Below are 72089 nucleotides of genomic sequence, written 5' to 3' on the forward strand. Positions count from 1 at the left end.
TCTCTGTTCAAACCAGGTCCCTCCATGGTTTTGAGCTTGGTGATAAGTTGCAATTCAGCAACTTCTCTTTCCAGTCTATTTCTGAAATTCTTTTGTAGTAAGACAGCTACTTTGAGATCTTGTATAGAATGTCCTGGGAGATTGAAGTGTTCTCCTACTGGTTTTTCTGTCTTCTGGTTCCTGATGTCAGATTTATGTCCATTTATCCTTTGGCGTAGGGTTTGGCCTGTTTGTCCAATATAGAGAGCTGAAGGGCACTGTTGGCATTTGATGGCATACACAATGTTAGAGGATGAGCAATTAAATAGTCCTGAGATGGTATGTTGGATGTTGTTGGGGCCAGTAATGGTGTTGTCTGGGTGTATGTGGCAGCAAAGTTGGCATCTGGGTTTATTGCAGGCTCTGGTACCAGTGTCCATGTTAAGTCTGGTGGTTGTATTATTGTGGGTGAGGAGTTGTTTAAGATTGGGTGGCTGTCTGTAGGCAATGAATAGGAAGACCTTTCATTGCCTACAGACAGCCACCCAATCTTAAACAACTCCTCACCCACAATAATACAACCACCAGACTTAACATGGACACTGGTACCAGAGCCTGCAATAAACCCAGATGCCAACTTTGCTGCCACATACACCCAGACAACACCATTACTGGCCCCAACAACATCCAACATACCATCTCAGGACTATTTAATTGCTCATCCTCTAACATTGTGTATGCCATCAAATGCCAACAGTGCCCTTCAGCTCTCTATATTGGACAAACAGGCCAAACCCTACGCCAAAGGATAAATGGACATAAATCTGACATCAGGAACCAGAAGACAGAAAAACCAGTAGGAGAACACTTCAATCTCCCAGGACATTCTATACAAGATCTCAAAGTAGCTGTCTTACTACAAAAGAATTTCAGAAATAGACTGGAAAGAGAAGTTGCTGAATTGCAACTTATCACCAAGCTCAAAACCATGGAGGGACCTGGTTTGAACAGAGATATCGGGTTCTTATCTCATTATACATGATAAGCGATCTTCAGCCATCTCAACCCTTGCTTTTTCATGCAAAACCATTTGCAGTCGTTTGCGGTCATCAACAGCTATCAGCCAGTCAATCACCCATTTCCACCACCCTTCTGAGTGATCCCCCCTCCCCATCCCCACCCCTCCCCACCCCTTCCCTACATAAGTGCCTGGAAACTTCCATTTCACTGTATCTGAAGAAGTGTGCATGCACACGAAAGCTCATACCAAAATAAAAACTTAGTTGGTCTTTAAGGTGCTACTGAAGGAATTTTTTTATTTAACTTCTAGGGGGACAGTGGACATGATTTTCAACACTCAACAGCTTCAATAAAATGCAGAGAGCAAAACCAACCCCTGTATATGGCATTTATTGACCTGATTAACGCCTTCAACACTGGAAATCGTAATGCCCTGTGGACTGTCCTTCTGAACCCAGATAAATTCATAAACATCATTCAGCTCCTCCATGATAATATGACAGCAACAATTGCAGATAAAAAGCGAACCATTCAGAGTGGGATCAGATATTAAACAGGGTTGTGTTATTGCCCCAACTCTATTCATTATTTTCATTGCCATGATCCTACACTTTATCAATGGGAAACTCCCACCGGAGAAGAAATCATATATCGAACAGATGGAAAGCTCTTCAATCTGAACAGGCTGAAAGCAAAAAGTAAGGTTACCGTAACTTCCGTCATAGAGCTTCAGTATTCTGATGACAATGTAGTGTGGGCACGCTCAGAGGATGATCTCCAAACCATCCTAAATATCTTTGCAGAAGCTTACGAAAAGCTTGGCCTATCACTCAACATCCAAAAAACCAAAGTGCTGCACCAACAAGTACAAGATAACCCCTCTGTAGCGCCACAAATCCAACTCAGTCGTGTAACGTTGGAAAATGTTGATCACTTCTCCTACCTAGGCAGTTACCTTTCCACAAGGGCCAACACTGATGCCAAAATCCAGCATTGCCTGACCTCTGTGAGTGCGGCTTTCTCTCGATTGAAGCGCAGAGTGTTTGAGGACCGGGACATTCACAGGGAAACCAAAATGCTTGTTTACAAAGCTATTGTACTACCAACCTTACTATATGCTTGTGAAACATGGAACGCTGATTCCTCGAAAGATTCCATCAACAGCGTCTCCGAAATTTTTTACACATGACTTGGGAAGACAGGCAAACTAATATCAGTGTACTGGAAGAAGCAAAGATCACCAGTGATGAAGCAATATTCTTCATCAACTTCGTTGGACTGGTCATATTGTGCGGATGCCTGATGATCGTCTTCCAAAGCAACTTCTCTATTCCGAACTTAAAATTGGAAAGCGTAATGCTGGTGGTCAACAAAAGAGGTTTAAAGACTGTCTCAAGGCAAATTTTTAAAAATGTAGTATAAACACTGGCAACTGGGAAACACTGGCCTTCGAGCGCTCCAGTTGGAGAACAGCCTTTACCAAAGGTGTCATGGGCTTTGAAGAAACTCGATCTCAGGACGCAAGGGAGAAACATGCTAAGAGCAAGGCACGCTTGGCAAATCCACACCGTGATCAACTCCCGCCTGGAAACCAATGTCCCTACTGTGGAAGGACGTGTGGATCCAGAATTGGCCTCCACAATCTTGTTTGTGGAAGTCAATCTTACTCGGCTACGAGGGATTGCCAACAAAGAAGAAGAAGAAGAAGACTGGGCTAGGTGGAGCCAGTGATCCAGTCTGGTAAAAAGAAGTTACTTATATCCTGCCTAGTGAATGAATTCAAATGTCTTTTCTCTTGAAAGGACGGTAATACATGGTCCCAGTGAAGCTCTTCATCCATTGTTAATACTGCCTGGTTGATTTCATGCACCCATGTTGCAAGGAAGTGCAGGACTGGCCAGTGTCAGAATCCCATGGCTTCATTAAAAATGTAATTCATAAATCTATATAAAAATTGTCCACTGGTTTGCCCCAGCCACTCTGAGTGGCTTCCAGCATTTATAAAAACATAATGAAATATTAAACTTTAAAAGACTTCTCTATAAAGGTTTGCCTTCAGTGGCTTCTAAAGATTGTATAGTTACTTATCACCTTGACTTGGGGGTTGCATAACTCCATACCTTCCAACACTTTCCCAAAAATAGAGACATCCTAAGGAAAAGTGGGACATTCCAGGATCAAATTAGAACCGAGGATGGCTTCTGTCAATCCAAGACTGTCCCTGGAAAATAGGGACACCTGGTGGTTCTGTGCCTGGGACTTCAAAAGTGGGAGATGTTAATCACTCAACAACAACACCCCCCAAATAGGATGGTGGGTGAATAACAAATTGTCAAGAGGTGTGATCTTTAATGCTTTGCTTATTCTAGAACTTAGTCCTGAGACCTGGCAACCCATTCAAAGCAATCTCAGGATGGAGCTCTTCAATTGGATTAAGTGTCAGTCAGGAAGTATTTACTTGGCAGTGGCAAGGGTGCTTGATAGGTACACTTACGAGCTTTTTTTCAGGGGGAACTCACCAGAACTGAGTTCCAGCACCTCTCAAGTAGGTGCCATTGTCATTCTTAGAGAAAGAGGGAGGCATTCATGGTGAGTTCCAGCACCCCTTTTCCTAGAAAAATAACATTGGTTACACTTGTACCTGATACCGGTAGCCAGCACTGAGACTGAGTCTGTTTGGAAAGAATGAGACCCTTTCTTGGCCAGTGAGTGCCAAGCTTTGGCCAAATGAATACAAATTTTGGAGGGAGGCTTACCACATGATTAGTCCCAGAAAATTTCAGAAAATATTATTATTATTATTAATATTATTATTATTTATTTATTTTATTTATTGAATTTATATACTGCCCTATACCCAGAGGTCTCAGGGTGGTTCACATAAAACATCACAGTATATAAAATAAAAATAAAAGCAATAACCCAATAATACCCCCCCCCCCAAAAAAGAGCCACATTTTAAAAGGGTATGGGATGTTGATCTGGTCAACCAAAGGCCTGGTTAAAAAGGAATGTTTTTGCCTGGTGCCTAAAGGTGTATAATGAAGGCGCCAGGCGAACTTCCCTAGGGAGAGCATTCCACAGGTGGTTAGACACTGCAGAGAAGGCCCGCTTTCGTATTGCCACCCTCTGGACCTCTCAAGGAGGCAGCACGTGAAGAAGGGCCTCCACAGATCATCTCAGGGTCTGAGATCAGATCAGATCAGATCATATGGAAAGAGGCGGTCCTTGAAGTATTGTGGTCCTGAGCCGCTTAAGGCTTTATAGTTCAAAATCAGCACTTTGAATTGGGCCTGGAAACTAATTGGTAGCCAGGAAACTAATCAGTTCAAGATCTGTGGTGTCTAGTAGATATTCTTATGAAGCCAGCCCTGTTGCTTGCTACAAATCTAACCCAAAGAGGATGTTTTGCCAGAGAGAAGGGCTGCTTTCAAGACAATTTTGATAAGAAGCCCATTGACTAGGCAATCTGTGCAAAGGAAGATTATCATGGATCAGGATTTTCCCCACATCCAAGCTTGACCTTGGGTATACAAAAAAACAAAGCAGGCCCAGCAAATGGGACAATAGTCATAACACAGAACCACAACATTGAATCATCACACAGCTTGTCTGCTTTGTATGAAGGAATGGCCAGGTGGGGAAAAGAATTGAAGGGTTGGACAGCAAGAAAGTTGGGCTTTGATTTGGGTACCTCCCCTTTGGGATGTTCAAGTGATGATAGTTCCGAGTAGAGCCTTCTCTACTGTCAAGTGAGGCTTGGCAGGCTGATGCCTTTGAGTACATAGGTGCCAAGATGAAGCAGTTCTGTTCCAGCAAATTTTCACTTTCCGATCTTGAAACTTCAAGGTTTTAGCTGCTATTGTTGGGTTGCTGTGTTTTTTTTAATGCTTTGTAGGTTAATTGGTTTTATGATTGTCGTATGTTGTGATGGATGTGCAATGCCTTGGTTCTAACGGAAAGGTTGTAGCATACAAAACTTAGAATTAGGCAAGTCTATATTAAAGATTGTAAATGTCCCGCTTTATTAGAACACCTTCTTAGAGGTGGTCCATTTTTTTCCTTTATTAAAGTTTACATTTGAGCCACTCAGGCATGCCATGGCAGCACAGGAAGATTGCTCTGCTTGAGCCAGTGTAGCATGCTGCAGTATAAACAAGCCTACAGTATCCTGAGATACTGTTCCAGCACCTTTCACCAGGGCTAAGTTTTATGTTGGAATAACAAGATATTTTAAACTTTCAAATACCATAACTACAATATTCCTCCTGCTTACTGGCTTGGAGCACCCCAGCCAAGCTCCCCCTCCCTTTGTGGTTGGCTAAGAGATCAGGAGCATGAACTGAGACTGCTATGCATAGTTGCTATGCTTGAAGGGCTTTACAGTCGCTAGATCAGTGTTTCTCAACCAGTGTGCCTCCAGATGTTTTGGGACTACAACTCCCATCATCCCTAGCTAGCAAGACCAGTGGTCAGGAATGATGGGAGTTGTAGTCCCAAAACATCTGGAGGCACACTGGTTGAGAAACACTGTGCTAGATAACACAGTTGTGTTACGGTGTTAAGAAAGGAAATGGTGCTTGTTTCTGAAATGCCAGTAAAGCACCAGTTAATACAGGTATTTGTCCCTTAATGACTGTAATTGAACATGAAACCAACTTATGCATCCATCTGAGAGACATCAAGTAATCTGATGGAAACAGGAGTATGGATTGGGCTGGGCAGACTTCAGGTTTATGGGATCTGGGTTGTTAAAAAACAGTGGCTCTGGAGGTGACCTCTGCACTCTCTGAGCTCGGGTAACCTGCATATACCAAGTGCATATACCTACACATGAGTTACTACAGATCAAGTGTTTTTAACACAAACTCTAAAATTGGCCACCAGACGACCACAAAGCTTGGGTGACCAATTAAGGCTGCAATCCTGTAAATTATGTTGAAAACAATGGGACTTACTTCTGAATATTCATGTACAAGATTGCACTGTAATTCTCCTGTTTTAAAGGTGGGGAACAGTGAAGCCTTCCCAGATATTTTAAAAATAAATAAATTTACTTACTATTGTCCAATTATTGGGTGTCAGAAACCCTGGCAGATCTATTGCAAATCAACCAGAGATCTGTCAGTAGATTCCAGTCTCCTTTCTACCCAGTCCTGATATAGATGACAGTGGGGAGGTCTTTGGTTCTGATCGTGTGACGGGCAGGCAAGCCACTTTGTGTTAGCGCCAGTCCTTCCTTTGCAATCCTGTTGTAAAGAAGCACTTTGAACGCTGTAAAGCAGCCATATGAATGCTAAGTATCATTATTGTTCAGACAGCCACATGTAGGGGGAGAGGAGCAAAGAAATGGTTCGATTGCAGTTGAGATGAAAAACTGAATGTGGAGGCAACCTTATGGGGAAGGAGGACCCACAGAACCACCATGTAGGATACGGAGAATTGTGTATCCTAGGCAGGGTAAGGGTTAGGATGGTGCAAGAAACAGAGTGGGAGAGAAAACATAAAGGGGAGAGAAAACAGTTTACCACAGAATTGGAAGATCAAGTGCAGAGGTGAAGCTCCTAGCATATATAAAGGCACAGTAAAACAGTAAACCTTAACAAGCTTCCCTATATGGCGCTGCCAACAGTAGCCAGACAGATTCTTCTCTTCTCATGAGGTGGCCAAAGTATTGGAGCCTCAGCTTCAGGATTTGTCCTTCCAGTGAGCACTCAGGGCTGATTTCCTTAAGAATGGATAGGTTTGATCTTCGATGGTCCAACCTCTTGAACTTTTCTGTCCTTTCTCCATCAGCCAGATCTGCACATACGTTTTCAGGAATGGCGGCCACCATAGTTCTATAAAAGTGGCAGACTTGCTGTTTTCTTTTCATTCAGTGCCTGAAACTGAAATTGCCTTTTGCTTTACATTAAGGTTGCCTGCAGCTTCTACAGTCTCTTGAAGCTGGCTCCGAAGTGAAAGAACTCAGGAAGTTGATTTCCTGTGGGTGACTTGTTAACAAAGGGACATTGCACAATTGAATGGAAGACTCTGATCAAAGTGGCTGTGTCACCTTCCTGGACATTCTCTTTCCTGAAATCCATTGAGGTCAACCATAACTGATCGTTTTATAAGGGGAATCCACAGCTTTATTTAAATTTCAAAATCACTACTGGTGCCAAAATAATTGGAGCTTTTCTTGCCATTTATGCTGTTTCAAGGCCATTAGCAATCCATTCTGACCACGATCCTTCTGCATACAAAACATTAATCCTTCCATAAATGACTGTCCTCAGTTCACTTTAGTGCTGAATTTCTGCACACCTCTTAATCCTTTCCTGCAGCACAGAATATCAAAGCATCAAGGGAGTTCTTGAGCACTATTCAGATCTGCCCTTCTGCAAGAGTTCTGTAGCTCTGTGAACAGATGGTGGGTGTGAATGGGAAGAAGTTTCACTGAAAAGCAATGTTTGAAGTAAACTTGGACACCAAGGAGTATGTTCAGTGGGCTTTCAATAATTTAATCTTGTTCAGCCATTGTTTTTTTAAGGCAACACCCATCATATTTAAACATCTGCCACTTTCCTTTTGTCTGAAAAGAAAAACTCAATTCTAAGTGAAAGGAAATGTTTGAAGCTTCCCAAATATCTCAAGTGACTCAAGTATCCTGTTTGGACAGTGATCAAAGCTAATGAATTAAAAGTCCAAAAATATGAGCAAAATGGACCATGTAGACAGAAGAACTTTGGCCTTAACATTTGACACTGTGATAATACAGCAGGAGCTAACATGGCTCTCTACCTACATGCAAGCAATTCCCTTCTAAGAATTCCTTAGGGGCATTGTTATGAACTATTTGAAGTCTATTCAGAGCCATTACATCAGTGTGCCGTGAGAGAGTGGCTGGCCTACCACAGAAAACCAGTCTATAAATTTAATGAAAAGCCTCTGGTGTGGGCCTCAAGAGAAGCTGCCCCCTGCATCTCTCCACAACTCTCTGCTCTGGCCTCCCTCCCACTCAGCCTCTGCAAGAGGCAGGTAATTCTCTCTCTATGTTGGAGAGGATTACTCCTAATGCAGATTTACCACCCCCTAGAGGAGGTTGCCCTTTTTCATGTTTCTTCGAACTAGCTTCCTTCCAACCAGGAGGGATGCCCAGATCAGTGACTTGTGCCCAAAGAGAAAAATGTGTCTTTACGGTACCTGGTTCACCCCTAGGAAAAAAGTAAGCCTTTCCTGTCACAGGTTTGGAAACAGTGCATTACATCATTTGTCAAATTATGTTAACGAAGAATTCTGCCATTCTCCTGTGGCCTGTGACTTTCCATCATCTCACAGGGGATGTTCAGAGGACCAACGGGACTTTGACCAAGAGACCCCAGATTAAATTGTGGTCCACCTCCTTTAGTATTTTGACTACTTCAGTTGCATCTCTTGGTATAAAATACTAAACTGTCATTTATTTCCAGGGAAGCTTCTTGGGGTCATTTCAACAAGACAATACCTTTATTAGGACCAGTCAAAAGGTCACAAATAGTGAGAAAACATTTTTTTCATCAGGTTGAGGAGTGGGAGAGAAAATGTTGACTTGATATGGTCTTAAAATGGATTATAAATGAAGCACGCAGACTTAAATGGATTAGGCTCTACTAGGTGTTGTTCAGATGTCAGGTTGACAAAGAAAAGAATGACTGATCCTACATTTTTTTTAAAAAAAATTAAAATTAAGCAGTTGCTAAGTGAAGCATACAGGATCCTTGTGTATTAGAGAACAGAAGAATAAAAGTCAGTTTGTTTATTACCTGTTTGTATATTAATTTTAGGTGATTAGGTGATGGGTTTCTGAGAAGTTAGTCCGAAAGGTGCATGACTTTAAAAGAAGAAGTTAATATCATTTGCAGGAGACTTGACTCAAACCAGGGTTAGTACCTTACAGGTACCTTTTCCTTTTAAAATAATCGTCCTTATTTGATCAACCACTCACCATTAATGATATTCCAGAAGCCTCGGCCTGGTGGGTCGGGTGGGGGCATGAGGAGAACGAGAGGCCGGGTGCTGCGTGGCACCCCCCCCCCCAGCAGAAGCCTCCGCGCCAGAGGAGGAGGCGGCGCCCCGGAGGATGACCAGGCAGACCAGCCCACCCTCGGCGCCCGCCCCGCCCGTGCCATGTCCCTCCTCCGCATCTGCGGTGAATCCGGGGGCAGCGGCGGAGGGACCTTTGTGCCACGGCGCTCGATGTGGTTAAGACAGGTTGAGCAATTTTATCCTCTAAATATGTAGCTAGTTGATTACCTGGGGCCCCTCCCCCCCTTGGCCTCCCTGAAGGATCTCTGCTGGAAATGAAATGGAGGGGGAGCAGCCTCATTCAGCCTAAGATTCAAATAGGCACACAGAGAGGCAGCACTAGTCCTAAACCATTTCTTTAAAAACTCATTTCTAACAATACGATGGGAATAAATGTGTGTACTATGTGTGTATATACAAAACAAGCATGCATATGTGTGATAAGAATTGTGGGAATATTACCATGTTGTGCCAAATGAAAAGGATCCCTCTATACAGCTTTATTGCTGACTTTTAATGACTTTTGGCTGGTGACTACGCTAAGCTAATGGAATTTGCAGCTGACGCCTACATGCTTCCACTTGTGCATATGGCAGCAGCAAAATCCGCTTGGCAGTTTCTACTTGGGCAGTAAGCTGTGCAGCTGGCTGGCAAGAAGCAATCTACTGCAGTGTATATCTGACCTGCAAGGGTAGGCTGCTGGCTTGGAGGAACTGGCGCGATTTGAAAGACTGGCACATTTATCTGGGTGTCTGTTAGCTCCCCTAAACTAGTCTAAGACTGTGATCTAATGCATGTGTACTTCTGATTAGGCTTCATTGAAATCAGTGGAATTTGCTTCTGGGGAAATACAGATAGGATTGAGCTGCATGTCAAGACACTTGAAATATGAGCTGTCATCTTGTTTCTCAATGATGATTTACCCACAATAGGCAACAAAGACTGTATCCACCAGTCCTCAAGGCCTAATCAATTATCTTGGAACTAGGATACATTGTGTGTGAATCCAAACTGGGCTTGGAATAGCTGGTCTACCCAAAGTCACACATTCTCCATGCATTCAGCCACTCCTATGTCCTAAGACAAGGAGGCATCAGAATCGGCATCCTAGATATTGGGGGAGACCAAACTGTACCTCCAATAAACTCTGTAGGGAAGGAAGAATCTACTGAGTATTTTAGTATATTCCTGTGTAATAGAAGTAGCAGCATCTGGAAATAAACTTGGAATGAGGTGGGAAATTCTAATGGGAGATTTATAAAAACACAGACTTTACATGTTCCTGGCTTGCATTAAGCCCCTTTGGTCTCATCTGCATTTTTCTGCCAGGTTTTTGTTGCTGGATGAAGGCTGAGGAGCTACAACTTCCTCCCCGCCCTCCGGCCTGACCTCCGTCTGTCTCCATCCCTTGTGCTCTGCCTTGGGAAACTCTGGACTAACACTTTTGGAGATCGACTTGTGTTTCCATCTAAGCCCTGTAAGACTGAAGCACATCCTCCTGTGCGGAATTCTTTCCCACCAGCTCAGCTTCTCCACTGCCTTAAGGGCAGATACACCGTTAGTGATTTCTAACTAAAAACTAATGTGAAAATGGAACTAAAACCAATATAAACATATTAGGTTTGAAGACTATTTTCAGATGCTGCAAAGGGGGAAATGATTGTTCCTTGTCCTTGAGATCTTAAGAGGACACACTACTTCTCCCTCTGAGTCATAATGTGATTTTAACTACATTATATTTTATTGGTCTTTTAAAAAATAATTGTAAAAATACCGCCTTTTATGCATGCATGGAAGATTTGTTTGTTTTTTAAACAATTGTACTTAGGCAACTCATTAAAACCAATAAAAAAGGAACCATTTATTTATGTTGTATCAACAAAAGACATAATGTATATCTAAAGTGCATTATGTTACAAAAATTATAGAAAGTCAGCAGCACCAAGATAAACGTTCATGGAAATAAATACATCATTCAACAAAATAAATTATGGTAAATGGACAACAAGAATTGTCTTTGCACAAAAAGAATCTCCCAATATTCACAATGTTCAAATGTGCAGTTTTGGAGAGCATCTGTGGCCAACGTTTTATTCTGATACATTTACAATATTTACAGATAATAAATAATTCTAACACTTTCCATATGTTGACTATTACAGAATACTGCAGTGTGTTTTCCAAAAATCTCAGCTGATGATGTCAACGCCTCCTGCAAAGAAAGGCAAGAGAAACGGGGGGGATTAATATTTTCCCATACAAAATAATTGGACACAACATTTATAGTCTCACAACAGGGTGTGCCTGTTGGAAGAGATGATGAACAACTCTGGAATTTTTGTTGTTCAGTCTCTACTGTGCATGGCTTTCAGTACTAGGAAACTAGCAATGTGAAGTATTAGAGATCAATTCCAAGTAGCTGATACTTTGCAGCTGGGTCTCTCCTCAGACCCCCTCCCTCAATGCACAGTCATTAGCAATGCATCACATTTTAATCACAATTTAATATGGTGCTACTAAAACAAATCTAAAACTAGGTATTGTGAAAAATCCACCTTCCAAATCCAGGCTAGGCAGCCAAGTTCCATTCAGGCCTGTTGAGCTTTGCTTCCTATGTTTGAGTATGACATCCTGTTCAAGATCTGTTCCTTCTTTGTTACTTATTTTACATTTCCTGCTGAGGGTGGCCATTGGGCAAAGATTTATTCTGCTCAGACCTGTAATTCTCCAGTCTGCCTTTGAGATATATTTCAGAAAAGTCTGTTCCCATTTCTGGGGATATCTGTGCACAACATCTGGAGCTGTGTTCCCAAGCTGAGTGACTGGCTTACAACTTGAGAAATGGGGAATGGACCGGGAGAAAGAACCAAAACAGCCAAATGAAGGAATAGGGGTGGGTTATAGGTGACCATTTAACAAAGATGAGCAAACAGCCTTTAGGCAAAGCTGTGGTGGCCTGGTTTTCTGTGTCATTCTGCCAAGCTGGAGGATTTTCACACATCAGCCCTCAAGCAGCTTTCTTTATTCACCTAAGATCCTGACATAAGACACACAAATCCATGGGAAATGGAAGTGATGAGCAGATTGCAAGTTATTATATGCAAGCTTTCAACATGTTTGACTCTTTTTTTGGAGAATGAAGAGAATTTCAGCTTGGAGCACCATGGCCCGTACATTAGACGTTGCCTTAGACCGTTAAGTGCACCTCCTTTCTTCAGAGTGTATAAATAACAATCATGTCCAGGTTTGTGATTTTTTACTACCTTGATCAAATTAAACAATCACTTTGAATGCTGGCTGCACTATATTGGGACAAGTTCACACTTTGATTTCTCTTATACTGCGTATGAGGAAAGTACAGTGGTACCTTGGGTTACAGACGCTTCAGGTTACAGACTCCGCTAACCCAGAAATAGTATCTTGGGTTAAGAACTTTACCTCAGGATGAGAACAGAAATCGCGCTGCGGCAGCGAGAGACCCCATTAGCTAAAGTGGTACCTCAGGTTAAGAAGTTTCAGGTTAAGAATGGACCTCCAGAATGAATTAAGTTCTTAACCTGAGGTACCACTGTAATTGAAAGCATTTTAAAATCTGCAATTTGAGGGGGAAAGCAGAGGTATATCATGAAAAGATAACTGAAGTCACAGTTCCTGGAAATGTTCTACCAGTCTTTAAGGTTGATTGTCACTTGATTAACAGGGTGGGAACATGTACCTTTGCTCCCTTATTAGCACTGCATCAGGTAAAGCTGCTTTGGGAGCTCAGAAGCTGAAATTCTACATTCTATTTGGCAGAGAAGGGATTTTGCTGTTGTGCTTAATCACTTCCTTTCCTAAAAGATATGTTTTAAATATCTCAAGTATTCAAAGTCCTTACAGGCCTATAATACTCGTAAACTATTATACTGAAAACAAAAATGTTTTGTGACAAGCCCCAATCTAGAAACACTTTGAGCATTTTGGGTGTCCTTTGGACACAGCAATGTTGGTTCAAATGTTGCAAAATAGAACACAATGGATTACATCCAACATCGCATGAGTGGATTGAATGTGATGGAACCGCCCCTTCTTCTCCATCCCTTGCACCCTCCCCTGAAAGGTGGTCCAAAGGAGCTGCAGGGGAGAGAAGAAGGGGAAGTCACATTGCACCAATGGAAGGCTGTTTTACCACTGAAACAGACAGACAGTTTTTCTCTTGGAAAAAAATGTGGTGCCAGTACTCATAGTGGTTGAAGCTCTGTAGGTGCTAGGACAAAATGGACAGCAAAATGGACCATGGACAGCAAAAATAAAAAGGACTGCCACAAAAAAGACAACACAGACACAAACGTGGATAGAAATGCTGTAGAAATGCAAGTCCTAAGAATAAACTTAGAAAATTTTGGGGAATGGGTTATTGTGAATAGTAAGTCGCCTACATGAAGATTAGGCCAATCCTACAGTTCAAATCATACAAAAGTGACACCTTGTGTATCTGTAGGCGTTGCCCACACAGGAACCCAAATATTACCTCCTCTGTTTATTACGTTTCCACATATTTATAGGAGACTGGTAATGCTTGTGTCAGGAGTATATAAATAGTTGTTAAATTTGCCTGTTGCTGCAAACTGAATGTCTAATATTACAAATAAGTCAGTAGTCTATATACTAGCTAAAAAGGGATCTCTCCATGCTATTTGCTTTGAGACCGTTGGAAGAAAGGTAGGGTACAAATGTAAGAAAATAAGATTCAACCCTAAGAAGCACATCTGTTAGAGAGCAACTCCTGTTGAACTCTTGAATTTCAGAGTAAGCATGCTTAGAATTTCCATTTTGCAATGTCTAATCCTGAAATCTTTGGGTGAAATAAAAATCACTATATTTTCTTTGAGTTAAAGGTGAGTGAAAGAATGAGAACTTTCACAATTCTTTCAGAAAATGATGATATGGAATCTGTGCAAAGTTGTAGCTCTTAAACTTACTCTTTTTAAGAAGCTTGTCATACATGAGAGAAACATGTTTCTCTACCCCTGGGGCAATGCTCCACATTTTTCAGCAGCAGTGTAATTGTTTGACAAGCTGGCAGCAAAATTGGAACTGAACTAACAAGTCCTAATGGCAGGGAAAATATTATGGCAGAAAGGCTGGTCGGTGTTAGCAGATATTACTAAGAGAAACTTTCCATGTTCTCCCCTAAGGATACAAACAGTGAGGTTTTCTTTCTTTTTTAAAAAAATGGTGCAAATTGTTAAAGGCAAGGGGGGAACTTAGCTTACTTTTTATATCTGTGGAAGATATAAGGTAGACTATCATCTCATAATCCTAAAATTCGAAAAGCCTCTCATTTTAGAAAAACCGTGTTGCATTTTTAAAAGGTGCAGAAGTTGTAAAGGGCTTGATTTTCTCCTAGCACAAATACAAATCTCTCTGCAATTAATTTGACTAGTAAATATAGTAGTTACATAGTTACTAGTTCCGTAAAGAGGGACCTAAGAGCTTGGAGTTTTGTCCAGGTAACTTTGCTGCTGAGGAACTGACTCAAAGGCAAACACCAAATTACCTTAAAGAAGTGGGGAGCTACTGCTCTTGTAGGAGAGGAAGTCGCTTAATATTTTTCACCCTCTAAGTGATGTAGGAAAAATGGGGATTGGAGATGGTCATACCATGAGGCAAGGTGTAACTGCTGGAGGCAAGACTCACTTGCACATCTCCGGTTTGCATCAGTGGAGTTTGCATAGGAGAACTTTGCAGTGCATTTTGCCCATGTTAATTACTTGGACAATAGGATGCCTAAAGTTTTCCACTTTGGGCATCCTATTGTCTTGGGTAGACCCTGGACATTTAAATTCTTGCCTTCTGCATTAAGGCTGAAGAGTATTACCTTGTATTGATATTTGTAGTTCCAAAGATGTCCAAGAGGGGGATCTGTGTCATTTCACTTCCAGACCCTCTTGAGCTGAACCAGGCTGAACGAATCCTCCTTTTTTTCTTCTCTTGCTCTTTACGTTTCCCGGGCTTTCCTTTCTTTTTCTTTCCTGGAGCCTTAAGAGGCTGCTCTTTGTACGTCTGGGCTTTGTTGGTCTCTTGAGTCAGGCACTTGCCTTCATCTTCACTGCCCAACCGGACAGCATAATTCTTTGCGATGGTGGCAGGTTTAGGGTTTGGTGATACCTCTGACATAGACCGGATCTCGGCTGTGTTAACCCCTTCAATTAAATTTTGCAGGAAGTTTCGTCTTCGAATATCTTGCAAAGACTTTCCTTTATCATGCAACAGCTGGTATTCTGATACTGTCCTTTTGCTGCTTGGAAAAAAAGCAAATCCACACTTCAATTAGAGAAAAATGAAATGTTGCTAAGTCAGTTTACCTATTCCTTCTCTTTGGGTACAGTGAAATCTTCCACCTCTAAAGCATTTCCTCTAAAGCACCTCTAAAGCATTTCCTTGGACATGAGCTACTTTTGGTTCACTTTTCCTTACAGAAATAGGAGATCTAAAATTGAAATAATTTGCTAATTATCTTACACTCAACCTATTGAGCAGTCTTGGCTATCAAAGACAACCACATAAAGTTGCAAAAGACATGGACGTAATGTATTGTAGGGGAATAAAAATTCAGCTTATGCGCTCTTTGACTTAATATGGGCAAATATTTCCAAACAGATTATCCCCCAAGCAGTCTTATGTCAGGGTGCCTTCTGACATAAACTTTATGATATGGACCAGTGGAAAATGTCTCCTTCTTGCACCACTCTGGTAGCAGTGAAGTCTGAGATCATGTGCATGACTTAGCATGACTCATTTCCATGCCAGCATTCTAATTTTCAGGAAGAACAATGCTGGGATGTTGTCAATCTCTGTTGTGGCCTTTTCCCAAGTGACCTCATCCTTCTGATGTCACCAGAGTAGCCCAGGGAAGAGACACATTGCAGCAGCAACTCCACTGCTGTAATATCAAAATGGTCCTTAGAAATGCTCTTACGCAAACGCATCATGCATGCATTTCTGAGATAGGCACTTCCTTTAGTTTAAAAGAAATCTAGGTTGTAAAGCATTAATGTTCCACACACCTTTTATGAATAGATTAATTATAGGGCCTTGCCTTCGACGCTAACGTATTTGTTCTCTCAGTGGAGATGCTTTGTTGACTAATCTACTGCTGAGTGCAGACCATGGCAAGCCCCTCCCCCTTCTAAAGTATGGGGAGGGTTTTTTTGTATGTAGATGGAACAAGTACTTGGTGAAGAGCTGTGTCATAGAATCATAGAGTTGGAAGAGACCACAAGGGCCATCCAGTCCAACCCCCTGCCAAGCAGGAAACACCATCAAAGCATTCTTGACATATGGCTGTCAAGCCTCTGCTTAAAGACCTCCAAAGAAGGAGACTCCACCACACTCCTTGGCAGCAAGTTCCACTGTTGAACAGCTCTTACTGTCAGGAAGTTCTTCCTAATGTTTAGGTGGAATCTTCTTTCTTGTAGTTTGTCACCAGAACATGATCCAAAGGAGACCATGTGCTGAGGACGTATCAACCTGTTTTTATGATTTTCAGTTACTGGAACAGGATGACCAGCTTCTATGTTCTCTGGGGCATTCTACTCTTCAGGTGGTAGTCTGTGACTCAGACGTGTATGCTGCCAAATGAATCAACCTCATCATTGGTCAGGCCCCATAATAAATTTATGGAGCAGCAAGGACGATTTCATGCATGGTGCACATGCACCCAACTATAGACAGGGCTTGATGTGAAAATCTGGAGGCAGTTGCCACATGGGTTAGCTCTTTCTTTCCACTTGAAAAAATGCCTTTTTATTTTTCTTTGAAGTTAAGCCATTGGCAAACCACTTACCATCTCTTGATTATAATCTAGTAGCACTACTAGGGACTGAATAAAAGCACTTTGGATGGTGAGTGATTTGAAGGGAATATTTGGTCTGCTATTTATCAGCTGGCCATCTCTCAGGTAGAATACTGGCATACATGTTCCAAGCTAGCCTAGATGTCAGATTTTCTCAATGCCTCAGTATTATATTCTTTATTAACCACTTTTCCTCAGCAGCACCCATCCTTTAGGCACTCTTAATTTGTTTCTATGTACATAATACTTTCCTAAACTACTTTTTTATACAGCAGGAGCAGTCTATATCACATTTTCTGAGCTTCCTCAATTCTAGGCTAGTTAAGCAATGGTTTAACCAGGCATTTTGCAAGCAGTGCAGACTGGAATAACAAGGGAGTTAAGAAAATGTGGTCCACAGAAACCATACTGTGATCCAACAAGTGATCTAAGCGTTGCCTGGGAAGTAATTAATGATGGGAAAATGTGTGTTTCTGCCTCAGGGCAAGGTGGATGCATTGTGAACTCACAGGAGAAAAAGGGAAGTGGGATTGTGGATCCCAAAGGTGCCACAAGTAGCTGTCCTTCCAGTCTGCTAGTAGTGGAATGCGCTGAGACATTCACATGGTTATTGCACAAAACGTATTATATCATATTATGAATGAGGAGACTCCTATTGGTCAAGTCAACAGATGTCACTACTCTGTTTCTTAATGAGGTAGGCATGTTGATCTATTTTATCAAGAAATATGGCAGCAAGAAGAACCATATATCAACTTGCTGCCTGGTGCATTGATCTCCATAGCGACTATTTTGAATGTAGAGACCGGCAATTTTCTGTGTAACATGCAGAGGCCAAGAGGTCTTAAATACCAACATGAAATCTATGTTATTACCACCCCATCACCACTTGGATGGATGTTCATTTATTAATTTCTCATAGCTTGATTCCTCATCACTTGATGACTTGCATGTGTGGAGTAACTTCATTTAAAAGTGTTGCGTCAAGGGTTATAAGAAGGTCTTGCCTGTGGTCTTTGGTCTGCCCTGATCTGTCCTAAGTGGCTAAGAGGCTGAGCTGCAAACTAGGAAGCCCCTGGCAGCAACAGAGCTGGGAAAATAGTGCCTTCATACCCTCCAAGTGAGAATCCCATTGATATGATCAGTTTTAACATTTTAATGAAAGTCATGTGTACTAATTGATACCTTGTTGATGTTACCAAAGTGTAACACCTCTCACACTGACTAAAATAGTTTATACAGGCCTGATGAAACTCTCTGTGATTTCAGCTCAAAAACTGCAATAGCTTAGTTACAGTGTGGAAGTCCCTTCACTTAAAGGTCACTTCAAACACTGCAAGCATTAACATTAGAGGTGTACTCATGAACCTAAAACCAAACAAATCATGTAGATTCATGGGAAGGCAAAAGGGTTGAAGAGAAGGCATGTACCTCAAGCAGTTTGACGCACTGCATTAAAACATGTACCCTTAAAATTGTAGTGTTAAAGGGTCCAGTTAGTTCTTAGCTACTATTTTTATCATATTTGCCAGTCTGTCCAAAGCAACATTTCTTGCAGTGCTTTCAGAATTTCTCAGGATGCTTTCATGAGAAACCTTCTCCCTTCTTAACAATCCCCAAAATTAGATACTTTATTAAAAATTCAGAAGCCAAACCTGGCTGACCCTTCCAAATAAATGTGAAGAATTCACCTTGCCCACCTTGGTCTCTCTAACTCTCATCTCTCCACCCTCTTCTCGTCTAATTTAGTTAAAATGGTGTATGAGAGAGATGCATGCATGCACACAAACCCCTTTTAAAGTAAAAATAAAAATGCACAGCTTGCCCCTCTGCATTTATATTAGATTGACATTCATGTGCATTTACGTAGTTCACAGACCCAGTTACTGTAATTGTTTTAAAATAAACATTCAGTGTGTTGAACCAGTGTGTAGGCTGCAACTGTAAATGCTTCTAAGAAATAGTAATTTGCGGCCAAAAAGAGGACGTGGTGGGAAGAAAGGTCATCCCACACTCTTTAAATACCCCACCCCAGCAGGAACCAGAACATCTTGGGGAGGCCCTAGTAAATGATGTCTTTTTAATAATAATAATAATAATAATAATAATAGAACCATAACACAGGCTATAAGAAATGTAATTATTTCTCCCATTCCATGTAACTGTATGGACTGGAAAAAGATTAAACTATTAAACTTTAATCACTGGAGTGGATTACTTGTTGAGTTCCTAAAAACAGAAAGATTGAAGATTTCGAAATTATTAGGATAACCCACTAGAGGTCCCTTCCAGCCTGCAAGCCATGTAAAATGAAAGAATTCTGACCCCAAACCAGATGCAGTTAATGCAATGCTAACATGTGGTAAGCAATTTTGAGAGAAGAGTTGAGAGCTTATGGTTTCTCGCTGCCCAGAAGTACCCACACAAATTACTGTATACATTGTATGCCGCATTCACAGAACTATCATTCAATCTCATGTACACAGTACTGACTGCTATGAATTCAGCATCATAAACACACTGGTTGGGTTAAACTGCAAATCCCCAAAGGAAAAATGGTTAACCAGTCATCATTAGAAAAGTGTCCACTCCTGATGTCTTGATCACCATAACTTCAAACAGTCGCCCTGGCCCAATTTCTCTTTCACTGCCTCGAAAAAGCCCGCTTCTCAGAACTGCAGTTTGCCTTCTCCTCCTGGAGTCTTTAGGAAAATACATGCCAAGAAACTTTCTATTGCTAGAATGTTTACTGATCTGTAAGGTACTTTGTGGGTTTGGTGGCATTCTCGTGTTTACAGACTCCTGTGAAACCCCTCTGCCACAATTTGCTCTTTCATTCCACAGTTGGAGGTTGGCTTGGGGTTAGCACTATAGGACAGGTAGAGGCTACGGTCTTGGGGACCAAATCTGTTTTTGGCAGCTTGCTGCGTTCAGTCTATAGCCTACCAAACTAAGTTACCAATCAACTCAAAACAGCTGTCCTTTGTAATATGGCAGGCTGTTGTTGTTTGTGGGCTTTGTTCAGCAATATCACTTCGAAACGCAGTGACTCAGTCTGGGTTAGCACCAAGGGGTGTGTGACTGTGAATTTTGCCTTGGTAATATTTAGTGGAGAGGGAATAATCAGAGATTCATGGTGGGGAGCATTGCCTCAGAAGAAAGGGAGCCCTGATTAATAGAAAGATATATAGGACTGGTTCCAAAGAAAGGCTCAACACAAATCCAAACATGGATTTTCTTATTAGCTGCAGTGAGAAGCATGGGGTGGCATTCAACTTAGTTTTACTCACAGCAGATCAGCTGAAATGGACCTAACTTTGACATGTTCATTAATTTTGATATGCCCAATCTGAGTAAAAGTTAGCTGAATACCACACAGCATTTCCAAGTAAAAGACGTAACTAGTGTTAACAAGGGGAAGAGAATGTCCTTTAGCTTTATCTTCAGGACAGTGTTCTCTACCCACATTGCTCAAGGAGGTTTAAAGTTTGCCTTTTGGGACAAAGTTCATGCATGTGTTTTCCAACCAAATTTGAATGGATTTATTATTAATAATCCCAACAATCAATGTACTGCATCAGGCAAGTTACATCTGCATCTGATCACTTATATAAACAATCTACTGACTTTTATTCATGGTATTTGGATGCCACCCCCAGAAACATCAATCACTAATATAAAAATAGAGCCTAAAAACAGAAATAAAAGCAATAAAACAGCGTAAAGGTAATAAGCAGCACTTTTACTTCTAAGTTTATGGAATATATGGTTTCCTAAAATTGTTGGTTTATAACTGGCTTCTGAACTTATTGGACACTCCCCTTCCAAAGAATTAAGCCAGCATAAAGAGATTTCAGGACCAGGATCTTAAGTAACTAGAAATCTATTGAACATCAGTTTGTAACCACATATGCAGGCATATGATTCATATTAATAAACATGGGGGCAGTGGGGGAGCATACATGTTTGGGTTCTTTCTCAGATTCTCTTATCTCAAAACTTCTCTCGCTAAATCAGATATTTAATTCTGGACCAGAGAGTTAATGTTAACTGGCACGGTACCAAGTTGGGTGAAGGCAATAACTGTGATATATGGTAAGAGTCATGTATATTCTCCCACAGTGTAGCTGGGACCTAGGCCAACATGCCTATAGCCCTATTTTCACATCTGAAGTCTATAGTGTGTCTGCTATTGTAGCATTCCTGTAATATGAATACTGTCTGTGTGTATATTTGTAATTGTACACAAGTGAGGCGCTGCTCCCCACCCCGTGTCCTTTAAGGACAGCAATTTTTTCCTCTTATGCATTGCCAAGAATCACTGCGTGAGATTCTTCCCACCCCCATCACTGTTCTCAACTCTTCCAAATATTATGCTGTCCCCAAACAGTCTTCATAATCACACTTTTAAAAAAACTGGAAGCAGTGAAAGAGAGAATTCCTTATCTGTTATTTTTCTAAAATTAAACTTGTCCTTATTGCTATTAGTCTTTAAAGGTTGAATAAAATCTGTATCTTTGACCAATGACTTCATAAGATTTAAGAAGTTTCAGGAACTTCTCCCTGTGAAAAGCTGAAATGCCACTGTTAGAAAGAGGAGATCAGAGCTGTTGCTGTATCAAAGTTTTCTCCCCAGCTACTCCAGTTGTAATGATAGAGGAGAGGAAGTTCAAACTGGAACTTACAGTCTGCGGCTATTCCCTTCCAGCGATCTCTCAGAGGAGGGTACACAGTAACTCAGTAGGAAAACCAGGAAACTCCACTGCTGAAAGAGCCTGGGGAACATCGTCGCTTCGCTGGGAGTCTTTGGAACCTGCGAAGGAAGACACGGTAAGTTTTTGCTCCTAAGCGCGTGGGTATGTGAGACGCACTGGAACTGCGAGCCCTTTGAAGCAGAGACGGAGGTACCACGCGTGGATTCCGCACTTCGTCCCTCCCACCCCATCCCCCCGCCACACACACACACAAAATCCAGAGCAATCTTCTGAGCTTAAAGCGAGCAGAGTGCCAAGGAGCCGCCGCTGGGCGTCGATTCTGTGTCCCAGGACAGCCCTGAACTGGCCAGGAGGGAGGGATGCGTGTCTCTCCAGTCCGTCCTGAGAGAGAAAGGCACAGTACCTAGAAATCAGGGTTCAGGTCAGGAGCTTCCGGCAAGTTGTCTTCTCTGCTTGCAATACTGTACTTACTAACATACACGCGCGCGCACGCAAAGCGATGCGAAAGGGAGGAGGGAGGCAGCGGAGAGAGCCGCCGCCTCTGGGAAACCTGCTGGAGGAGGAGGAGGCATTGGCCGGGGAACATGGGCCGAGACCCCAGCGCTGCCGGCGGAAGAGCGCCCCCTCCCACGCCCGGCCGCCAGCAAGATCCTCTGGGTCCTCGGAGCTCGTGGGATGCAAAATCGGGGTTATCCCCGCAAGCAGACGGCCGTGAGGGAGAAGGCAGCAGAATGGACCGCGCCTTTCCGTATTGCGAGGAGCACTTCGCATTTCAAAGCAACCTCCCCGCAAGCAGAAAATCCCTCAGGGCAGGAGGCGGGGAGGTGGCGTGAAAGCTTTGGTCCCTGATGCGCTACATTTCTGCGTGCAACGAGGGTTCTCTACTTGCACGCGCACAGAGAGCGAGCCTAGAGTGGTGGCGAGTCCTTCTGTCCTTGCCCTCCGAGATCTCCCCGGCCTCATTCCGCCGCAGGTGTCGATGCGGTTTCCTCAGCCCCCCTCGCTGCTCGGATGGGCTCCTTGGGGCGGCCTTTTCTCCCCCCACCTCCCCGAGGCCCAATTGCGCCCGCGTGAGAAAGGGCTCGGGCTTCGGAGTTGGGTTTCGCGCTCGCCCGCTCGCCGGAGTCCCAAAGAGCAGCTGGCAGCAGCTGGAGCCAGGCGGCCAGGCCTCGAGCGCCGGGGATCTCCCGTCCAGCCCCGCGGGGACCAAGGTGCGGCCGCGCGAAAGAGAACCCCAGGCCCAGCCCTCGTGGGGAGGGAGATGCCAAGAAGTTTCTCCTCAGCCCAGCGGGTTCCAATCAGGCGAAGTCCGGGACCCTCCCCCCCCCCGCGGGAAGGCTGGGGACTGTCGCCGCCGCCACGGCCGGTGGGCTCCGTCCGACCCGAGAGCGTCCGACCCGGCTGACGAGAGGCTTTCGAGGAAGACATTTGGGCGCCTGAGGCGGCGAAGCACCAAAGGGCATTTCTCCACCTCGGGAGCAAAGCCGGGGATCCAGAGACCCCTCAGGATCTGAGGCCCCGCTGGATCCTGCCGCCCCAGGTGATCGCTTCCCTCGTGGAAGCGAGCAGCTTGGTGAGGCAAGGGGAGCGGGCCCGTCAGGCAAAGCGCCATAGCCTGCTGCCAGTCTTTCAGGGTCTTCCCTGGTGCCCTTTTGGCGCCGCCTCAGGGGCCGACATGTCTTGGGCGGGCCTCCCCTGGCCAGCCGCCTTCCGCCAGCGGGCCTCCGTGGCGCTGCTTCTGCTCCTTCACCAGCCCCATTGGAATGAATGGGAGCCACGCCATTTAGTTCAATGGAACTTGGAAGAATGGACCCGCCTCCGCCTCCTGCTTAATAGGGGAAGTTTAATGGATACATTTTCCCAGTAGGAGTCTTCATCCCCACCATCCAACACACACCCAGTTCTAGGAACTTGTTTCCCGACAGCTCGGTCAGTAGATCCTGGGGCTCTTGAGAGTCGTGGGTTCGAGTCCCACACTGGGCCAAAGAGTCCCTTCCAAATCTTACCACTCTATGATTCTACCGTAGGACTACATCACAAGCCTGCCTCCAGTGTAACAATGAGATATTTTAAATACACCAAATTCCCCCAGCTAGAGATATTGAATCAAGTGAAGCGCAGGATTTGTTTGGGATTTTGAAAGAGGCGGCAGGGCTCCCTTGCTCCAAACTGCCTCTTGCTCAGCCAATTCAAACAGAGGCAAATGCACAAACCAACCGGTCCTCGGATTTCTTTTCTCTGCATTGTCCCCTAGCCCAGGAAATGCTGCTCTCTGAAAACCACCAGAGATCTTCTGTGGGGCTGCCGACCCATTCATTAGGCTACAGACTTAGGAAAAACAAACAGTTGGTGTAAAAAGATTTGGAAAACTGAAGTTCCCCCAGAATTCATTACTTCACCTTTTCCTTGAGCACTTCTCCTCTTCGCCTTCTCAGAGAACAGCCTGGCCAAAACAAAGTTGGTTTTCTCAGCGGTCGCTTCCAGAATTTATTTTGTCTCTCTCCCCTCCTTCCTTTCCACCCTAGAAAGCAAGCCAGTCACAGGAGAGGGAATCTCTCTCTCCCCTTCCAGCTCCAGTAATCCAACCTAGGAGTTTTTATTTTGCATGGGAGAATTGAACAAAATGCAAATAAAATTAAAATAAGATAAGAGGAGCAGGTGCTTCCTTTTCTCTGGCTCTTTGTGTCACTGGAGGAACGAGAGGGATTCTCCTCCTATATATACGGAAACGGGGTGGGGATGGATGGGAGAACCCCTTTTCCCTGCCTGCCCTCGAGGGAGCATGTGATGCACCGCCGCGCCAGCCTGCCTTGAATGGGCCTGGGCATGGCGCGGCCCCCGGGAGGGCTGGCTGGCTGGCTGGACGGGGCCCCAGAGCCCCATCTGGTTGGACGGCGACCGCCCCGTCGTGCCCTCCAGCAAATGGAGGGGAGAGTGAGTTCCGGCTCGCCTCCTCTCGCTCTCGCCGCCATTGGCCCGCGGGACACCTACACGAATGCCGGAGCCATGAGGCATCCCATTCCGGGCTCCTTCCCGCACCGTCACCGTCACCGTCACCTCCCTGCCATTGCATCCCTCTGGAATTCCTCCTTTCCCTTCCATCACAGCTGTTTCCAAAACGCTCTGGAGTAGCGGAGCTGAGGCGGTTTCTGCCCCGCTGCTCTTGGGTTTGGGCCCCTGCTGCCGGCCGGCGTCTTTTGCGCAAGCGAAATGCTCCTCTGCCTGCCGAGGCAGGATGCCAGACCTTCAGAATGCGCTGCTTATCTGATCGCACTCCTGCGCTTCCGAACGCGGAGTTTGTGCATTTTGAGAGCCGACCTCACGTCTTGGTCTGATGAATAGGAGAAATGAGCCCTGGAGCTTTTTTTCCCCTTGGGTAAAACGGTTATGTACTCGGATGGTGTGTGGATGAAGAACAGTGGTGGCGGAGCGCGTCTCAGCAGACCACCTAGCTAGGAAAAGCGCCTGAAGGATTTCGAGGAGCCACCAGTCAAGCGCTTCGGTTTGTCTGACTCGGAGTCACTGCTGGAAGCGGGGGGGGGGCTCTCTTAATATCCGCGGGGTGGAAGAGCTCCTACTTTGGTTTGCTCTTGACTTAGCCAGTAATGTAAGGCAGCCCCAGCCTTCCGTGGATGGACCTTGGGGTCACGTGACTTGGGCTAGGGGTCACTTTGTTTTAGCAAAGTCTGACAAAGGATCCAAGGTGCACCGGCTCCCCCCCCCCCTTAGGGAGTTTTTGTTTCTCTGCTCCTGCTCCCCACCCTCACCCTAGGATGCTCCTGCCCTCTTCTTCCTCCTTCAACTGGACTGGGGGCATTTGACTTCCGGAAAAGCAAAGGAGCTCTTCTTCCTGATCCTCTACTGTTCATTCAGGATATGTAGTCACTGGTTTCAGTAGAAACTTCTACTGCCAAATGAATGGGCGGGGAGCTGTATTGGTGGATCTTACCCCGATCCTCTCGCAACGGACAGGGACCCTGCAAGGCTGTGCAGCCCAGTGCACTGGTTCAGGAACAGAACTTCAGGAACAGTAACTTGAGTTCCAGTAGCTTTTCTTATATACAGCAGAGCAAAACTAAAAGCAAAGTATTTACAAGTTACCATACACAGCTCTCTCATCTAACACACACCAACTATCTCCAGACTCTCTCAAAACTCCCCAGCAACAACCTTGCAGGGAACTTTCATCCAATCGCAGCCTGTCGCTAGGCCTCTAGGTTTCTGGGCAAACTTTAGTCACGTAGTCCAGCCAATTTGGCTGCTTGCCAGCTTTCTAATTGCTTCTCCAAAGCTGCCTTACTTTCTCAGACTTTAACAAGCTGTGGCCTTTACAGCTCTATGAGGGTTCTCCAGAAAGGTGTCTTTCTGGACTTTGAACCCAGGCCAGTAACATTTCAACTGGTGTTTGTGCATCAATGACTTCCATAACACTTTCAGCAGGCAAAGTGTCTTACAAATTTCCTGTACAATTCTGCCCTACCCCCATTGTGTAACTCACCTCACCTCACCCACCTATTGTCAAATCTCTTGATGATCCATCCAGCCTGCTAGGAAGTTGGATCAGCCTCTTGTTTCCTGTGTTCCTGTAATCAGGAGCAGTGCACCTCCCTCTTTTTCTCCCTGCCCAGACGCTTCCTGATACTACTAAACTATGAAATGGATGATGCAGCTTCTTCCACTTATGAATTGCTGCAGCGGTTTTCATGTAACATACATTTTTTGGCTGGATGCCTATAAGAATTTAGGTTAAAACACACAAAGAGCATGAAGTGTGTTGTGCCAAACCTGCTGCCTGGTTCTGAGAATCTAGTAGTCTCTGTGTGTGTCTAATAGAAGATTGACTTTCCATGTTGAGGAGGGCAAGGATTCAGTTATTTAATTCATAAAGCCTGTTCCTTCTATATATAGCTCCATGGTGAATGCTGCTGGCATTTGCTTCGGGTGTGTAGACTGTGGAGCATGGCAGAACTCCAGAGGGATAAAACAGAATCAGGTTGTGACTCCAAGGCACTTGATGTGTTGGACTGCCTGGTTCAATCCAGTGAGCTGTCCATGGTGGTTGCAGCCCAGAAAGTTTCTCTCCTGGTCATAGCAAGTGGCAACCCCCTCCCTCCCTCCCTCCCTTCCTTCCTGATATCTTCTCTGGTGGTACAATGATAAAGCTGTTTATACACAAAAGCCTTTGGGGCCAGGGGTGTAGACATTTGTTCCACAAATCCCCTGCGCCCCTCAAGGCACTTTGGTATGCTCAGTTATATAGAGTGGTACCTTGGTTTACAACCCTAATCCGTTCCGGAGGTCCGTTTGTAAACCAAAACAGGTTGTAACCCAAGGCGCACTTTCACCAATGGGGCCTCCCCCAAAAAATTGTTCGTAATCCCCCCAAAAAGAGGGTTGTAATTCAAAAAAAGTTTGCAAACACACACTGCCGAGTTTGACATGTTTGTAATCCAAAATGTATGCAAACCAGAGTTTGCAAACCAAGTTACCACTTTATCTGGAGCAACCTATTTGGGAGAATGGATGCGAAAACTACAGCATTATATTATCTTGTTTTAGATCATGTGGGAACCATGACTAATGGTGGGAGATGTAGACGGCCCTGAGATCTTATGATGAAGGGTGTTATATAAAGCAAATAGATAGAGATAGATAGATAGATAGATAGATAGATAGATAGATAGATAGATAGATAGATAGACAGACCAGCAAAATTTGTAAGGCCACAGATCACCCCCGCTTTTAAATTCTGTGCTCCAGGGTATGCTCCTGATCAGCAGCTGATCTAATAATTCCCATTATAGCCACCCACTTGACTTGTATTCATCCAGCTTTGCCACTATTGGTCAGTCTGGTCTCTAGTTGTAGCCCATGGCAGAATTTTATATGCAGGAATCAGAATTTATTTGTCCAGTCATCTCTTGGTGTCACTTGAAAATTGCATAATGCCCAGGAGAGCCTAATCCAACCAAGTCTGCAACTTCTTCCTACATGCTATCTGTGACCAATACACACCAATGCACAAACCAGCTTCAACCCTGCTCCACTTTGCTTAATATCTAGCCCAGGCATCCCCAAACTTCGGCCCTCCAGATGTTTTGGACTACAATTCCCATCTCCCCCGACCACTGGTCCTGTTAGCTAGGGATCATGGGAGTTGTAGGCCAAAAACACCTGGAGGGCCGCAGTTTGGGGATGCCTGATCTAGCCTGATTAAGAGTTCTGGAGAATTCAAAAGCTTGCTCACTATTTTGTGACATTTTGTTTGGTCCTAATAAAGGTTTCTCAAATTGCTGCCCAGGTTTGTAGAAGCACAGATTTAATATCAGGGTGTCCCTAATCCAGATTCACTAAAAGCACAAATACCTTCCTTTTGTTGTCATCACCTCATCTCCAGCAGAAAGGAACATACTTGCAACTGGCTTGCATAAGATTCTGATAAACTGGGTGGGAAGTGAAGTGGCTTGTGCTTTGACATTCCAGTGTTAGGAAAAAGCCAACAGGAGCAAAAGGAAACTCTGAAATACCTTAGGACTCTGTCATCTAGGTCAGGTTTGGACAAGTACAGATTCAGTATCAGTGTCCATAATCCAGATTAGCTAAAACCATATATATTGTTGTAAACTGTATGTGGCGATTTTTAAAACTCCTGCATATATATCTTGTTCTCACATATTGAACATTCATTGGGTGCAGATTAAATAAAATGTGTGGTGTAGCTCACAATTGCTTCTCTGGAACAGAGAAATCTGTTCAGATGATTCATTCCCCATCCCAGTGGCTAGCAGTTTTGAACAGGTAAATTGCCAGACTATGAAGGTAGGCATTTTGTCAAGCCTAACATTTCAATATAAATTTTCTGCCTTTTTGCATTACCCCAATAACGAAGAAAATGATTTGGAAAGGAAAAGGTTTAGTAGAGCACATAAATGAATGCCATCAATACCTAGAATGGGCATTGCCATTCAAATGGTGTGTGTGCACCGTGTCATGTGATCTAATATGTGGGGCAGGGCTTACCTGCCCTCTCCCAACATTTTATTCCGGTTGGCACCCCTGGTAGTGATATAATGAGTACTTTCCATTCATGACATCAGGTTTGTCTTTGGCTCAAATATATTTTAGTCTTCAGTTTTTGATGTATTAATTCCTTGTTATTGCTATGTAGAAAAGTTTGAACATTGTAATTATATTTTATATAGTAGAAATAGTTTAATATGCAATAAATGTATTGTCAGAGGGGTCAATTTGATTAAATTGTATAATCATCTTTTATACTAAGGGAACCAATTTCCAGATTTGTAAGTTTTTGTTTGTTTCTTTTGTTACTGTGTTTGTATTGTGTATGCTAGTTCTAAGGACCCATGACCCTCTTAGTTAGTAGCTCAGTCTTCTCATTCAGGAGTTGTATGAGAAAAATAGATCAACTTTTTGACTCAATCTGGAAAATCTGAGGAGTTAAGGATTTCCCACTGCAAATTTAGACTCATAGAATCACAGAATTGTAGAGTTGGAAGGGACCCTGTGGGTTATCTAGTCCAACCCCTTCCAATGCAGGAATCTCAACTAGATCATCCATGATAGATGACCATCCAACCTGTGCTTAAAAACCTCCAACTGTCAAACAGTTTTTACCGCCGGAAAGCTCTTCCTGATCTTTAGTCAGAATCTCCTTTCTTCTAGCTTGAATCCAGAGCAGGAGGAAACAAGCTTGCTCTGACTTCCATGTGACAGGCCTTTAAATATTTGAAGATGGCTATCATACCTCTTCAGTCTCCTCTTATCCTGGCTAAACATACCCAACTCCCTCAACCGTTCCTCATGAGGCTTGGTTTCCAGACCCTTTGATCATCTAAGTCACTCTCCTCTGCACATGTTCCGCCTTGTCAATAGTTGCCATATGCAGCCTATTCCAGCTAACTCAATAAGAGTCTTTCCTGCATGTTTTTTTTTTTGCAGGTGTATTCTGTAATGTGTCCCTGAGGGCACAGCCAGACTGTCACTAATTTCAGACAGGATTCAGTCACATACTGGCATATTCAGACATGAGCTTTCTCTTTTTTCTTCCTACACCTCCTCCTTCCCCTTCCCCTGCCTTTAAAACCTTGGGAAAGAGCCAGTGAAAACAGTGTGATGATAGACTAGTGCAAATTTGGTATAGGGAGAAAGTTACAAAGTTAAGCAATAATAGATGAAGTGTGTTTCAGTAAAATGCTCTATGTAAAAACCTCTGCATGCTTTAGATGCAACCTGAAGTGTAGATCAGTGTGTTCTGGAACACACAACATTTACCAAAGTAACTGATGGGCTCTGCTTCAGAAATACTGTATGTTGGCTCCTTTCTTCTTCTTTCTCCTTCCATTTTCTCTCATTCAGCTTTGCTGTTTTTACTTTCTGTCTTTCAATAGCTTCTCAAGTTTTTTTTTTTTTTTGACGTAATATTGTGGGTTATAATAGCAATCACTGTTACCTAAGGTCTGATCTGATGCTTTCTTGTAAACTGTGTAAAAATTGTTTGGATGTCTGTTTGTGCTTCAATAAAATAATCTCCAGATCTTGGAAACCTGAAAGGAACTTTAAACTAAGTGGGGTGGGAGACAATATTACAGCAGATAGGGGAATACCTGGTTGTGTGGCAATGTCCATATAGATGTTAAAAAGCATGGGGGAGAGGACGGAACCCTAAGGCACCCCACAAGTGAGAGCCCAGGGGTCTGAACACTCATCCCCCAACACTACTTTCTGGACAAGGCCCAGGAGGAAGGAGCAGATCCACTGTATAACAGTGCCCTCAGCTCCCAGCCCCTCTAGCCGGTCCAGAAGGATGTCGTGGTCGATGGTATAAAAGGCCGCTGAGAGATCCAGCAGAACTAGGAAACAGCTTTCTTCGGAGATCATCAACCAGCGTGATCAAGGCAGTTTCAGTCCCATGGTGAGGCCTAAATCCTGATTGGAAGGGATCGTGTCTGGAGTTGTTCTGCAACCACCTGCTCAATTGCCTTGCCCAAGAATGGAAGATTTGAGACTGGGTGATAGTTGGCCATATCGGCCGGGTCCAAAGATGTTTTTTTAAGAAGTGGTTTCATAACCCTTGTCAGCAGGTCTGGGAAGGCGCCTAGGTTGCTGTGCATAAGAAAAACCTGGTGGACAAGCAGCAGCAAGAACAGGCCCTTCTGCTTCATCCTACCAAATCTCTGTTACACATGCTAGGTCAAGTCCTCTATCCATGATCAAGTCATGGATGGCAGTGGTCTTATGAATCATTGACCTGGCATTGCACAGCAGCACCTTCAGGTCATGTGGGTATCCCTTGATGATTCCAGTATCCATCCGGTCAAGGCCAGACCCGGAGGCAGGGATAGTCCTCAAACAACGACTACGCCTGCCTCCTCGGTAATGACATGGTCTGGTCTTAGCGTAACTCCTCCTCCTACCCATGATCACTGAGATTGTGTGTACTAGTGCATCCCACCCCTATGGAACCTGCCCCAGCCATTTTGTTGGCTGGGGCCCATTCCCAGGCAGCCCTGACCCTCTCCCCTTGAGAACAGAACTATACAAACTATACAAAACTATTTACAGGTAGGTAGCTGTGTTGGTCTGACGTAGTTGAAACAAAGTAAAAAAAAAAATCCTTCCAGCAGCACCTTAGAGACCTTAGAGATGGGTCTCTAAGGTGCTGCTGGAAGGAATTTTTTTATTTTATACAAAACTATATTGTTGTTTAGTTGTTGTCAGGGGGACTCCTTACAGGAGTCCTGACCAGCACTTCGCCCAGCGACAGCACAAGCAGCGAGTCGGGAAGAGGGAATGAGAAACGGAGCGGTTTGGAGAGAGGGCTAAGTGAGATGTCTGAGCCCTGGCAACAATATGGAGAACAGAGCGTGCTGGAGGGGCTCAGAGACATGTCAGAACCCTGGTAGAGGGTCAGCGGATGAGAGACTCAGCGAGACATCGGAGCCCAGGCGCCACCCCAGCCAGCAGGAGGGGAAACCTCTCCTTCCGGCGCCCGAATTGAGGCGCGTGCCCACACGTAGGGTGAAGGGGTGGCTTTTTGGGGTGCCCAGGCTTTTATGCTGGCTGAAAAGCAGGAGGCAGCCATTGCCGGGTTCTGAATCGGACTACGCAGTCATGTTTTCTGTTATCTCTGCACTGTAAATAGTATGCACAATAAAATCCTTAAAGACAGTGCAGACTGGAGCATCTTTACTCAAGAGTAGCCGCAACAACCCCCTGACAGTTGTTTAGTCGTGTCCGACTCTTCGTGACCCCATGGACCATAGCACGCCAGGCACTCCTGTCTTCCACTGCCTCCCGCAGTTTGGTCAAACTCATGTTCGTAGCTTCGAGAACACTGTCCAACCATCTCGTCCTCTGTCGTCCCCTTCTCCTAGTGCCCTCCATCTTTCCCAACATCAGGGTCTTTTCCAAGGATTCTTCTCTTCTCATGAGGTGGCCAAAGTATTGGAGCCTCAGCTTCACGATCTGTCCTTCCAGTGAGCACTCAGGGCTGATTTCCTCCAGAATGGATAGGTTTGATCTTCTTGCAGTCCATGGGACTCTCAAGAGTCTCCTCCAGCACCATACAAAACTCTTGAGCACCTTGAGAGGAGATTCTTGAGCACCATACAAAACTATACCAACTATTTTTTAAAAAATAGAAAATAATAATAATAAAAACAATTTACAACTATACTAAAATTAAACCAATTCCCAACCCAACAGCCATCCCACCCCCCCCAACAGAGAAATAAAAAGCACAAAAGCACAAAACCCACCATTTAAAACACCACATAAAATATAATTTAAAAACAATTAGAAAGAGGAGCCTTCTCTGTTGGGTAGCAGCCGCAGTCCTTGTGAAGCCTGTCAGGCCCCGCCCCAAGCCAAGTCAAGGGCAGGGCCCCCAGCCCCCCAGCAGGCAGTCCTCAAGGGAAGAAGGCTCAGAGCCAGGGGATTGGTGGTGGGATGATGTTGAGTGACCAGAGAGAAGAAGAAGAGGCTGGAGAGGAGGAGGCCCAAGATGTGGTGGTGAGGCAGGCTGCTGAAGAATCTATGGCATATCCTCATTCTGCTGCCCCTTCTCACCCGACCCCCACCCCCTGGTCTCCTAGAACACAGAGAGAAATGAAAAGAGCAGAGCAAGACTGGTTGTGTAGGCTGCTTGGGAAGCCGGGGACCTTCAGTCCTTCAGTCCTGGGAAGACTTGCTGGGATTACTAGGCCTGCACTGCTTTTGTTGCTTTGAATAAGGAATTAACTTCACTGACACTTTGTTTTATTTGCTGACCTATGCTTGACTCCAGCTCCTGACAGGAAACAACCAGAAGGAAGCAGCTGGAGGGAATGACTCATGGTTCCAGTGCTCTCTATACTAATGCACAAAGTATGAGAGCAAGACAAATTTGAGCTCTTAATATAGGATGGCAAATATGACCTAATAGACATTGCTGAAACTTGATAGGATGAGACTCATGACTGGAATGTAGAATTTGAGAGGTATAACCTGTTCAGAAGGAAAAGACCAAACAGGTATGGAGGAAGAGTATCAGTGTTTGATGTTAAGGCTTAAACATTGTGTAAAGGGCTGAGCAAGGCATTTTTTCAGCTGGAGCTCAGCTCCGGCATCTTTCAGGTGGGTGCCATTGCCATTTTAAGATAACAAGGGTGAGCTCTGGCACCTCTTTTTCTTAAAAATAAATACCGTAAATAGCACTGGGACTGAGTCTATGTACAGGGTGTGAATGTTGATAGCTTTCTTTAGGTAATGGTAGGATCAGTATTACCATGCTACTTAATCTGTCATTAAAAATAGTCTTGTAAGCTACTAAGCATAGATATTGTTAACACCCTCTGTGGATCGGATCAGATTGCAACTCTGATCTAAAACATATTTCCAAGTAATGATGGAGCTGCTATACAGAAATTACAGAAAGGGTTGGATGCCCAACTTCTTAAGCCTAAGAGGTGCATATAGAATCATAGAGTTGGAAGAGACCACAAGGGCCATCCAGTCCAACCCCCTGCCAAGCAGGAAACACCATCAAAGCATTCCTGACATATGCCTGTCAAGCCTCTGCTTAAAGACCTCCAAAGAAGGAGACTCCACCACACTCCTTGCTAGCAAATTCCACTGTCGAACTGCTCTTACTGTCAGGAAGTTCTTCCTAATGTTTAGGCGGAATCTTCTTTCTTGTAGTTTGAATCCATTGCTCCGTGTCCGCTTCTCTGGAGCAGCAGAAAACAACCTTTCTCCCTCCTCTATATGACACCCTTTTATATATTTGAACATGGCTATCATATCACCCCTTAACCTTCTCTTCTCCAGGCTAAACATACCCAGTTCCCTAAGCCGTTCCTCATAAGGCATCATTTCCAGGCCTTTGACCATTTTGGTTGCCCTCTTCTGGACACGTTCTAGCTTGTCAGTATCCTTCTTGAACCGTGGTGCCCAGAACCGGACACAGTACTCCAGGTGAGGTCTGACCAGAGCAGAATACAGTGGTACTATTACTACCCTTGATCTAGATGCTATTGATGCAGCCCAAATTGCATTGGCTATTTTAGCTGCTGCATCACACTGTTGACTCATGTCAAGTTTGTGGTCTACCAAGACTCCTAGATCCTTTTCACATGTACTGCTCTCAAGCCAGGTGTCTCCCATCCTGTATTTGTGCCTTTCAATTCCCCCCCCCCAGTGTAGTACTTTACATTTCTCCTTGTTAAAATTCATCTTGTTTGCTTTGGCCCAGTAGTCTAATCTGTTAAGGTCATTTTGAAGTGTGATCCTGTCCTCTGGGGTATTAGCCACCCCTCCCAATTTGGTGTCATCTGCAAACTTGCTCAGGGTGCCCTCAAGCCCATCATCCAAGTCATTGATAAAGATGTTGAATAAGACTGGTCCCAAGACAGAAATCTGCGGCACCCCACTAGTCACTACTCTCCAGGATGAGGAGGAGCCATTGATGAGCACCCTTTGGGTTCGGTCAGTCAGCCAGTTATAAATCCACTGAATGGTAGCATTGTCTAGCCCACATTTTACCAGCTTCTTTACAAGAATATCATGGGGCACCTTGTCAAAGGCCTTGCTGAAATCAAGATAGGCTACATCCACAGTGTTCCCTTCATCTACCAGGCTTGTAATTCTGTCAAAAAATGAGATCAGATTAGTCTGACATGACTTATTTTTCAGAAACCCATGCTGACTTTTAGTGATCACAGAGTTTCTTTCTAGGTGCTCACATACCGTTTGCTTAATGATCTGCTCTAGAATCTTTCCTGGTGTTGATGTCAGGCTGACTGGGCGGTAATTGTTTGGGTCCTCTCTTTCCCCCCTTTTGAAAATAGGGACATTTGCCCGCCTCCAGTCTGCTGGGACTTCGCCTGTTCTCCAGGAATTCTCAAAGATTATTGCCAGTGGTTCGGAAATCACATCTGCCAGTTCTTTTAATACTCTTGGATGTAGTTCATCTGGCCCTGGAGACTTGAATACATCTAAACTAGCCAAGTATTCTTGTATGTTTTTATGTTTTATGTATTCTTGTATGTTTATATGTTTTTGCATCCTGAAAATCCCAGTCTGCAACATAGGTGCGTGAACTAGAATCCAAGCAGGCTGCTTTTTTTGAGCCTAGGACTTGGAAGAAGGACTAGGGAGGAAGAATTTCTTGTGGTTCCCATTCTAGATCAGTGGACAGTGATATCACTATGGGTGTGCTCAGTGCTGGCGAGATACAGCACATTCAGTGCTGAGAGACTTCCAGTGTGTCATTGCACCCTTCCCAGATGATTACACTGACCAAATACAGATAAAGGGTGGCACTCAAAGAATGTGTGTCTGAGCTAAACCCATATGGATCCCCAGTGCTCAGCAACTGCAAATGTTGCTTCATATAAGGTCTCTTGCGAGCTGGAGGAAAGAATAAACTCAGACATGAATTATTCACTTTATGTAGCTTCCATGGAAGGGTAACCCCCCCAACCCACAAATTGAAAATTAATTGATTGTAAGTACCAGTGAGGCAGTATGAAAATCTGTGGTTTTGTGTGTGTGTGTGTGTGTGTGTGTGTGTGTGTTTGAGATCTAGTTCTATTAGCAACTCTGGAGAAAAATGCCTCATGCTTACCTTCTACATTAATTTTGGTGTTGCATGAAATATGAACTGAGAAGTTGAGGGTTGGCTCACCTTAAAACATAAAGGTTAAGGGACCCCTGACCATTAGGTCCAGCCATGACCGACTCTTGGGTTGCGGCACTCATCTTGCTCTATTGGCCGGAGCGGTACCTATTTATCTACTTGCACTTTGACTTGCTTTCGAACTGCTAGGTTGGCAGGAGCTGGGACAGAGCAACGGGAGCTCACCCCGTTGCGGGTATTCAAACCGCCAACCTTCTGATTGGCAAGCCCCAGGCTCTGTGGTTTAACTCACAACACCACCTGTGTCCCTTACTAGCTCCTTAATCCTAGCCCTGGTTGCCTTAACTTAATGGAGTTTCCCAGTTGAAAAGGGAGAAGACCAGTTTTGCATGAACCAATCTGCTGAGTCATTACTTAATCAAGAATTAGGCTGTGGTATTAGTTTAGTTTTTACACTGATATCCTGCTTTTCCTTGGGAAAATAATCACTTTCCATTATTCATCCACAGCACTGGAACCCAGATAAGGCATCTGTACACAGACACTAGCATTTGATTCTATTCCCCAGCTTTTGTTTGGAAGTCCATGGAGAACTTACTATATTAACTAAGATAGAGCTTGTGACCTGGAGGCTTCTGACACCACTGTAGCCACATGAAATGTAGTACAGGGTGCAGACTTACTAACCAAATAGGTAAAGGTAAAGAGTAAAGGGACCCCTGACCATTAGGTCCAGTCGTGGAAGACTCTGGGGTTGCGGCGCTCATCTCGCTTTACTGGCCAAGGGAGCTGGTGTACAGCTTCCGGGTCATGTGGCCAGCATGACTAAGCAGCTTCTGGCGAACCAGAGCAGCGCACGGAAATGCCATTTACCTTCCCGCCGGAGCAGTCCCTATTTATCTTCTTGCACTTTTGAACTGCTAGCTTGGCAGGAGTAGGGACCGAGCAACGGAAGCTCACCCCGTTGCAGGTATTCGAAGCGCTGACCTTCTGATCAGCAAGCACTAGGCTCTGTGGTTTAACCCACAGCGCCACCCGCGTCCTTACTAACCAAATAATGTATCATAAAACAAGCCTGCTGTCACCCTTGAGTGCTTGATGCCACCCAGAACTGCTACAGCTGCTGAAATGTAATGTTGAACATGCAATGTATGTGTTTTCCAAATACTTTAATGTAATAATGACAATTTTAAAAAAATCTGGTCCACCCTATTGCCACACTATATTTATCCTTTTCTGTAATCAGCAATACTCTGGCTGTGCTTTGCATTGCTATGGAAAAGGGAGGTGGCAACTGGTACTATGTAAAAAGAATAGTCTGTTATGCACATCAGGATTAACCTGACACTCATAGAATCATAGAATCGTAGAGTTGGAAGAGACCACAAGGGCCATCCAGTCCAACCCCCTGCCAAGCAGGAAACACCATCAAAGCATTCCTGACATATGCCTGTCAAGCCTCTGCTTAAAGACCTCCAAAGAAGGAGACTCCACCACACTTCTTGGCAGCAAATTCCACTGTCAAACAGCTCTTACTGTCAGGAAGTTCTTCCTAATGTTTAGGTGGAATCTTCTTTCTTGTAGTTTGAATCCATTGCTCCGTGTCCGCTTCTCTGGAGCAGCAGAAAACAACCTTTCTCCCTCCTCTATATGACACCCTTTTATATATTTGAACATGGCTATCATATCACCCCTTAACCTTCTCCGCTTCTCTGGAGCAGCAGAAAACAACATTTCTCCATCCTCTATATGACATCCTTTTATATACTGGTACAGTGGTGCCTCGCTTAATGAATGCCCTGCTTAACGAAATTTCCGCTTAACAAAAGGATTTTTCGAGCGAAGGTTTCCTCACTAGACGAATTCGTTTTATGAAAAATTTGTCTAGCGAATCGCGGTTTCCCATAGGAATGCATTGAAATTCAATTAATGTGTTCCTATGGACAAAAAAAATTCAAAAAAAAAATTCAATGCATTCCTATGGGATTCGCTAGACAAATTTTTCGTTATAAGAAAAGACCCGTGGAGCGAATTAAATTCGTCTAGCGAGGCACCACTGTATTTGAACATGGCTGTCATATCACCCATTAACCTTCTCTTCTGCAGGCTAAACATACCCAGCTCCCTAAGCCATTCCTCATAAGGCATCGTTTCCAGGCCTTTGACCATTTTGGTTGCCCTCTTCTGGACACATTCCAGCTTGTCAGTATCCTTCTTGAACTGTGGTGCCCAGAACTGGACACAATACTCCAGGTGAGGTCTGACCAGAGCAGAGTACAGTGGTACTATTACTTCCCTTGATCTAGATGCTAACTCAAAGTTACACAACTCATATTTCTGAGCTAAATTTATTAGCACATGTTAGTAGAGCTTTGTATATTTAACTTCTCTCCATTTTTTAAAATTATAATTGAAAAATATAGTTGGCAGTTTTCCTCCACACTAGCTGGAAACGTACCTTCCTTGAATTCCTGACCCCCCTCCCTTAAGGTTGGATACTGGCCTATACATAGAGAGGCCCATCTTTTTTTTAGCAAAGGCTCCAAGAAGGTAAACATGTGTGAATGTTTATGTCAAGAAAAATGGTGCTGGAAGGTGCTAAGAACTACCTTTAAATATTGGAAAGGAGCTCAGAGTAAATTTTAACTAAAATGAAAGCAGACTATTGAAGGACTAGCCTTAATGTGATGTGTGGTATATTTTCAGATCCAAGAACTTCGCCTCGATTGCATCATGGCCCCATTACAGGATGCATTTAGGCAGTCAACTTTCTTGGTTAAAACACCAGTTGATTTCTTTTATGAGAATGCAAAGCAAAAATTAGTTGAACCTGAAAGCTATGGAACTGTACATTTATTTGTGGTTAGGAGACATCCGTGTAAGAAGACCCTTCTCTGGAAGTTCCAGGGTTTCTGGGACTGCTCTGCTGCTTGAGCCCTGTGAAGTGTTTGGAGATCTATCGCTTGAGTTGCTGACATAATTAATGATTTCATTAAGACTGTGAAAGGGGGTGCTTGTATTGCTTCTGGCATGGACAAGCCTTGTTCATGTCTTAGCCCATGTTGCTTTTGCTGATCTAGAAGGTTGGGTCTCTAACTGCCGAAGTCAAAAGCCAAATATTACACTGGGATATAATATTCGTTGCCATGTCAAGAGCCTAACACATAAACACAAACAGCTACTACGGATTACGTGTTGGCAAAGAATTGCCTAGATCTTTCAAACATCACCATTATTTTTATTTTTGTTGTTGTTTCTATAGTATCCTTCATCTGAGGATCATAGAGTGGAAAATATAGATGTGAAATTGTCTTTTTTTGGGGGGGGGTCCTCTTCTTAAATAAATAAACAATCTATTTATTGCTCATTATGCACATGAAAGATTTGCTTGGCTGTCCTGACCTTTGGAACATGATAATAATAATAATAATAATAATAATAATAATAATAATAATATATTATTTATACCCTACCCATCTGGCTGGGTTTTCCCCAGCCATTCTGGGCTGCTTCCAACAGAAAAAATAAAATACAATCTATTAAACATTAAAAAGCCTCCCTAAACAGGGCTGCCTTCAGATGTCTTCTAAAAATCTGGTAGTTGTTTTTCTCTTTGACATCTGATGGGAGGGCGCTCCACCGGGCGGGCACCACTACCAAGAAGGCCCTCTGCCTGGTTCCCTGTAACTTGGCTTCTCGCAGCAAGTGAACTGCCAGAGGTCCCTCAACACTGGACCTCAGTGTCCAGGCAGAATGCTGGGGGCAGAGACGCTCCTTCAGGTATCCTGGACCAAGGCCATTTAGGGCTTTAAAGGTCAACACCAACACTGAATTGTGCTCAGAAATGTACTGGGAGGCAATAGCCAATGTAGATCTTTCAACCGCCGGTGTTATGTGGTCTCGGCGGCCGCTCCCAGTCACCAGTCTAGCTGCTGCATTCTGGATTAGTTGTAGTTTCCGGGTCACCTTCAAAGGTAGCCCCACGTAGAGCGCATTGCAGTAGTCTAAGCGAGAGATAACTAGAGCATGCACCACTCTGGTGGGACAGTCCGCAGGCAGGTAGTGTCTCAGCCTGTGTACCAGATGGAGCTGATAGATAGCTGCCCTGGACACAGAACTGACCTGCACCTCCATGGACAGCTGTGAGTCCAAAATGACTCCCAGGCTGCGCACCTGGTCCTTCAGGGGCACAGTTACCCCATTCAGGACCAGGGAGTCCTCCACACCTGCCCGCCTCCTGTCCCCCACAAACAGTACTTCTGTCTTGTCAGGATTCAACTTCAATCTGTTAGCCGCCATCCAACCTCCAACCGCCTCCAGACACTCACACAGGACCTTCACCGCCTTCACTGGTTCTGATTTGAAAGAGAGGTAGAGCTGGGTATCATCCGCATACTGATGAACACCCAGCCCAAACCCCCTGATGATCTCTCCAAGCGGCTGCATGTAGATGTTAAAAAGCATGGGGGAGAGGACAGAGCCCTGAGGCACCCCACAAGTGAGAGCCCAGGGGTCTGAACACTCATCCCCCACCACCACTTTCTGAACACAGCCCAGGAGGAAGGAGCGGAACCACTGTATGACAGTGCCCCCAGCTCCCAACCCCTCTAGACGATCCAGAAGGATGTTATGGTCAATGGGGTCAAGTGCCGCTGAGAAATCCAGCAGAACTAGGAAACAGCTCTCCCTAGCCGCCGGAGATCATCAAGGCAGTTTCAGTCCCATGATGAGGCCTGAATCCCGACTGAAAGGGATCCAAATGGTCCGCTTTTTCCAGGCGTGCCTGGAGTTGTTCAGCAACCACTCGCTCAATCACCTTGCCCAAGAATGGAAGATTTGAGACTGGGCAATAGCTGGCCATATTGGCCGCATCTAAAGATGGCTTTTTAAGAAGTGGTTTAATAACTGCCTCTTTCAGCGGGTCTAGGAAGGCTCCCTCACAGAGAGAAGCATTCACCAACCCGCAAAGCCCATTGCCCAGCCCTTCCTGGCTAGCTTTTATAAGCCAGGATGGGCAAGGATCAAGGAGACAGGTGGTTGGTTTCACTCATCCAAGCAGCCTGTCCACATCCTCGGAGGTAACAGATTGAAATTGACCCCACACAACTTGACTAGACAGAACTATAGCCATCAACATGGGATAAAGCATCCCCTATCGCTCTCTGGAAACCATTTGGATCCATTAAGTGGGGGGGCGGGCGGACCATCTGAATCAGTCCCACCTCCCTGCAGAGGGGAAGGGTCGAGGAGAAGTCCAGTTGCACCAGTGACCATGGCACTTCTTTAGTTTCGCTTTTACATTGTGTCAGATCACAAACATCCATAGAGGTAAACACCAGGTCCAAGGCATGTCCGCAGCTATTAGTTGGGCCAGACTTATTCAGGGACAGCCCCATGGAGACCACGCTTTCCACGAAGTCCCGAGCGGCCCCTTGTAAGGTCGTGTCGGCATGGATATTAAAATCCCCTAGGACAACCAAACTAGGTGTCTCCAGGAGAACATCCGCCACAACCTGAAGCAGCTCAGGCAGGGAATCCTTGGTGCAGCAGGGAGGTCGGTACACCAAAAGGTATCCTGTACTGCCCCTATTGCCCAACTTCCAGAACATGCACTCAGAGAACTGGGTCTTCCCAATAGGGTGCCTGGTGGAAACTAATGACTTCCTAAAAATCACTGCAACCCCCCGCCCCGCCCAGAAGGCCTGGGTTGCTGTGCGTAAGAGGAACCTGGCGGACAAGCAGCAGCAAGGACAGGCCCATCTGCTTCATCCAACCAGGTCAAGTCCTCTATCCATGATCAAGTCATGGATGGCAGTGGTCTTATGAATCATTGACCCGACATTGCACAGCAGCACCTTCAGATCGTGTGGGTATCCCTTGCTGATTCCAGTATCCATCCGGTCAAGGCCAGACCCAGAGGCAGGGATAGTCCTCAAACAATGACTAAGCCTGCCTCCTTGGTAATGACATGGTTTGGTCTTAGCGTAACTCCTCCTCCTTTATCCACATAAATCTAGATAAAGCAAGTATATTGCAGTACAACGTACATCTAGAATAAAGAATAAATTCCTGTTGAGTTACATGTGGCTTACTCCTAGGTGTATGGCATTGCAGACATCAGGGTTCAATGCTGGAAGTAATTTAAATTAATTGTATTATCTCATGCTTAGGAACAAACCACCTCCTAACTGTAAAGTGATCCATGGCATCCGCATGGACTTTTGAAGAGTTGCTAATACTCTCCTTAAACCTGGCACCAAGGGTAAGCTCAGTTTCATGGCAGTCTAATTATTCCAGCTTAACCATGGAGACTAAGTTCGTCCCAAAAGACACTGCAAGTTAATGGAGCTGCTACATTCTGTTGGGTACTCTTAATAGTACCTCATCTAAGCAGTAGTAATTATTTAGTAATATACATGAGTTACTAAATTAAAACGCTACAAGGTTTCCATGTCTGATCACACACACACACACACACACACACACACACACACACACACACGGGTTATCATATTTTGTTTTTGTAATTTGTCAGTCATGATACAGTAGCTGTGTTTTACCTGGGATGTCTAGCCGTCGCTTGTAAGCCATCTACTTCTGAATGTAAGTTGCTGGGAATCACCGGTGGGGAGAGCATTGCTGTTGCTGTTGCTGTCAGGCCCTGTTTCTGGGCTTTCCATAGGCATCTGGTTGGCCACTGTAAGAATAGGATAGGCCCCTGGTCAAATCCTGCAGGGTTTATGTTCTTATATCTGGCCGGACAGGGCTGAAGAAAGCCAAATAAAATTTCCCCAGATTACCATATTGTACACAGGTTGACTTATCATTTAGCACATACACAGTTATTGTCAAAGCAATAAATAGCAAAACATTGGTTTTAAACTTTACTCTTGCCCTAGATGACTTAGGCAGGTGTTCATAGCTGATGTGGTTATGGGAGATCCATCACAAGGAGCAGTTGGAAATCCATCCTTTTCTGCCTTCTTAGCAAGAGGTACTGCAGAGAGTTTTCACTAATTCTAGAGCGAAGGCATTCCACAACTGACTTAAATGCATTCCTTTAGAACAATGATTTCCAACTGGTGGTCTACAGACCCCAGGAGGTCTGCATAACCTTCCCAGGGCACATACCTGTAGTGAGCAGAGTTTGGCCCATGAAGCCTTAACTTTAACAAAGGACTCAAACTACTTAAGTGCAAAAATAGGTTGCTATACATGAGGGTTTCTAGGACACTGAAAGGTGAATATTTGTACTTAAAGCTGTAAGAGGAAATCATATTGCAAAATCATATTTTGCAAAGGTGGTGAGCACAAACAATCAAATATTGATTCGTATCCAGGGCCTGAATCTGAATCACCAAATTGGGCAAATTTCTCCATGCCCGCTGGCACAAAAGGTTACTGAATGCCAAACAAGCCTGTCTTCGTTCTATTGTATGCTTCATGTTATCCTTGACCTCTGTACAATTAGGCTAGCCATTCTCTGTCAGCTTCAATGCCTCATCTCATATGGAGATAATGATAACCTATTTTTTGTTTCATTGTCAATATTCTGATTTAATAATCAGGGTTAGTTTATAAGTTAGCAAAGCCAACTGACCTTTTTGGAACTTCTGGTCTTTTTGCTCCTTTATCCTTCCAGTCATCCTAGCCAACTCTGAATATTCCATCATCTTAACCCGCCACTCGTCAACTGTTGGAATTTCTGTTGTTTTCCATCTTTGAGCTAATACCATTCTGGCGGCTGTGGTGGCATGCATGAATAATCTTTGGTCATTCTTATTAATTTCATTTCCCATTAGCCCTAACAAAAAGGTTTCTTGGGTAAAGTATATTTTAACATCTTTTTAAACTCATTATTAATTAACTCCCAGAATGTTTTTACTTTTTCACAAAGCCACCACATATGATATAATTCTCCATCCTTTGGTTACATTTCCAACACTTTTTGTTTTTCTTTCTATAAATTTTTGCCAATTTGACTGGTGTCAGGTACCAGCGGTACATCATTTTCATGAACTTTTTTTTAGTACCGTACATGCTGTAAATTTCATATGTTGATTCCATAACTTAAGCCACAGATCGTATTCAATGTTATAACCAAAATCGATTGCCCAAAATCCTTTGTCTCCTCCTCCTTGGTGTTCCTCTCCAATAGAAAGTTATACATTCTTGACAGCAATTTATTTCTGCCCTCCACCAATTCAATTTGGAATTTGGACTTAGCACTTTCAAATCCATTGTTTCTTTTGTCTTCATGGAACAAATCATTTATTTGATGGGACTGTAACCAACCCGTTACTCTCCCTTTCAATTGCTCAAATGATTTAAGTTTCCAACCTTTGTCTGTTTCCATCATCATCTCATCATATGTTAACCAGTTGGACTCCATATTCTTTTTCTTAACAGTCAGTGCTTCCGTGGGTGATGTTTTCCTTGTGTTTTCCTTTCTAGTAAGTTTTTGTATCTTTGCCATGCCTCGAATATTGGTTTTCTTAATACATGGGTTAAGAATCCTTTGTGGACTTTTACTTTATTATACCACAGGTAGGAGTGCCACCCGTACCTGTTATTGAATCCTTCCAAGTTTTTAAATCAGGTAGGGCGAGACCACCTCTTTCTTTCTTGTCTATCATCAATTTATGTTTTAGCCTAGGTGGTTTCCCTTGCCAGATAAATCTCGATATTTTTTTCCTCCATTGATCAAATTGTCCTGTCCCTTTAACAATGGGAAGCATTTGGAAAAGAAACAACATCCTTGGGAGGACATTCATCTTAATGGTGGCTATTCTTCCCCATAGTGACAAATTCAGATTATTCCACATCTCTAGAACTTTTTCAATTTCTTTCCAAGTTACCACATAATTGTCATTGAATAAATTTATATTTTGGGGGGGGGGTCAGCCAAATTCTGAGATATTTTGGTGTTTTTTTCAGCCATAATACCAAATCTGTCTTGTAGGTCATCCATCTCCTTTTTAGTTAATTTTTTCACAAACATTTTGGTATTTCCTTTATTCAGTTTGAAACCTGCCAGCCTCCCAAATTCATCCATTTCTTTCATCATCTCTTCTATACTATTCTGTGGTTCTTCCAGTGTAATTATTAAATCATCCATGAAGGCTTTTTGTTTATAGTCCTTCGCTCCAATTCTTATTCCCTTTATGGCTGTATTTTCCCTCACATTATTCATTAGAACCTCCAGCACCGTTATAAACAATAAAGGCGAAAGTGGGCACCCCTGTCTGGTGCCCTTTGTTATTTCCAGATCTTCCGATAATACATTGTTTACTATCAACTTTGCCTTTTGTTCCAAGTATATTGCACTGATACCTTTTAGAAATCTTTCTCCTACCCCCATTATGTCCAAATTTCCCCCCATGAATTTCCATGATATGTTATCGAAGGCCTTTTTGGTGTCTACGAATATTAGCGCCGCTTTTTTGTCTATTCTAGTCTCAAGATATTCAATTATGTCGACTACAGTTCTTACATTATCCTTCATCTGCCAGCCTGGTAAGAATCCCGATTGATCCTTATGTATTATCTCATTTAATACCCCTTTCAATCTATTTGCTATAAGATCAGCAAAGAGTTTATAATTGCTATTTAAGAGGGAGATCGGGTGATAGTTCTTTACATTCATTGGGCCTAAACTTTTTTTAGGTATTAGGGTTATATAAGCATCTTTCCAGGATTTCGGTATCTGTGCTTTTACAAAGATATCATTCATGACCTTTGCTAGGACTGGTATCAGTTGGTCTGCTAGTTCCTTATAGTGTTTTGCCGAGAGACTGTCCGGTCCTGGAAACTGACTCAAAATTCTGTGCTGAAACTCAAAACTCATCATGCACAGAAATTCTCTGGAAAGAGTTTCATGAGCTTGTAGTGGCACCCCAAGCCCACTTACTACATTAAGTCTGAATTCATTCTTGAGCCTTCAGTTCTGTTTACCTATTACTGAACTGAGATGTTTAACCAAACATACATCCAGGTTTCTGTCCTCCATTGCTTGGACTGCAAAGGAAACATGAATTTAAATATTTTCCTGACTTGGCCTTGAGGTCACCTCCCATTGGTCGTCATGCACATTATTCATGTTGTTAGGCTGAAAGGAGGTTGGGTCAAATATAAATGAACAAGCTCCATTGATCTCTTGAAATTGACAGGGCAAGCAGTTGTCATTCAGGCCATACAGTGAGTGGCTGCTTTGTGGGAAGTGGGAGGGAGGCTGGAGCTTCACATGTAAATTGTGGTGTTTTTCAAATGTCAAATGGAAAATGAAAAAATGATTGCCAAGTAGTGATTGAGCGTGGAAAGCTCTCAGTCTCAAAACAAATTCCTGACTAAATTATAGCGACCAAAACACAGTGGTTAAAGGAACACATGGGTCTCTGCATTCCTTGCCACAAATACTAGACTTCACATCTGTTTATAAGAAGCTACCATCCTGATGACTTTCAGGTTCATCCTGGCCTGTCATCAGGGGCCAGTTAATAATTATTGAGGCTCTGAGTATCACAGAGGGGAAGGAGGGCATGCTCCCACCCCAAAAGAGCTTGTATGCCCTTGACCTGAGCATCAAATGTCATGTCATACACAGGAGAAAAATAAAACTTATCCAAATTACATCTAAATATGCTAAAATATGCTCTAAATGTGTCTAAAATATGCTCTGCAGTTACTGTAGTTATATTTGGGTCTGTAAAACCAACCATATTCTGCAGGCTTTGAGTGCATATATGATGTGCAGTTGGGACCTGAAAGTCTCCCCAAACCCCTTTTGAACCAATTACTGCCTTGTGCGTTCATTCTTGAAGCATGGGGACAAATCCACTTGGTGCTGACCATATAAAGCTTGTCTCAATGTCTTGTGTCATTGGCAGAAAATGATCAGATTGGAAAGGGTGGTCACATGATTAGACCACCAGGTGTATACAAATTAAGTATTTGTATAGACAACAAAGAATGATACTGAATTATGTCAAACCTGAGTATTTCCCCCCTCTTTAAGCCTTGGTTGAAATTCTGGAAAATGTGACATTCTAATAATATTTTTCTCTACTGGTGCAATAGTAATGCAATAACAGGTAACCCTTTCTCTTTTGGCACATTTATGAAATATCAGTGCAGCAAATTAACTCCCTGCTGTCTATCATGCAGCTGACATTGTTAGATTAGATCAAACCATTCTTTCAAAAGATATTAAATCATTTTACAGATTGCTTCTGTGCCAGAGGGCTGCCTTTAGGTGAGACCTGCCTATTCCTGAGGACTGGAATGAACAGAATGCAGGTACCTGTTTCTATTCTTGCCTTTTAGCATTGCAAGCTGCATTGCATATGGTGTTTCACTCCCAATGTGCAATATTTATTAGTGCATTCCAGCTACTCATTAATTTTCTAGAAATGTTTCTGGTTCAGTGAGAGAGACCTAGCTTGTAAGAGAGGGCTAGGCAGTGTGAGAGAAAGAGGAAAACCTTGAATCTACACTTCAGTACAGTATGAGATAGGGTCAAAGAAACATATCTCTGTTTTTCTCAGACTCTGTGGACCATTTTACATAACATATAGCAACAAATTCAAGTTTGCCAGCTAGTGTGCACTTGACAAGGCATTTCAGGCAGACAAACACAGCTCCCTGATGAGTTTGTTTTTATCATGCCTGTGTTTGGAAACCTGGCCCACTTCATGTGTGGATCACCCAAATTGATCACCCAGCCAGGGGGGGGGGGGAGGACTTTCCAATGTGGACATTTGAGCTGGAGAAGCCTAGATACATAAACCTTTATGCACTCAGGCTTCCATAGGAATCAGAACTCTCATCAGGCAGAGTTCCATCTCCTGTGCTAGACTAAACCCCTGGAGGTTTATATGCCTAGCCTTCTCTGTTTCAGATCTTTCTATGCTCAGTGGGTGAACCCTGATGAGAAGAGGCCCCACTCACACTCAGAAAATGACAGAAAGGGAGGACGTACCTCTGGAGCAACACGCCTGGGGAGTCAGTATTCTCGGATCCCAGACCCTCCAGGCCAGAGGATGTTGCCTGGTCAGACTCAGGTTATCCCCACCGGCCCCATGCTGTAATGAGAGCTAATGACTGCAAGTCAGACAATTGACTTTTAAAAGCATGGATAGCTCAGGGGAGTGCCGGGGGGGGGGGCAGCTATGAACCAGATCAGCCTGTCTGGTCCTTAGAACATGCCCTTTGCTGAGAAGGCAGCTCTCTATTCTGCAGAGGGAAACACTCTGGCCAGAATGCTGCACTGGCAGCCTCTAGTCTTAGCTATCAAGCCATTTTCAGGAATCTGTTAACAAAACCATTTGTTTATCCATAGATAATAACAATATTCAAAATTTTCTAAAAATGAGATGAAAACAAAATATAACCGTGTATCAGAGAGCTAGTGTAGTGCTGTGTTTGGACGAAGGCCTTGGAGGGCAGGGTTTGAATCCCCAGGGTTTGAAGCCTGGGTCAGTCCCTGTCTTTCAGCCTAGCCTACTTCACAGGGTTGTTGTGAGGATGAAATGAGAAGAAGGAGAACCGCATATCCCACATTTGGAGGAACATATGGTGTATAAATGTAACAAATTAATAAAAATCAAAATAAAATAAAACTAAACTAAATAATTAGCAGGGTGTTGCTCTTGACAAACTGTCCACACTGCAATTCAATACCAACATTGTATGTTCATGCATTCAAAAAACATTGGAGGGGGGGAGCTAGACCTCTGATTTGCTTGAATTTGATATCCCTATCAAGAGACTAAACTTTTTTCCTGTACTACTTAGAGACTTATTTAAATAATTGCTAGCATATTTTAATGTTTTTTATTATTATTACCTGCTCTGAGGTGCTGTTTTGGAAGAAATGCAGGTATAAATTTTAAAATGGAAATAATCTTGGCATCACTGAAATGAAAATTGTGTAGAAATATATAGCTAATTTTTAAGTTGTACTTTCATGGCCTTTGGAAAAGTGCCTTGAGATAAATATTACATGAGCATTGCTTGGAAACAAGAACACACAAACTTGACTAGTCTCAGCTGAGATCTTAAATTGCTCATTTCCCGGATTGCTTTTCTTTCATATTATTGGGCAGGTTATACAGAAGGACAAAAGACAAGCCAGGTCAGCCAACACACTCAGAACTGAATCCCACCATACTTGCTAAGCTTTGGCACAAAAATGACTCCCAAGTTAAAATGTCAAAACCTGTGCATGGCATGATAAACTGTCCATGGTGAACAGAGAAACGTAGAGCCTGGCCATTTCCCAGCTGCTACTCCTGTGTTTCTTGTGGAAAAGCCATCACAAAAGGTGGATGCGACATTTAGAGCTGATGATCCCACACACAGAAATCTGCCTTCTACCAACTCACACTAAGGAACTGCAAGTGGAGGAAGTTATCCACTCCAGGCGTTCTCAAGGCCTGCCTAGGTCCTCCTGCCTTGCCTCACCTTTTAGCACCAACTGCTTTGAAGAGGATACTGCTTCTGTGAGGTGATGGTGAATGTGCCACCCCTCTTAAGTTCTGGGAAGGTGAGATTAATGAACGCTTGTCCCCACTGCTGCTTGTCCTGTGCCCAGAAAGCACTGGTCCAAGAGGTTTTCCACTTGTCTGTACTTTATGGGCATGGGCCTGAGTGATTTTCCATTTGCCCTCCAGTTTTCCTGGGGAAACCTGCTGTTTACCACTGAATTGGAACAGACATCAATCTGCAGTTTGCAAAGACAGTCTGTTGGGTTTTGTACAATTCCCACCACTCCCAAGTCTCATTGGTCCTGCCAGCACAGTACTGTCTACACTCTCCAGGGTTTCAGACAGGGTGCCCAGCCCAGCCCTACCCAGAGATGCATCGGGGACAGAACCTGGAACATTTTGCACACAGAGCAGGTGCTCTATCATTGAGTTGCTGTCCTTCCCCAAATGTTGGTTGCCAATTAAGTGGGAGCCCCTTTAAAAAACCCCAGTATGCATTGGTTGGCCCTCATTTCAAATGAGTACTATAATGTGAAATGGATCTGAGACTGGTGGACAGGGCCCATTTCATCCTAATGGACCAACCATGGACCGACCTCCACTGAATAGAAGCAGCACTTTCAGAGCACAAGGACTGAGAGGAGAGGCTGGCTTGACTAAGAAAGCACATTTTCCCCATACTACATAATCACAGGAGATGGATGTGGAAGGTGAGGATCAGTTTCTAGCTGCTCTCGTGTAGTAGTTCCATGTGAGAGCAACATTTGGCCTGCCGGCCCTCCTCCAATGTTGTGAGTTGGTCTGGTAGGCAAAAAGCTATCGGTTGTCATTCTGTTTCACTCTGCTTTGTGAAGCTAATAAGTAAAAGTTCGCTATTTGACAGCTTGTTAGTTTAGGCAGAGTGGCTTACATCTGACGAGTTAAGCTCTTTCCATTCAAGGCTTTGCCAAAGGATTTTCTCTGTCAATAGTATAGATCTGAAGAGAGAGAGGACTAAGACACCATTCTCACTTGCTGGCAGCCACCACATAAGCACCTGGAGGGCATGTGGGCTCTGCCTCTGGAAATGCCTATGGTGTGGCGGCGGCGGGGGGATGCTAGAACTACAGAGGCTGGGGGGGGGGCTTGCTGGAGCTCTTTAACAAAAGTCTCCCTCTCTCTTTTGCATCTTTTATATAGGAAACAATCTTAGTCAAATAAAAATAAATAAATATGTGACATGGTTTGGATTATTTAGTTCCAATATAAAATAAAAAGAGAGCAATTCTGTACAAAACTTTTCTTCAAATAATCTTCTTTTAATTGTATATATTAGAATAAAAAATTATCCAACTTTCCTTAGCCATTCAGCCACTGGGAACTGTATGTTTTCCTTCTCGTGACATATGTACAAATATCTCTGGGAATGAGTTCGTTCCCTTGAGGCCAAAGTGGCCGGCCTGGAAAAGGTAAAGAGAGGCTGAGATGTCATGGGCGAGTCCTTCGGAGACATTATACCTGTGTAGCATGCCAAGGATGCCCTGCTGTCAAGGAGAAGGAGAGTCTTGGGAAAGGAGGAAGAGGGAAACATTCCTTTAGAAGGGACCCATTCCTTGTGGGACAAACAGTGACAAGTTTAAGTGCTTGCCTTCCTACTTGTGGCTTCTAGTTGAGTGAGGATGCCAAGAATTCACCACTGTGAGTCCTGGGGAACAGAAATCCGTTTAAGTGAGTAGTGTAGCTACATCCTGCCTTTTGAGTGAGGGATGTTGTATTTGGCAAGCAATTGCCATTTCTGCCACTGTTGCCACTTTGCATGACTCCACCTTGAGATAAAATATTGGCTACTGCTGATTTCATTCAGGGAATCCTAAAGTCCCTTGTCCATGCAACAGGCAACAACATCTTGGCTTACTGACCTCCCAGTCTTTCCTGGGTAGTTTGCTTGAGGCAGGAATGCCTGTGATGTTTGTCCTCCTAAATCTTGTACCTGCATTTTAGACCTGTTCTAGTTCCTTTCTCTGTGTGCTTGTGTTCTGCACCATGTTTCTTCCATTCTGTTTCTGGACTGAGTTGGTCGTTTCCAGGGCTGGCCAAAGACATTTTGACACCCAAGGCAAGCCACAAAATTGCACCCCACTTCCCAAACTGGGGAAGAGGGGGTGAGTGAAGATCTAAATCAGCAGTGGGTTGGCGGGGGAATAGAGATTTACATTGGGATCTGCTCTCCCTGTGGATGCTGCCACCTGAGGCAGTCACCTCACCTTGCCTCATGGATGGGCCGGGAATCAGCGTGCTTTTACATGAGGAGAATGTGCCCTTTGATTCAAAATCCACCTCTGGGTTAGTTGTGGGGTCTGCCTGGTGTTTTTACATGAGTAGAATGTGTGCTTTGATTTAAAATGCACCTGTGTGTTATTTGTGGGGCATAGGAATTCGTTCACAGGCCTGCTTAGCTCCTAAAATGCTTAGCTCTGCTCCTGACCATTTTCCTCAGCTCATCCTTGATCCCACTGCTGCAATTGCAGGTCTCATTCCAGCTCCTCCTCACTTCCTATATAGCAGGCATTTTCCAGGCAGAGGGCAGCATTCCCTCCTGGGTATGCCAGTGGTGAGTGGGCGGGGCTAGAGACATAAGTGGGTGAAGTGATGGGTGTATATCTTACCTTTTACAGGCGGCTAGTTTGTAGGTACACACCCACACCTCTGTCCTCCAGCCAGACAAGCGAGAGGCATTATCAGAGTTCAAGAACTCATTGCAGACGGGCAAATGCACTGGAGGGGGTGTTCCTCCAGGGTCCTCTGTGCTGGAGGGCTCTGTGATCTCTTCTTCCTTGCTTTTCTTGAGGCCTCCCTGCTCTCCCATGGGCCCCTTCTCCCCCAGCCCCTCTGGCCCATCTCCTTGTTCCACAGGAATGCTGAAGTCTCCTGACCCAAGTCCCAAGGACCCCTCACCCTCCCAGTTCTGGAGCCCCCGCCACTCCATGATATTCGCTATCATGTTAATGAGAGCCATTTGTAGCTCGGCTTCTGTGATGATATCTCTTCCAGTCTTCCAGTCCCAGATCACACATTACTTGACCTGACCCCATTTCTGCAATGGGGTGCAGAAACCAGGTTCAAGTCACTGTGTGATGACCTTTCCCCAATTGCCTGCTCAAATGCTATCAGCACATGAAGTCAAGCCATTGGTCTCTACCACCTGAGTGCTGAGTCTGTGCTGCCTGCTGTCAGTCAGAGATCTTTCCCAACTGTGCTTCTCAAATTTGTTTCAACTACAGATGACAAAGGCTGAACCAGAGTAGTCGGTCTGCAAAGATGCTCTCTACCACTGACACCAGTTTAGACCACAGAATCAATCTAAGCCAATACCATTTGTAATTCTAAATTTAGGCTCTGGTACATTTATTGAGCCTATAATAAGAAAGCTGTTACCATGTTCACCATGAGATTTTGGAGAAACAGGAGGAGTGAGATTCTGACTAATGGAAAGACCACTTAAATCCGAAAGTGTTGCTTGGAGGTATTTTCAGCCGCAGCGCAAGGATTCAGGAAGGAACTTTACCTGATATGATGTAATAAAATAAATAGAATAAATCCATGAATGGATGGCTTCTCAGTCTGGTTCTCAGTGGGTGGCAAATATCTACATTATGAACACAAGCATAACTTCTCCCTCCTTGGCAGCTTCACCAAAGTCTATGGACTCATTTGGCATGGAGGCTGCCCTGGCCTTAAAGGTGGTCCCCCACTGTTGAAGGAAGTTTCATGAAGTGGTCTGTATAAAGGAAAATAATGGGGTGCTTCCATTGGTACTTCCAATCTGTTTCATGCTGTTTGGATGGTTCGCAGTGCAATAATTTCCCTGGAGCTATTGGCTTGGCTCGTTGTCTTAAATGTTCCCCTGCCTTGGGCATCCTTTAGCTCAGGATGCTGAAGCTATCCGTGAGAGCTGCAGGGAAGAGCTGCATTCTCACCACCATCAAATAATAATAATAATAATAATAATAATAATAATAATAATAATATATTTATTATTTATACTCCGCCCATCCGGCTGGGTTTCCCCAGCCACTCTGGGTGGCTTCCAACAAAATATTAAAATATTAAAAATACGATAAAATACTTAAGGGTGGAAACAAGTCTTTGTCCATGGTGCCTCTTCCAACTGGATTGTTGCCTACACCTGAGTAAGTGCTTTGTATTCCCTTTTGGGCAACCCTCTGTTTATATGCTTTTGAACAAATGGAAGTCACAGATGCGGCTGCATTCAACGAAGACAACCATGTTTATAAGTTTTGTATATACACAGTTTCTCCCTATTTAACTCTACAGTTCATGAAAGGCACTACAGTGTAAACCTTGGTTTACAACCCTAATCTGTTCCGGAGGTCCGGTTGTAAACCAAAACAGGTTGTAACCCAAGGCGTGCTTTCGCCAATGGGGCCTCCAAAAAAATGGGTTGTAATTCAAAAAAAGGGGCATGCACTTCCAGGTTTGACGTGGTTGCAATCCAAAATGGTTGCAAACCAAGGTACCACTGTACACAATTCTAACTATAGGTAGCAGGAAAGATTTAATCCTGAGATTTTAAAAGAGTGGTTGCCAGTCAGATTAGGCAATAGATAAACCAATGATCTCATGCAAACCATTTGGACTTCTAAATTAAAGTAAGTGGGCATATAAATTAAAGAATAATGTGCAATGGCAGTAATCCGAGGCATGATTGTTGCTAATTGAAAACTTTCCCTAGCATGGAATTTGCCTTTGTAGCTAATGTCAGGTGGTTCATACAGATTTATTTATTTTCATTCTTTAACCTATACAGTGGTACCTCTGGTTAAGAACTTAATTTGTTCTGGAGGTCCGTTCTTAACCTGAAACCATTCTTAACCTGAGGTATCACTTTAGCTAATGGGGCCTCCTGCCGCTGGCGTGCGATTTCTGTTCTCATCCTGAGGTAAAGTTCTTAACCTGAGGTACTACTTCCGGGTTAGCGGAGTCTGTAACCCAAAGTGTTTGTAACCTGAGGTACCACTGTATGCCCACTTGTTTTTCTTTAAATAGGAATTCTGTGACAGAATTAGGCAGGCAGGATCATAACCCACAGAGAAATCTATTATGTAGTGGAATACTTGATGCAGTTCTGGTTACCTCATTGCAAACAAGAGATTGTTGAGCTGGAAAAAGAAGATGAAAAGAGCAACCAACATATACCTTCTCTATGAGGAAAGGCTCCAATGTCTGGGACTTTTTAGTTTGGGAAGAGAGACATTCAAAGAGGAGAAGTGACAAAGCTTTTAATGATAATGCATGTTGCAGGGAAATTTATTCAGTTACTCCCCACTTTTGTATTTCATTTTACTAGAACTCCTGGTCACCAAATGAAATTGCGTGACAGTTGATTCAGAACAGACAGAATGAAATGCTTGGTAAAACATGTCATTAACTTCTTGAGCTCACTGCCACCAGATGGGATCATGGCCCTAGAGTCATGGCTGATTTGTCTGTCTGGGCTGGCCACCACTGCTAAATGAAGCTTCCATTTTCAGAGGCAAGAGGCAATGGATTGCCTGTGCCTGAGGGGGGGGGCACTCTTGGAGATGAGCACAAGGCGAGCCCCAGCCCTTCATTAGGGGCTCCTAGACCACCTGCTCATTGCTCATCCACCCTGATTTGCTGCACAAAGCTTGTATGTAAGTTGTTAGAGGCTGGGGGAGAAAATTGATTCAGTTGACATTTGCAGGTGAATTAACCAAATCTGTATTTTCTGAAACAATATGAGAACCAAAACGCAGCCACCCTTCAAAACCCGCACTGACCCAAATTTTAAGATGCGGTTTGTCAACCAAACATGTATCAGGGAGAAGTGTGCATAAAAGTTAATCAGGATTAATAAATTGGTGAAAATAACATACAAAATGCATTATATTAGGGAGGATCTCATACAAAATGTGGTTATTATGAAAAACTCACATTAAAATGGCAATGAATTTTAATGGGGATCTTGAAAAAAATTAAAAAATATTCAAATTGCTTCTGAAATGTGGAGAACTGAATTTGAGATCAGAAAAAATGAGAGAGAACCAAAATTTACAGAGCTGTTTATCGTCAAAGATCTGCTCTTTAGTTGTTCCAATTTGTTTGCACATATATTATATGACTTCCTGTTTGTAGATAGTTATCACACACAAATGTCTGTTGTTGTTTTTTAAGTAGCTTTGTTGTGCTAGAAAACCTTTATTCACTTTAATTGTGCAAATCTACATTTCTGATAAACAACTTGCTCCCTCCCACAGAATAGTGACAAACTGAAGGTGACCTTAGAAGCACAAATTACTTTTGCACTATGGCAAACAATAAACAATAAACAATTGACTGCTACTGAAGAAGAGGAATATGTGCTACAGCTATAGTGATATGACGTCAAAGGCTGAAAGAAAAGGAGCTCAGCAGTGGGATTTAAATCTCCATTTTCAAATAAAATTAAGGAATCTAATCACTCAGATCTTTAAAAATGCAGGTATGACTGAAGCAGAAAGCATTTTCTATGTGGCAGGTTCATACCAAAGGCCTAAATCCGTATATACAAGAAGTGCTTTTGCGCTGGAGTGCTGCCCTTCTCCCCTTCTGCTTTTGGCAAGGAGGGAAATGTCACACTAGACAGGGGGAATTTAGTGGAGAGGAGAAACATCTATCCTTCACTCCCAGATGCATCTAGGCAGAATGCGGCGGTGCAGCAATGTTAGGGAAAGGCAAAAGTACCCCTGACTGTTAAGTCCAGTCGCGAACGACTCTGGGGTTGCGCACTCATCTCGCTCTATAGGCCAAGGGAGCCGACGTTTGTCCGCAGGGGTCATGTGGTGAACATTCTGGCGAACCAGAGCAGCGCACGGAAATGCCATTTACCTTCCCACTGTAGCGGTACCTATTGATCTACTTGCACTTTGACGTGCTAGGTTGGCAGGAGCTGGGACCAGGCAATGGGAGCTCACCCCGTTGCGGGGATTTGAACCACCGACCTTCTGATCGGAAAGCCCTAGGCTCTGTGGTTTAGACCACAGCACTACCCACGTCCTGTGATAATAATGTTACTTTGTAGTAATTATTGTGGCATCTAGGGTTGGTGGAACTGCATTTGTTCCTGGCTCACTTCATTTCTATTGCAGGGTTGGACCTGAGGTATTACCAGAGCAGGAAAAGTTTAGAGGCAACAGGAGATAACATGTAGTTTTAATTCGAACCACAGCACTGCTTGCTTCCTTCCTTCTTTTTTTAATCCTTTTAAAAAACCTTAATAAGCTTTTCCCCCTCCAGATATTTCTCCAATTTCTCTAGCACTTTGCTAACATCCGGCTTTGCTCAACAAGAGAGAATAACCGGTTATAGCATAATTTTGCACAAAACCTTTGTCTGGGTCAGTGTGTACATGCCTAAGCCTGACTTTCACCAAGGTATTTATTTGCTTTCAGAAGGGATTATTATTTCCCCTTTAAAGGAGGAGGTGGAAGTTAGATGCCTCTGGCCGTTATCCACCCACATGCAAATTTGAGAGAGTTATTTATCATTTTCTTTTGTTCCAAGCATAGCTGTCAAGTTTTCCCTTTTATCAAGTTTTCCTTACCCACCTTTAGGAAGGTAGCACAAGGGCAGGCGAGGGAATTTTGGCCTCACACAGGGTGCCATAGTATTCAAGTTCACTACTGCTTGGGAGGACCTGGGAAATTCATATAAAGTAACATGATAACTAGTGAAAGGAAAAGCGGAATATAGATGAGAAGAAGGGAGTTCAAGATGGGTGACAGCAGGAATTGCTTCAAAGTGGAATATTGAAGGTACAATCACAAACAGTTCCGGTAAGCAAGAAAAATTCAAGTAATCTGAAATAATGCAGGTAAAATCTTTTCTGAGGTGCTCAGAGTTAAAAGGGACATCAATAGAAAATGCAAGGAGGAGCAAACAGTATGATGGGTTGTCCACACGAGAGTGTACTGTATGTTTGCAGCTGTTTGTGTTTCCATTTAAGTTGAGTCCACATGTTGCCACCCTCAAGCAATGCCAAACTCAATGCTTTCCACCCTGTAAATTCAGGTTTACCTGACACAGGGATAATCTGGAAAATTGGGGGAAATCGCTCTCTAAAACACTCCACTGGGATCACAGACAATTTGTTTCCATGCTTTTGAGCAGGTGGTCGTCTGCTGTATAGGGTGCTCCATAGGGTACTCCAGTTTCCAGGGTGCCAACTTGAATAAAACATGGGGGTGGCCCCTGCATAATAAAATCACAAGGCGCACACACCATTTAAATGGCAATACAGTCATACCTCGGTTTAAGTACGCCTTGGTTTGAGTATTTTCAGTTTAAGTACTCCGTGGACCTGTCTGGAACGGATTAATCCACTTTCCATTACTTTCAATGGGAAAGTTCGCTTCAGGTTAAGTACGCTTCAGGTTAAGTACAGACTTCCGGAACCAATTGTGTTTGTAAACCGAGGTTCCACTGTACCCATAAACTGGAAGGGGCTCAAATATTTTATTGGGGAAGCTGAAAGGACCTTGGCTCCTATGCCAGTTTCCATTCCAGCCGCCATGTTCTGCAGCAGCTAACTGCAGATTCCTGGCCAAATGTAAAGGCAACCTCACACAGAGTGCATTACGACAATCAAGTCTTGAGGTTCCCAATATTTATCCTGGAGTGCAGCAAATATGCCTGAAACCTTGCTTGTGGGGAAATGAGTTGCAGGGCAAAAGCAAAACGAGGGAGGGTAAAGCATCTCTTCTCTCATTCCTGATGCTTATGTACCACAGTGGCCCCCCTCCCTGCTTTCAAGCTGTTTGATGAAGACCCAGGTTCTCAAATCTGCCACCCCCCACCCCCCAGTTCCTTGTCCGTCTCAGAGTCCCTGGTGCATCTTTGAACCACAATGAAAGTAATAGAGGGAAATCTTGTACAGTAATAGAATAGCCAACATTTTACTTTAAATGTTATCTAAGGTTTAAAGATTGATTATTTACCTCTCCTCCTCAACTGAATGAAAGTCAGTCTGTCTGTCTGTCTGTCTGTCTCTCTCCTCTCTCTCTCTCTCTCTCTCTCTCTCTCTCTCTCTCTCTCTCTCTCACACACACACACACACACACACACACACATACCAGTCACATTCATCCATATCATCTTTGGTCATCCCAGTCTTTTCCTCTCTATTTTTGTTACCCCTCTTTCTCTTCTCTGTCTTCCCCACTTATTTAGATTGCAAACTCCTTGGGGCACAGACCTCTCTTTTTCTGTGTTTGAAATTCTTTAAAGTGCCATACATGTTGGAGATGTTAAATAAATAATAATTGTTTCTAATATATTATTACAGTTCATGAGCCTTTTTTCCCTGGCATCCTAGCTGCTACCTTAACATCATTGTTTTAAGAACCTGTTTTGACTGAGCGGCCCTGGGAAGGCTGCACCAGGCCTGGTGGGCACCGGAAACAACACAAGGCTGAGCGTGGCCCTAGTGCAGCCCAAAAATTAAAAAGTAAAAAAAAAATTATTTTTTTAAAAACCTAAACCCAGACACTTCATGTAAAATGCAAAAATCTGCCTGGATGGGCATGCTGGCCCCCAAAAGAGGACATGTCTGGGAAATCCTGGATGTATGGCAACCCTACTTTTTGTGTGTGTAATGTAAAGTTCATCAGATTTGTTCTTCCTTTGCGCAGCCACTCAGAGTCACTAGGAGTTGCAGTCACATCGGGGGAAAGGGTGACCGAGAAGCCAAAGCAGAATGGTTCCCTCTCCTTGAGGGTTTTATATTCCCCACCCCTACCCAGGTTAATAGCATGAATCTGGCTGCCGTTGCTGCAACTGCACAGTCAGAACAGGTTTACTCAGTCAGTGAAGCTTCTTCCGTTCTGTAATGGTGGTGCTTACACCCAAGTCAATGTTGCCTTGATCCTTCCAATGTATTTTGGGAGCAAGTCTTCTTGGGGTCAACCATGAAGCTTTGCTTGTAAGTATATGTGCGCTTAGGATTGTGTGGGTTTACTCAAGAGTAAGTTTCATTGAGTGAATAGGTCTATTGCAGCATTTCAAACAGTTCTTTTCTTCATTCAGGAGCAAGTGCAAACCTAATCCTATTTATTTGAGAGTAAACCCACTTGAATTCAGTAGGATTTTCTTCTGTGTAAGTAACACTTGCTTTACACATTGACACATCTACTTGCCTACCCTCTCACTCAGTAGGCCCCTTGCCTGGCTACCATTTGCCCATTTAAATGGGACTTACTTCAAAATAAGTGGCTTTATGACAACAGCAAACAACTGCTGCCTCTGTTAAGTTCTGAGAATGCGGAAACGTTTTCAATTTATTTTTTGTACAATACATTATACAGAAGGCAAATTGACATAAAGAGAGGACAGATAGAGATAGGCGATTTTGAAAGGGAAAGAAAGGCATCCACAGAAGGTGACAAAAAAACAGAGGGAAAGCAGGAAAGGGGGAGGAGACTCAGTTCCTCAGGTAAGGAGAACCTGAGTAAACCTTAATTAAATAGGCAAATCCTAGACATGTCTACTCAGAGGTAAGGTCTATTTGTCTGAGTAAAACTTATTCCCATGCAAATGTGCAAACTTTAGTATTTCAGTGCTGTGAGTGAAAATGGCTTAGTGGTTTTAAAAATAAGATGGCAACTTGATGTTGCCATTTTTTGTTCATTTTGATTCCGTGCAAGTTGATGTCATGAGGGGGCAGGAGTCACAAAGAGGCAAATTAGAGAAGGTGGGACAAGGCGGAAGAAAATGAGCAAAATGAAAAGGAAAGGGAGAGGGAGATAAAAAGGAAAGGCCAGCCAGTGAAAGAAAGGAGAAGAAGCGGGAGGGGTAAGAGAAACCACCGAAATAGTGGAGAATGTAATGAGGCAGAGAGGAAGAGGTACCAGAGGAGGAAGGGTGTGGTTTGAGGAGGAAAGGGAGGGGACAACTGACCCACTGGGAGCCCCAAAACCTGGGGATGGCCTTGCATCCTATGAAGCTGAATGTTGGGAGATTTGGGAGAGACAAAATGAAGCACTTACTGTATTCACAGGGCACATAGTTAAACTGTGGAACCTGTGGCTTTAGGCCTGCAGACATGACTACGGGATCACATTTCGGTCAGCTTGATATGACTATACAGTATATGCCAAGCTCACTCTCCCCAGTGCAAAACACAGAAGCCCTTTATGTGGGAAATGGGCAAAAGTTCAGATCTTTCTGTCTCTGTTGCTCTTTCATTTTCTCTACCCTGATGAATGGTGATGAGACTCACTTTTTGCAGATTTAGTTACTTGACAAGAAGTTCACCCCACTCCCCTCTGCCTGCCAAACACTTAATGGCAGGGCGGTGATAGAATGTCCCGATGAGATGCAGTAGAAAAACCTTTGTGCTTCATCAAGAGACTTGCGGACTCAGTTTATCTGCCTTTGAATTCCTCCTCCATAAAAAGCTGCATCTTTTCATCACTCTCAAGAACTAAAAAAACAAAGTTACCTTCTGACTGCATTACATTTTTTAACATAACTTCTAGCTCCTTTGTCCAGTAATGTTCTCCTTCTGAAAGCAATGGAATCCTTTGCTCATGGAAAGGCAACTCTCTTGTACTCTCAAGCCCAGAGTATAGATAGCACATCAGCTAACCCTGTGCTCACTTTTACAAGCAAGCATTTGATGGCAGAAGCAAGGCTAACACCAGATGCTCTGAAAGTGCGGGGATGGGCCTGTGAAATGTCTGGCACACCAAGATGAATGGCAACCTCTGCCTTGTATGGCAACAAGCAAGCCAAGCCAGGGGAAGGAAACTTATAACCTGGGATCACTGGTTGCTCTGAACTGGGGGAAAATAACTTGCTAAATATTGTGATGTTGTCATCACCATTTCTCAAGACTCTACCAACTTTAGCAAGTGCAAGTAGATAAATAGGTACCGCTCCAAGTGGGAAGGTAAACGGTGTTTCCGTGCGCTGCTCTGGTTCGCCAGAAGTGGCTTTGTCATGCTGGCCACATGACCCAGAAGCTGTATGCTGGCTCCCTTGGCCAATAACACAAGATGAGCGCCGCAACCCCAGAGTCGGTCAAGACTGGACCTAATGGTCAGGGGTCCCTTTACCCTTTACCTTTAATTAGTTAGCACACAGCACCTAGACATTCCTAAATTATCAGTACCCGAGACAATTCTACAGAAGAGAGCACTGAACTGACCTATCAAATTCCACACTAAGGATTATTAGAAAGAACAATTCCAGCATTGTGATGGCCTTATACAAATCTATGGGGCAGCCACAACTGAGATACTGTAGACAGCTTTGGTTGCCTCACCTCAAAAAATATACTATAGAGCTGGAAAAGGTGCAGCAAATGGAAAACAAAATGATCTGTGGGCTGGAGCTGTGAGAAAAGGCTAAATATGTCAAATACATTGTTGAGATGCTGAGTCTTCTGGCCTGTTTTAAGGTTTTACCTTAATGTTAGAGTATTCCCAGTCCCTTTGAGGTAAAGGTAAAGGGACCCCTGACCATTAGGTCCCTCATTAGCGACGCTCATCTCGCTTTATTGGCCAAGGGAGCCAATAAAACACAAAGCCGCTTCTGGCGAACCAGAGCAGCGCACGGAAACGCCGTTTACCTCCCCGTTGGAGCGGTACCTATTTATCTACTTGCACTTTAACGTGCTTTCGAACTGCTAGGTTGGCAGGAGCTGGGACCAAGCAACGGGAGCTCACCCCATCGCAGGGATTTGAACCGCCGACCTTCCAATTGGCAAACCCTAGGCATTGTGGTTTAACCCAAAGTGCCACCCACGTCCCTGAGACTGTGCAGTACTTGGTGATAAATGCATGTTTATGGTTTTTGCTGATTCAGTATGGAAGGCATAACATCTGGTGCTCTTCAAGGTTTGAACACTATTTAAGGAGTTAAAATATGACTCAGCAGCAAAATCAGATGTTGCTACATTGGACCACATCTAATTCTTTGAGGCAACATTTACTATTTTATTATGCGTTGGGAAGCCAAACTCTAAGAAACATGGACAAATATATAATTCTGTATGTAGCTTTTGCTGCAAATGGCAGGGCAAAATGTAGCTGTCACTGGAAATTATGGGCAAAATTATCCCACTATGAACAGAACCTGTGTTGATGACTGAGCTAAGATAAGAGTTTTTAAAACCACAGAATGTTTTATTCTCTATAATGGCTGTTTTTGTTTCAACCCTAATGGAGCTTAAATACTTTTGAAATATTTGTATGTCTATAGCCAAAGCCTGAGATTTGCTTAACACCCACTGTCAGTATCTAACAATTGGATACTAATGAGTTTGATTTGTGTCCTGCTAGCCAGAGCATTGTCAAAATGACGTACTGAAAAATATTAAGGAAACTTAAAATTTCAGCAGCAGGAACCAGGCACCTGATGATCGCTGCCACCATGGCAAGTTGCTGGAGGAGTGATCAGATGCCTGGGCTCTCTGCTGAGCTGCATCAGCATCAGTGTGGGTGATTTTGCTGCTACCAACTCAGCAGAACTCATGTGACACAATAATCCCTTAGGATCTTATAGAGGGGTCTTATAGAGTTGCCAATTCTGGCTTGGATATGCATTCTGTAGCAAAAACTGAGCTGTTCTGGGACTACCCATCCCTAAGGCCTGCTTGACAGCCTGCTTGCCTCTGGTCCACAGGGAAATAGGAAACTGCCTTAAATCCAGCCAGGCCGTGGAGGCAAGCAGTATTAAAAAAGAATGCATCATTCTGGAGTGGTTGGGGGGCACTGGATCTTGTGGGTCTGTTTGGCAGTGAGGGAGTCACAGAGGAGGGGCCAAGCTGTTCTGGTTTTCTCTCCATCTCACTTCCTTGCAAAGATACTGTGAAGACTTTAGTATTGCTGTGGTACAGATACTTAGCACCTAACTAAAAAGAAGTGTGTTTTACCATTGTTCAAAGGGTTCCCTGCTGTCACAGAATATACAGAAATCAAATACATATTTCCAGCAAAATAGAACCGCCCCCCCCCAAATTCCAACATACACCTGCATCAACAAATTCCCAGACTCACTGCATCCTTTGAGAACGACATCCTCGAAGCACTTTGATTCCATCATGAGTAAATTGCTGCAGGAATGGCAAACATATTTTAAAACAATACTTTAAAGTTTTCCCAATTCCCCCATGTTTGATTGCGCAGCACATCAACAAGGCCCTGCACACTGCACATTAATAGGTTTCTTTAGTGAAAATTGTGCGGGTTTGAAAAGCAATGTGGCAAGGAAGCTGCTGTAGTTCTTGCCAATGTCATAGTGCAAAATAATGTGACCTAAATTCCTGTGGTGTTTTGATTATTTACATGGCAACTAAGAGCCTTCTTGGGTGGCTGGATAGGTGAAGTTCTCACACAACTTTTAATGATTGCATTTGGATTGGAATCTCAGCTAATGTGTTAACCTCTGTCCTTTTGAACCCTAGTTAGCGGTACTCTAAACTCCTTTCTCTTTACCCCAAGTAATAAAGGTGATTTAGGCCCTTGCTCCCTTTAATCCTGCATTCAGTTTAAGTGTTACTTTACCAGAAGGGGTTACTGCAGCTTATCTTGATTTCAGTAGTTAAAGCCATTAAGGGACTTAACGTTGCCACTAGGAGTTTATGGGATTTAACAGCTTATACTTCCTTTGAGAGTAGAGGTGAGTCAACCTTTTATTCCAGTGGTGAGTTTTTCTTTCTCTTATCTTTTACAAACTGAACTATGGAAGGAAATCAGTAATAGAATATTAGTGAAATCAGAGAAATGCAAAATGCAGGTAGTAATAACCACAATTGTGATTCATTGCTAAATTGTCCGTCTCGAGTGCTTTCTCAGCTTTTGCTCTCAATAAAATAATCACTTTGGGACCACTTAATGCTCTGTAAGATGAGGTTGGCTCAGAATATTCAACAATGCCTTATGAGGAACGGCTTAGGGAGCTGGGTATGTTTAGCCTGGAGAAGAGAAGGTTAAGGGGTGATATGATAGCCATGTTCAAATATATGAAAGGATGTCATATGGAGGAGGGAGAAAGGTTGTTTTCTGCTGCTCCAGAGAAGTGGACACGGAGCAATGGATTCAAACTTCAAGAAAGAAGATTTAACCTAAACATTAGGAAGAACTTCCTGACAGTAAGAGCTGTTTGGCAGTGGAATTTGCTACCAAGGAGTGTGGTGGAGTCTCCTTCTTTGGAGGTCTTTAAGCAGAGGCTTGACAGCCATATGTCAAGAATGCTTTGATGGTGTTTCCTGCTTGGCAGGGGGTTGGACTGGATGGCCCTTGTGGTCTCTTCCAACTCTGTGATTCTATGATTCTAGGTGTAGTAGGGCTTTCTTAGCTTTGCACCCCCTCTATTTGAGATGCCTTCCCTGGATATGTCACAGAAAATGAACATTATGAGGAACTGAGCAATTAGAATAATAGAATTGTAGAGTTAGAAGGGACACTGAGAGTCGTCCCGTCCCGTCCAGTCCTCAGCAATGCAGGAATCTCAACTAAAGCATCAATGACAGATGGCCGACCTTTGTTTTCAAACCTCCAATGAAGGAGAACCCCCAACTTCCCAAGGTTCCAATGCTGAACAGCTCTTGCTATTAGAATGTTTTTCCTTATATTTAGTTGGAATCTCCTTTCTTGTAACTCGATTCTTACCCTCTGGAGCAGGAGAAAAGAAGGACTGTTCCATCTTCCATGTGACTGTGACAACCTTTAAGATCTTTGAGGTTGGATATATTCTCACAGTCTTCTCTTTTAAAGGCTAAACATACTCAACCTCCTTCAACCATTCTTCATAAGGCCTGGTTTCCAGACCCTTGATCATCTTGGTTGCCCTCCTCTACACATATTCCAGCTTGTCAATATCCTTCTTAAACTTTGGCATCCAGAACTGGACACAGTATTCCAGGTGTGCTCTGACCAAGCAGATGATCTACTTCTTTCTCATTTCTTCTGAGTGAGCAGCAATTATTACCCGATTTAAGGATTACTTATCTCATGTGCAGGTGACAGGTAAGGACTTGCTCATGCTGATGCTGCACGCGGATGGAAGCACATTGAAACATCTCCTTGCCCAACATGTGCAGCAACTGGGTTCAGCGCTTTATGCACTGGTGCAGTATGTGTGCAAAAAGCACTTTTTAATTATATGCAATAGCAGCATGAACAAGGGCCTGAATGGTGCAAACTGTGTTGAACATTGGGATGTGGGAGTTTGGCTGCATCAGGGGTTGCCAACATAAAATTCAAGTAATTTGGCACATCCTGGGATAGAGTCCCCAGGTTCAAGGGGCAGAGCCTTGACTTGGGTCCATAGGTGAACCCAGAAACAAAGCCCTGGCTGGGTCTACGTGTGGAGCTGGGGTGCACAGCTCAGTGGTTTTCGGCTGCTTTGGGGGCTAGGGACTATCTCCAAAAGCTGTCTGTTTGCCCAAAGCTGCTGTGCATGGCTAGAAAACCTCACCAACCAAAACCAAAGAGGGCTAGCAAAATGGTCATGGTTCTTCTGGCCATCCACCAGAATATTTAAAGCAAACAAGCAAGCAAACATTAAGAACATAAGAAGAGCCTGCTGGATCAGGCCAACGACCAATCTAGTCCAGCATTCTGTTCTCACAACGGTCAATGAGTGGCCTTTGGGAAACCAGTGAGCAGAACATTTGCCTCATCTTCTTTGAAAGGGATCCAACTTGCTGGCCATCACTGCTTCTTGAGGGAGGGAGTTCCATAATTTGACTATGTGATGCACAAAGAAGTACTTCTTCTGCCATGTTGGCTGTTTTTCTACTTGATTGGGAACTCTGGTCTGAAGTTGGGCTGCATTTGAGAGAGAGGAACTTCCGGAAGCTGTCAGGAACAAATATTTATATGTGAAATCTGCCCAACTAAATAAATAAGCCTCCATTTTGAATTAAGATAGAATTACTTAAGGTCCAGGTATGTTACATTCTTAACATTTACCAACGTTGAGTTGTCTCCTGCAGAATAACTGAAGCTTCAGATTGAGGAAAGAAAATAGACGTGGGAAGCAAGTTCAATGTTGTTCTTGAGAGGAAATGTATATGGAAATGTGCTCTCTTACCAAAGTCTCGCCCATCCTAATTGCTTCCTTACACAAGTCTGTTCTTGTCCCATGTAAACAAAGCTTCATCATATGAATAAATGTGTGGGAAAGCCAACTAGCAACCCAGCGGAAGGAATCCAGGAGTGTGATGAAAGGCCCTTTACTGATATCTAATTTATGCTTTTTAACATGAAAGAGAGAAACAAATTACTGTGTAATTTTTTTTGAACTTGAATGCTTTATTTTCTTTACTATGGAAATTGCAATAACGCTCCTGTTCAACTACTTTATTTCAAGTTAGGAAAAACTCTGGGTTAATTCAGCTAATTATTATGGGGGCATATGTTCTGTAACAGATGTCATGTCCCCATCAGCGTTGAGTTTTCCTGTGAATGGGTGATGATAGATGACCTTTGATCTAAACTACAAGTGTTCACAACATTCAGAGTACTTGATTTGATGTTCTGCATAGTGAAACTATATTTGTCTCTAGACCCAGTGGTGGCTCTTATTCATGTAAGTGCGTACTTCACCATGCAGTGGTGACACTTGAACACTCAAGGTTTGGGAGAAATTCTTGTCACAAGAATGTCTAAGTCTAACTGCACACAGGCTTAGACAGCATAAATAACCATTATCTGAATGTGTGACTCTGCAACTTTTTAAGGACAGAATTACTTATTATGAATGGAATGGGGCTGCTACTGAAAATGGCATCCTTCAGACATCCTTTTTATTGTGGATTTATTATTATTTGTGCTCATGGTGGTATTGGGGAGGTTATAGATGATCCCACCTTCAGTATTGTTTGTACCTGCAGCTTTGGGATAGATTATATAGATGATCCCACCTCCCATGCTTGGAAAATATTGGGTATAAATAGTAAAATTATCATTATAGAATGGGATGTCCCTATTTTCATTGGATAAATATTGGAGGGTATGCAAATGTACAGGGGTGTTGTTGTTGTCTACTTTTGCTGCACTATAGAAGGCAAGGAGGCAAATATAGTGTGGAATCATTGCAGAACAACTAGCAAAGAGGAATGTGGACAGTCTAGTATAAATCCAGCACTGATACATTATTATTGCATCACTGGCATGTTGCAGAATACACCCACATAAAAACACCAGTCTGGAGATGGCCTTAATGATTTGCCAGACTTACCTATAGGACTGGAATGGCAGGCTGTGAAGATGGTCATTACAGGGATTAAAGAAGCACCTAAACAAAAGGACAAAAGAAAAAGGTAAAGAATCACTTAATTACAAGAATCCAACAATTAGAAGGACAATGTAACACTAAGAGGGTGAAACAATTTTTTTAGGTAGGTGCAGGAAGCTCACAAACAACTTGAATTGTTGAGCTTCATAAGGCTTAGAAATCTTTGTAATCTTTAGATAAATCACTTAGTAATAAGAGATCTCGGGTTTGCAAAACAGCCTAAGATAAAAACAGATTTGAAACCAAGTTTACAATGAAGATCATATTCCCTATAAAACTGAAGCTTGTGATCAATTATTTGTGCTATACAGTACTATATATATATATATATATATACATCAGATAATCCTGAATTTCAAATATGTATCCTATTTAGACCAGTGTTACATTTCTTTGTGTATTGTAAAGTATAGGAAACTAGGGAAGGAAATAAACACATGAGACTAAATCTGTGATCCAAGACTGAAGGTGAATAAAACAACAGGGCTTGGAATAGTGCTGTAAATTACTGAAATGTGTTTAATTGTTAAATTAAACTGTAAATTACTGAAATGTGTTTGTTAAATTAAAACGTTCTCAAAAGAAGTCTTATCTCCACTAAGTCTTCTCTTTTAAAGGACATACCCAACTCCTTCAACTGTTCCTCATAAGGCTTGCTTTCCAGACCCTTGATAATCTTGGTTGCCTTCCTCTGCACACATTCCAACTTGACAATATCCTTCTTAAATTGTGGCTCCCAGGTCATATTTCCATCCTGTATTAAAAGCTCCAAATCCTCTTGCTTGTTTCCCAAACTCTGTGTATTTGTGTAAAAACAACTGAAACCATGAGTCATTCCCTCCAGCTACTTCCTTCTTGATGTTTCTTGCCCTTTAATAGGTTTCTGGAGCACCATCTCCGTTTCCTGAGCATCAATGAAGTTATTATCCCCAGTACCTACCAGGTGTTCTTCTGTCGTCTGTAATGTTGTCTCCCTCCCCCTCAGGATCTAGTTTTATGCTCTCGTGATCAGGTTTGCGAGACTTTTAGCAAACACATACTTGTCAACTGCTGTGAGGTGCAGCCCATGTCTTGCCAGAAGTCCTTCCTCAAGAAAGCAGAGACTATGGTCAAAGAAACCAAACTTTCCCTGATGACACCACCTTCTGGTATTTTCCTCTCTCTTCCTGGATCACAACCTTCAACACCTTAGTGAGCATGCTGCTGATAATGCCAAGGTTGCAAGTTTGATCCCTGTAAGGGACAGCTGCATATTCCTGTATTGCAGGAGATTTGACTAGAATGATCCTCAGGTACCTTCTGTGGTTCTAGGAAGGAGTGATGAAAAGACCACGTGTGCCCCCAAACCCTTCAGCTTCCTGTCCAGAGTCTCATAGTCCCTTGCAATGGCATTTGGTTTCAATTTTGTAAAGGGGTTTCAGGTGATTGTACCCTTGATTTAAATTGTGTGTTTCTGTATTTCTGATTTTGTCTCCTAGAGTTGTGTTGCTCCTTTGCATTTTGTATTCAAGAATACAGTGCACTTGCTCCATGGGCAGCACAACGAGGACTGGGATTCTCCTCTATGCAAATTGTTTCTGCCCAGTGTAAGCTATTTGTGTTTGGAGGAATAGTAACTTGAATGGTTATGGGCGGGGCGGGGCGGACACATGATCAGAAAGCAGCTCTCAGTAGGACAGGCAAAATGTAAAGACCCAAGAGATAAAAGAAGGATCAGCACTTTGTGGATATTACATAACTTACTACTGAGCATTGCATTGCATAGGCATAATTTAGTTAGAATCATAGAATCATAGAGTTGGAAGAGACCACAAGGGCCATCCAGTCATCATCAAAGCATTCCTGACATATGGCTGTCAAGCCTCTGCTTAAAGACCTCCAAAGACTTTAAAACTTAAGCAGTAGGTATTTGTTTTCCCCACCCATCTCACCCACTGCCCATAATACAGGTACGTTAATTATTTGACACAACATAACTCAACAGCTCTTCTGGGAACTGGAAGGTCTTTGGTTTTGGTTGTTTAAAGCTTTTCCACACTTGTATAAACCAAGGAGTATCCAGTTTAAAGGCAAGTGTTTCTTGCTGGTCAGGGAAAATCAAAACAGATGCTAGTTCCACTTGCCTATGATAAAATTAGCACAGCATGTCACGTTTTCTTAACATCTGCTAAACAAAGGAAATACCTTCTAATCTACATTGCCCTTAGTTTGTAGGTACATTCTATCTGCTTTTAAAAACTAAAAAAACAGAGAACCGAAGCCATGATTATTAGTGTTATTACCACAGAAGCAGCTGTTGTACCTCAGCTGCTCCAATTCAGTTCTCCATCATCAGTTCAGTTTCTGGCAATGCAGTGCATGGGTTCCTGGGGGCAGAAGTAACATGCTAGGAGGACAGATATCAGACAACCTTCTTTGCCCCACTGCTGCCCAAGAGCCTGCTTTGTGGAACGGACTTGCTAATCTGTGGCTGCTGCTGCCAGATGTTGGTGGGGCATGCCATGAAAATTCATTTTAGGGCATATTTCTCCTGAGGCACACATTTCTGCCACAATTTGTTTTGCATATAATTTTCTTTAATGTACAGTACATATTTCTGCACTCTGTCCTCTAATACATGTTTAGTGTGAAAACCTGCATCACAATATTTGGTGAAATACATATGTCCAATGAGAGATGTGTTTTGGTTTGCATATTCTTTTAGGAATTAGTTACATTTGCGTTATATTGTGAACCAAACCAAATTTATCCTCTATCCCTAGTTTGAGACCTGACATGTTGGGGGGGGGGAATGGACTAAATAGCAGTTGAAGTGGGCTCAGTGTGTGAAATATAGATTAATATTAATATATTGCTGTAATTTAAAGGATCTTCAAATAAAGTAATTTCCCCCAGAGAAGCAGCTTCCACTGGCCCCAATGGGAGATTCCCTTCCATGCCAACCAGCAACCTTCTTAGGTCATTTTTTCTTGAGACTTCTCCCTACAGACACAGCAGGATCCCAGTCCTGCTCCCACCTACCCTGGGTTAATTTTATAAAGACCGCTTACCATTTGCAGCTGAAGCAACAGTTGCAGACTGGCATGGCTCTGCGAAAGCCACCCCCCCCCAATTAAAACCCTCACACTCCTGCATGAACAGCTGACCACATCATCAGCCTCAGTTGATCGCCGGTGGAGTCAAGACTTGGTGGCAATTTTAAAATTGAACTGTGTTCTTCCAAGATGGACCAGTTGGGTAAAGGAGCCCCACTTTCTCTGATGACACCCCCCTGCCAACAACTCTGTCTGCTAGGAAATTATTGAAGGTGAGGCTGGCTGGGAGAGGCCCTCTGATGATGCACCGTAATGGGACCCAATTGTGCAGGAGCAAGTTCACTGCAGCCCTCAGAAAGGCCATCTGCACATGTGGGCCCAACCCCTTGGAGTTTGCTGCATATTCCTTCCAATATGTTGGGGACTCCCCTCTGCCCACATAAAATCCTTGGGCCGCTGGCGTTCATCTGCATACAAGCATTATGTTCGTGCCAGAACAGCTGGTCTTTTGCTGATTGTTTGTTTTCCAGGTGCAAGCTGCAGGCAGGGGTGGATCTGTGTGCTGGGCTCACGCATATGCAAAAACAAAAGGTTATATGGTTCATATAGGTTGTGTGTGCATAAGCAAAACCCTGCTGTTGATCCAGGCCAAAATCACACCAAGTCCAACAGTTTCCTACAGTGGCCATTTCTGGTGACTTTGCATGGCTCACCCATGCTGGTGCCTTTAGCTTGCATCTATCCAAGCTCAAACAATGCATAGCGCCACTTCTTACCAAAGGGCTCCTGTCTTATCAAGAGGCTGCTATATTGTTCTAATCCAGAAATGGACTACTGTACTAGAGGATTATGAAAAAAAAAATCTTCAGGGGCCTCCTCCAACAACTTGGCATGCATGTGAAACCCATAAAAGTTCTTGACAATAAATACTGCTAGAGGGTTAACTGCTGTTATTTCTGTGCTTGGCAGGAATCCTCCCAGCATTGCACATTATTTAACTCCCAGGATGTGTAAACTGTAAGCTATTGTCAACTGCTGAATCAATTACAACCACACCAGTTAGTTCATGTTAGATCATGAAATCACCTGAGCATGATATCAGATTTAATGTACAACATAAAAATACAATGTGCATAAAAGCTGCCCATCAAAATGAGTCATAAGACCAAAGAGGAAAAAGCTTGAGAGAAGCTGAAATGGAGTCAAAAGCATGACTACAAGATGTGTAATTAAAACTATTGGAGTAAAATAGATGGCTTTATGGATAAAAGAATTTCAGCCAAATGCTCAACCCTGGTCGAGTCACATTTCTCATATACTGTATTTTACTTGAGCCCAACATCTTTTTTAACCAGGCATAATTTGAGTGAAATATTTCTGGCATTTAAAAATATGCATTTATTTTCAGGTGCTTATTTTAATCTCAGCCAGGCAAACACCTGGATTTTTGTGTGGATCATCTGCATCTGCACTCACAATGAATATTATGAGGTAGCCTAAGGGCCATTTTCAAATATATTTTTCCTTTTGAAG

General features: G+C 43.5%; 1 protein-coding gene across 6 annotated transcripts; it reads right to left on the minus strand.

Moving 5' to 3' along the window:
- Positions 1-10897: 10897 nt before the first annotated feature.
- Positions 10898-24376, minus strand: PTHLH (parathyroid hormone like hormone). Of its 6 annotated transcripts, none has more exons than XM_035138626.2 (4): positions 23997-24376; positions 21568-21695; positions 14906-15328; positions 10898-11257 (listed from the first exon to the last, which is right to left on the minus strand). In XM_035138626.2, exons 2-4 carry the CDS (start codon positions 21666-21668, stop codon positions 11248-11250), a joined length of 534 nt encoding a protein of 177 aa, XP_034994517.1. In that variant the 5' UTR covers positions 21669-21695; positions 23997-24376; the 3' UTR covers positions 10898-11247. The 6 variants fall into 6 exon arrangements, with proteins under 6 accessions (XP_034994517.1, XP_034994519.1, XP_060131140.1 ...); XM_035138628.2 differs by having other exon boundaries at positions 14906-15325; positions 23997-24372; XM_060275157.1 differs by lacking the exon at positions 23997-24376 and adding an exon at positions 22001-22556 and having other exon boundaries at positions 14906-15325.
- Positions 24377-72089: the final 47713 nt, after the last annotated feature.

Source organism: Zootoca vivipara, chromosome 5 (assembly GCF_963506605.1).
Source record: "Zootoca vivipara chromosome 5, rZooViv1.1, whole genome shotgun sequence".
Classification (NCBI taxonomy): Eukaryota; Metazoa; Chordata; class Lepidosauria; order Squamata; family Lacertidae; genus Zootoca; species Zootoca vivipara.

Coding starts and splice junctions, on each gene's coding strand:
- PTHLH (XM_060275155.1), bottom strand. CDS start 21,827: ATGGGGTGGGAGGGACGAAGTGCGGAATCCACGCGTGGTACCTCCGTC. Junction 15,329..21,567: donor GAAGGGAATAGCCGCAGACT/GTAAGTTCCAGT, acceptor TTTTTTTCCAAG/CAGCAAAAGGACAGTATCAG.